This window comes from Hylobates moloch, unplaced genomic scaffold (genome assembly GCF_009828535.3).
Source record: "Hylobates moloch isolate HMO894 unplaced genomic scaffold, HMol_V3 SCAFFOLD_23, whole genome shotgun sequence".
NCBI lineage: Eukaryota > Metazoa > Chordata > Mammalia > Primates > Hylobatidae > Hylobates > Hylobates moloch.
In genome coordinates this window covers 24,361,433-24,427,944 of record NW_026652298.1, presented here as the reverse complement: position 1 = coordinate 24,427,944, position 66,512 = coordinate 24,361,433, and the positions used below count along the sequence as shown (strand labels likewise).

General features: G+C 44.9%; 1 protein-coding gene and 1 pseudogene across 1 annotated transcript; both read left to right on the top strand.

The window, feature by feature from the left end:
- The first annotated feature begins 13,132 nt into the window (after positions 1-13,132).
- Positions 13,133-39,207, top strand: CLEC19A (C-type lectin domain containing 19A). The gene is made up of 5 exons (XM_032144840.1): positions 13,133-13,341; positions 26,510-26,675; positions 31,793-31,886; positions 35,800-35,932; positions 37,258-39,207. Exons 1-5 carry the CDS (start codon positions 13,254-13,256, stop codon positions 37,335-37,337), a joined length of 561 nt encoding a protein of 186 aa, XP_032000731.1. The 5' UTR covers positions 13,133-13,253; the 3' UTR covers positions 37,338-39,207.
- Positions 39,208-58,650: 19,443 nt separating this feature from the next.
- Positions 58,651-58,751, top strand: LOC116462809 (U6 spliceosomal RNA; annotated as a pseudogene).
- The last annotated feature ends 7,761 nt before the right edge of the window (positions 58,752-66,512 follow it).

Sequence of the window (66,512 nt, the reverse complement as noted above, 5' to 3'; positions counted from 1 at the left end):
TGTGTTGAAAGGTGAAGGAAGGACTGAGTTTCTGTAGAAACCTGCGCTCAAGGTGCCCTGTTGTGGGCTGCCCACTCATTTAAATTGGCATCCTCGTCCTCTTCAGGCAGGAAGTGGGAAAAGAGATACACAGGCCACTTACACACCCTCTTTGGAATGGGGACTTGAGTTCAAAGGAAAAAAGCTGGGTTGGGGATTTTTAAACCCACTTCTATTTTCCCAGGACCATCTAAGAGTCCGCTCATCTTGGGTGAAGCAACATCCCCCTTTCCCTTCTTGGCAGTGACTCGGAGCTCATGGCTGCCTCCGGGGCACCCCAGGATTCCAGCCCACACCTTGGACTTGGCAGAAGCTAATGACCCCTGCCCAGCTCTGCTCACATAGGATGGGTCCCAGGGCGCTGGGAATAGCTATTTCCTGGGTACTGATATTTCACTCCCAGAAAGCTGGGAATCACTGCAAGAAAATTCCTTTCCTTTCCTTTCTGGGTGGACTGTCATCCACTGGCAGTGGGATATCTGCCCTTTTTATGATCAAAAATACCACTTAAAAATAACTCTGCAATGATTCGTAGGTAAAAACGGAAAACTTAGGCCTAGAAAAAAGACTGGATGGCAATGCCCTACAGGTTGGCAGCAGCGGTCCTCTGGCTTGTTATTTGACTACTTAACTGTATTAGTCAGGGCTCTCGGAGAGTCAGTACCGGTAGGAAATATGGAAGGGGATTTAATTAGGGGGGACTGGCTCACATGATCACAGAGGCAGAGAAATCTCAGGATAGGCCAACTGCAAGCTGGAGAACCGGAGAACTGGGAGCGTGGCTCAAAGCTGGGAGCGTGGCTCAGTGCAACTCCAAAGCCTCATAACCAGGGAAGCCAACAGTGCAGCCCCCAGTTAGACCCAAGAGGCCCCTGAAGGATGCTGGTGCAAATCCCGGAGTCCAAAAACCGAAGAACCTGGAGTCTGATGTCCCTTTAAAGGCAAAAAGAGGGAAAGTGTCCCACTCTGGAAAGGAGAGAGAAATCAGAAAGGGCCAATCCCCCTTCTGCCGTTTTGTTCCAGCCAGACCACCAACCAATTGGATGGCACCCACCACACTGAAGGTGTCTCCCTCTCAGCCCACTGACTCACACATCAATCTCCTCTGTAAACGACCCCTCCTCTGTGAAAGAATAAGGCAGAAGAGAAAACAAAGATATTTGCTTAATATATGTATATATATGCACAAGGGATTGAAAGATGCCCTGTATATATAATGGTTTCTTAACCAAGTAGGGAGGAAAGGCTCATATAATTATAATCCTCATTTCTGTAACTGGTGCAGGTCATAGCTGATGTTCATAACTACCTTCTACTGCCCGTTCTGTATTCCCTTTGCTTTCAGCAAACACCTCAGCTGGTCATGATTTTTTCGTTTTTGTTTTTTTTTTTGTTTTTATAGAGACAGGGTCTCCCTGTGTTGCCCAGGCTGGTTGAACTCCTGGACTCAAGCAATCCTTCCACCTCGGCCTCCCAAAGTGCTGGGTTATAGGTATGAGCCACTGCGCTCAGCCTGCTTATGGTTTTCAATGGAGCAGGGTGACCCAAACTTTCATTTCTGAAGGGTCTGGGCCATTCATAGTTCTGCCTAGATTGGGTTATTGTGGTTTTCCATCGTCCTTGATTCCAAGGCATTAACAAGACACTCTATGGGATCTCCTGTGTTCCAGACATATTTTCCCTTTTCTCCATTGTAGAGTAGTATCCAGTATCCCCTTGGTAGTCCAGATCAATCACCCTACCCAACACCATATCTCCCTTCTTAGCCTGTAGACTCAGAGGCATGAGCAGCCAAAGTGGCCAGGTGGCAGTCTTAACTTTCAGGTCAACAGAATCACTATCATGTTTCCTGGTAGAAGCATTCTTCCCTCTGTAACTAAGATCTCTAGGGCAGCAGAACATAATGTTGTGGAACAGGAAGCAAAACAAAAAAAAATTGCTAGTGGGTCACTAGGAGTAATAGTGAGTGGAGCTACTCCTATGCTCACTCCTTAATTCCTGGACCCGTGAATACTAGCTACCAGAGAAACAACACCATATCTGATTCAGAGTATATACAGCCTTCTGGAGAACATTGCCCCACTCCTATAAAGTATTGTTAACTAGCTGGCTGTGATTTCAAAAGACCATTCCACTGTTCCATCAAGCCAGCTGCTTCAGGATGGTAGAGAAGATGGTAAGATCAGTGAATTCTGTGAGCATGAGCCCACTGCCACACTTCTTTGGGTGTAAAGTGAGTTCCTTGGTCAGAAGCAATGTTGTGTGGAACACCATGATGGTGGACAAAGCATTCTGTAAGTCCGTGCATGGTAGTTTTGTTAGAAGCATTGCGTGGAGGGAAGGCAAATCATATTCAGAGTCAGTGTCTATTCCAATAAGGACAAAATGCTGCCTCTTCGATGATGGAAGTGGTCCAATATAATCAAACTGGCACCAGGTAGTTAGCTGATCACCCCAAGGAATGATGCCATATTGGGTGCTCAGTGCTGGGTTCTGCTGCTGGCTGATTGAGGACTCAGCTGTGGCCACTGTAGCCAGGTCAGCCTTGGTGAGTGGAAGTCCATGTTGCTGAGTCCATGCATAACCTCCATCCCTGCCACCATGGCCACTTTGTTCATGAGCCCATTGGGCAACGATGGGGTGGCTGGGGAAAGAGGCTGCCTGGTATTCACAGAACAGGTCATCCTATTGACGTGATTATTAAAATCCTCCTCTGCTGAGGCCACCCTTTGGTAAGTATTCACCTGGGACACAAATACTTTGACATTTTTCGCCCACTCAGAGAGGTCTATTCACATACCTCATCCCCAAATTTATTTGTTACCAATTTTCCAATCACATTCCTTCCAAGTTCCTGACTATTCAGCCAAACCATTAGCTATAGCCCATGAATAATATATAGTCCCATGTCTGGCCACTTCTCCTTCCAAGCAAAGTGCACAACCAGGTGCACTGCCGAAGGCTGTGCCAATTGAGATTTCCCTTCACCATTATCCATCAGAAATGTCCTAGAAACTGACTGTACTGCTGCAGCTGTCCACTTCTGGGTGATGCCTGCATATTATGCAGAAACATCTGTAAACCAGACCCCAATCTTCTCTTTTCTTATAATCTGATCATAGAGTACTCCCCATGAGCCCAAAGGTGCAGGCTGGGAGAGAGAAGATAGTGTAGCAGGAGTGGGGAGCATGGGTATCTGGTCCACTTCTTGTAATGTACTTGTGCCTTCAGGACCTGCTCAGGCCTGGTCACATACATACCACTTCCATTTGATGAGGGAGTGCTGCTGTGCATGTCCAACTTTATGGCTTGGTGGATCAGAAAACACCTAATTCATGATGGGCAGCTCTAGTGGCATGAGAGCTTGGTGACCCATAGTCAAGCGTTCAGTTTCTACCAAGGCCAAGTATCAGGCCAAGAGCTGTCTCTCAACAGGAGAGGAGTTATCTGTGGAGGATGCAGGGCCTTGCTCCAAACTCCAAACAGCATCCTCATCTGCCACTGACACCTTAGGCACCACTAGATCTGCTGGATCATAAGACCCAAGTGGCAGAGCAAATTTAACAGGAGTCTGGACATGTTACCAAGCCTTCTCCTGTTTTGAGCCCCACTTAGAACCAACAGCTTTTTGGGTCACCCAGTGAATGGGCAGAGTAACACAACCAAATGAGGAATGTGTTGCCTCCAGAATCCAAATAGGCCCACAAGGCATCATGCCTATTTCTTGGTTGTAGAAAAGGCCAAATGCAACAACTTATCCTTCACCTTACAAGTAGTATCTCAACAGGCCCCTCATCACACGATTCCTAGAAATTTCACTGTTGTAGAAGGTCCTTGAATTTCAGTTGAATTTATATTCCACCCACTGTCATACAAATATCTTACCAATAAGTTCAGAGTGGTAGCTACTTCTCACTATGTCCAATCATCATAATGTCATCAATGTAATGGACCAATGTGACACTTTGTAAAAGGGAAAGGCAGTCAAAATCCCTGCAAACAAAATTATGATATAGGGCTGGAGAACTGATGTATCCCTGAGGGAGGACAGTAAAAGTATATTGCTGGCCTTGTCAGCTGGAAGCAAACTACGGTGGCTCCTATGGACAGATATGGTAAAAAATGCATTTGCCAGGTCAATAGTTGCATTCTCGGTGCCAGGAGATGTGTTAATTTGCTCAAGCAATGAAGCCACATCTGGCACAGCAGCTGCAATTGGAGTCACCAGTTGGTTAAGCTTATGATAATCTACTGTCATTCTCCAAGATCCATCTGTCTTCTGCACCAGCCAAATAAGAGAGTTGAATGGAGATGTGTTCTCCATCCAAACTGAACACTGAATGGAGAATCACCACCCCTGTGTCTTTCAAGTCCTTGATGATGGCACTAATCTCTGCAATCTCTCCAGGGATGCAATATTGTTTTTGATTTACTATTTTTCTATATAGAGGCAGTTCAATGGCTTCCAGTTGGCCTTTCCATAATAGTCCTCTCTCCACAAAGGGGTCCATGTGGGGATTTTGCCAGCTGCTAAGTATGTCTATTTCAATTAAGTATTCTGGAACTGGGGAATGTTTAATAACCATGGGATGGGTTCCAGGACCCACTGGACCCACTGTAAGTTGGACCTGAGCTAAAGCTCCACTAATCACCTGGCTTCTGTAAACCAAAAATTGTGTGAGACAGACCTCAATCAATTCAGAGGTTTATTTTGCTGAGGTTGAGGATGTGCCTGGAAAAAAGAGACATAAGTTCGAGTAGAATCTACAGCCTGTGCTTTTCCCCAAGACAATTTTGAGGACTTCAATATTTAAAGGGAAAAGAGGGAGCAGGAGGGGAAGGAGGAAAGAAACAAGGAGGGGGAACATACACAGTGAAGGGAGGGGTCACATTCCTGTGAGGCTCTGACCAGTGCTCAGTGAGTCCACATTTTACATGTGAAAAGGAATGAGTGAGGGGAAAAGTCAATTATGTATTCATCTCACACTCAGTAGATCTACATTTTACATAAGACAAAATAAGCATGTGAAGTTATAGCTATCTGGTTAGGAAAAAAAGAAAGGCAGTTTTTGCATCACTCAATTCCCAAGCTTAACTTTTCTCTTTTGCATAGTGAGTTTGGGGTCCTTAGATTTTATTTTTCTTTCACACCTCCAAAAGCCCCTACTTTGACTGGAGGGCCACGGTGCCCTTTTTGGGTCTCCTGGAATCAATGTCAGTTAGAGCCAGTGTTAGTCGCCAAAGTTAGTCCCCAAAGGTCTGATTATTTCCCTTTCCCCAGTGCACAGTTACCTATGGTAAAAGGCCATAGGTCCCTTGGGGGAAGGATGGGGAAAAGATTAACAGCATAAATCTTCAGTAGTGTACCAGAGTCCTTCCTCAGGGAGACTCAGCCTCCCCTTCTTTCAAGGGGTTCTGGGTCTGTAGGCTGACTCAAGTCTGGAAATTGATAGAGGGACCATGATTTTCTGTTTTTATGATTTAAATTACTTTTGTTCACTTGACCTGAAAGTTTTCTGCTTACACAGATCAAGTAAGAATGTAGTAGACTTCCAGGGCCAGACAAGGTGACACACATCTGTAGTACTAGCTACTTGGGAGGCTGAGGAGAGAGGCTCACTTGAGCCCAGGAGAACAAGGCTGCAGTGAACTGTGATGGTACCACTGCACCCCAGCCTGGATGATAAAACAAGATCCTGTCTCTTAAAAAATTTTTTTTAATAGCTAAAAAAATTAAAATTTTAAAAATAAAAATAATTACACAAATAAAAGAATGTGGTAGGCTTCCCATCTATTTCACTTCTAGGATCTCCATGATTAATTAACCAATGCCAACAGGAACACCATGATTAATTAGCCAGTGCCATAGGTCAACAGGAGGCCAACAATTCTGGTTGTTGCTTTGCCTTTGTGATCCATTATGGTAACCATGCCCATCTTGCCTTTGATGGTTAGTGCTGCCACTTGGCTCCTGCCACCCCAGAATCAATTATTCCCATGGCATTTAAGTTTTCCAGCTGCGTGACTGCAGTTCCCACTGTAAGGTCTGGCCTACAGAGAAGAACAATCACAGAGCTCTTCAAGGATGCTAGTGTTCCCCTCACAAATCTATTTCTCAAGCATTAGTCAAAGGCATATTTTCTGGTCCCTCCCAGCATGAATGTGTGACAAATCTACTCCATCACCCTAATCTCCCTAAACCTTTAAATCTCTTCCTGCATTAAACTAGGGGAGATCAGGCATCTCCATCTCCATCATGGTGGGCCATCTTTTGATCCATGTTTCAGCCAACGAGTCAAGCAATCAAACTATTAACATCTTTTCTAACTCCCCAAGCTGCAACAATAATGCAGACTCTCTGCTTAGTGAGCCTATGTTAGTCAATTTGGCCTGATCTAACTTTTTGTTCCTTCCACCATTATCCCACACCCTGAATATCCTTTCCCACACATGTTCTCCAGATTTCTGTGTGTATAAATTAGAAAACTCATGTAGTTCTTTTGGTGTGTAGTGTAACTTCTTGTGGGTCACACTTTGTGCCTCACTTTTATGGGCCTGCTGGGATTAGAGACAGGTTATAGGTCTAGAAGTAAAAAGGGGTGGTGGAGCTAGGTCCACAGGATAATCAGCATTGTCTTGCCTAGCAACTGCCTCGGAGGAAGCCACTTCTGTTTCCTCAAGCAATGCAGAGTTTAAGCCCCCAGACAAGGGGGATTAACTTATAAGACCTATAAGTGGTATAAGATCTATACCACTGCAGACAGGGAGACCACTTCACTTGGGAAACAGGACTCACAGAATTTAAGAGCTCAGTGCAGTAAGCTATGATTGTGCCATGGCATTCCAGCCTGAGCAACAGAGCAAGACCCTGTCTGTCTTTTTGAGATGGAGTCTTGCTGGGTCGCCCAGGCTGGAGTGCAGTGGTGCCATCTCAGCTTTCTGCAACCTCCGCCTCCCAGGCTCAAGCAATTCTCCTGCCTCAGCCTCCTGAGTTGCTGAGATTACAGGTGCTGGCCACCATGCCTGGCTAATTTTGGTGTTTTTTTTTTTTTTGAGACGGAGTCTGGCTCTGTCACCCAGCCTGGAGTGCAGTGGCATGATCTTGGCTCACTGCAAGCTCCGCCTCTCAGGTTCATGCCATTCTCCTGACTCAGCCTCCCGAGTAGCTGGGATTACAGGCGCTAGCCACCACGCATGGCTAATTTTTTGTATTTTTAGTAGAGGTGGGGTTTCACTGTGTTAGCCAGGATGGTCTCGATCTCCTGACCTCGTGATCCACCCACCTTGGTCTCCCAAAGTGCTGGGATTACAGGTGTGAGCCACCCCGCCCGGCCAATTTTTGTATTTTTTAGTAGAGATGGGGTTTCACCATGTTGGCCAGGCTGGTCTCAAACTCCTGACCTTCAGTGATCTGCCCCGCTCAGCCTCCCAAACTGCTGGGATTACAGGCGTGAACCACCATGCGCGTCCAAGACCCTATCTCTTAAAAAAAAAAAAAATAGGAGTTCAGTGTCCCAGCCTCCTCAGAATCCTCCCACACATCCCTCCCAACTTACAGGGCCAATTGTTTCCCAATCAATACCCTCACCTTAACAGTAGACACCCTGAGGAGCTGAGTTTACTTCTCATTGTAAGTCAGCCAATTGCAGGATGAGGGCTTGTGTTTGATTTTCAGCTGACCATACAGGAGAGAAGATTCTGCTTCAGGGCACACTTAGAAGCTTCCAGGCTAATTGTGTGCATCTAGAGCTGAGAAATTGAGTCCCTGTCCTCATTATTTTCTTTCATCACTTTGTCTACCGATGTTAGGAGCAACTAACCCACATCATTCTATGCCTTGGCTTTCTACAGTTGCTCAAAAGTATCATGCGCAGGGTCACTAAGTTCCTTGCATCTTATTAGTAGTGAACTAGGAGTATCAAGTGCATTTATTTTGTGTATCTCTATGAACAGTTCACGCCATGGACTATCAATGCTCTCTGTACTATGAGAAGTAGAATCTTTAGCATTTTGGGGTTTAATCAGATTACAGAGCCAATTCCAGAAACCCCAAAACCAAGTAAGGAAATTTATTCTTAAAATTGTTTCTCTAAATGGTTGGGTGTGGTGGCATAGGCCTGTAATCCCAGCACTTTGGGAGGCCGAGATGGGCGGGTCAGGAGTTTGAGACCAGCTTGCCCAGCATGGTGAGACACCATCTCTACTAAAAATACAAAAAAAAATCAGCCGGGCATGGTGGCAGGCACCTGTAGTCCCAGCTACTCGGGAGGCTGTGGCAGGAGAATCGCTTGAACCTGGGAGGCAGAGGTTGCAGTGAGCCGAGATTGTGCCATTGCACTCCAGCCTGGGCAACGTAACAAGACTCCATCTAAAAAAAAAAAAAATTGTTTCTCTAGAACTACCTCCTGGTACCAAAATCTGTATTAGGGTTCTCCAGAGAGACAGCCAGTAGGATAGATGGAAGGGGATTTATTGAGGAGGAGTTGGCAAACACAGCCAAAGAGGTGAAGTCTCAGGATAGGCCAGCTACAAGCTGGAGAACCAGAGAAGCTGGAGTGTGGCTCAAAGCTGGGAGTGTGGTTCAGTCCAAGTCCAAAGCCTCATAAGCAGGGAAGCCAGCAGAGCAGCCTCCAGTCAGACTCAAGAGCCCCCAAAGGCCCCTGGTGCAATCCCTAGAATCCCAAAGCTGAACCTGGAATCCGATGTCCAAAGGCAAAAAGAGAAAAAGTGTCCCACTCTGGAAGGAAGAGGGAGAGCAGAGAGAGGACCAATCCCCCTCCTTCTGACCATTTTTTCCAGCTGGCTCCCTGCCAGTTGTATGGTGTCCTCCCACACTGAGAGCAAGTCTCCCTCTCTCAGTCCACCGACTCCCATGTCAATCTCCTCTGGCAATGCCCTCCCAGACACATTCAGAAACAATGCTGCCTCCGAGATTGAGGCATCCCTCAATCCAGTCAAGCTGACACCTAAAATTAACCATCACATCAACTTGATACTTTCCTATACAGTATTTTTGAAGGTTCTAAAGTGATCTAAAGGTAGCTAACATATATGGAATGCTTGTCATGTGACAAACATTTTTCTAAGCACTTGTATGAGGGAAGTATTGATTTCTTCCCATTTTGCAGTTGAGAAAACTGAGGATTATAGGGGTTAAATAATCAGCATATAATCACACAGCAACAGGTCTGGAGTCTGAACAACAATGTATCTGAATTGAAAGCCATGAAATGAACTGGCATCTATTGCTTCTTTTATAATTGTGGTGAAGGGGTAGGGGACTTTGTTTAATCGATAAACAACATTTTTTAAAAGCTAATAAATTAAGGGAGATAGATGATTGACAGATAAATAGATGATAGAGATTAGATAGATAGACAGACAGACAGAGGGAGAGAGATAAATGAGAGAGAGAGGGAGAATCTTCATGGAACTTCAAGATGCCATGAACACAGTGTATGTATTGGGGGAGAGGAGAGATAGGCCACCACTCAATAAATACAACTTTAAGAAGCTAGAAAATACATACAGTGTAACAAAGTGATGCCTACAACCTCCAAATGACAGCAAAGATCATATTTGTTAAGTGAAGAAATTGTCTACTTTCTGGACAGAAAGCTTGAGGTCTAGAACAGGGGTGACAGCCCGGGGGCCAAATCTGGCCCCTTGCCTATTTTTGTAAATAAAGTTTTATTGTCACACTGCCTGGTCCAGTCCTGTATTTCTGGCAGAGTTGAGTAGTTGTGACAGAGGCTGTGTAGCCCACAAGTCCTAAAATATTTACTGTCTACCTCTTTTTTTTTTGACAGAGTCTCACTCTGTCACCCAGACTAAAGTGCAGTCACGATTTTGGCTCACTGCAGCCTCAAATTCCTGGGCCCAAGCAAACCCCCTGCCTCAGCCTCCCAAGTAGCTGGGACTACAGCTGTGCACCACCACACATGGCTAAGATTTTATTTTTTAAGTAGAGATGGGGTCTCACCATGTTGCCCAGGATAGCCTCAAACCCCTGGCTTCAAGCGATCCTCCCACCTCAGCATCCCAAAATGCTAGAATATAAGCATAAGCCACTGTGCCTGGCCTGTCTGGTTCTTTATAGAAAAAGTTCCCTACCCTGTCTAGAGCAGTGTTTCATAAACTTTAATATACACGCAACCCACCTAGGGAGCAGAATTGATTCAGCAGGTCTTGGGTGACCTGAGATTCTGCATTTCTAATGTGCTCCCAGGAGATCCCCGTGCTGCTGGTCCATGGACCATACTTGTGTTTGAGCAAGTAACAAATATCTTGTGTGTCTCCATTCAGAGAGGGTACATGAACTGATTTATAAAAACTTTCAGGCATCAAAATACAACACAGATAATTTAGGAGGTTTATTTGCCAAATCAAAGGATTCTCCACTTTTTAGAAGGATTTCTAGTGGCCTGCTTTGGACCACTGTTCTCCTCCCCACTTAATGTGTCCACACACAGAGAAATACTGCTATGGCGTGAATGTCTATCCCCTCCAAAACTCAAGTTGAAATTTAATTGTCGTCTTGGTGATATTGGGAGGCAGGACTGGTACTGAGCAATCAATGGGCTTGCTACCCAATGTGCACAGAGGCCAATATCATGGCACTGGCTTTTAAGAAGAGAAAAGCTTTATTGCTAGTCAGCTGGCAAGGAGACAGGAGGAAAGGCTCAAATCTGTCTCCCCAAGCTAGGGTTTGGGTCAGGTTTTATAAGCATAGGGTAATGAGGCATGATCTGATTGGATCTTGCAATGAGATGATGTGGGGAGGCATGACCTGATTGGATCCTGCCATGGGGTAACGTCAGAGCCCAATCCAATTGGATTCTGGATCCTGCCATGTAGTGTCTGCTTCTGAATTCAGTCCCTGCTCCTCAGTCTGAGCACTTAGGTTCCCCCGTGGTTGCACACTTGGTTCATCTGGGCATGCTCAGATTACGTGACCTTCAATCTGAGGGTCCATGGTAAATGAAAAACAACTCACAACTTTGTTACATAAAAATTGAACTAGACTGGTCCGATGAGGTTACAGGACTTTTAAGAGGTGTCTGGGTTATGAGAGCTCTTCCCTCATACATGGATCAAAGATGTTATCACAAGAGTAGCTCAGGTATGGCAGGAGTGGGTTCATCCCCTCTTTAAAAATCTCTCTCTCTCTCTGTGTCTTGTCTCTCTTTTACCCTCTCACCTTCCACCATATGCTGACTCAGCAAGAAAGCCCTCACCAGACGCCAACACCTTGATCTTGGCCTTCCCAGTCTCTAGAACTGTGAACCAATAAATTCTGCTCATTATAAATTACCAGTCTCAGGTGTTCTAGTATAGCAGCACAAAACAGACTAAGATAGACACTTTTAAATTTCAAGCAGCACCCAGGAACATGACAGTAGGAGGCCCCAAATTTCAGCTTGCAAGATGATAGGGAGTAGGGAGAAAATATCCAAACTTTCTTCCTTACTTATGTCTTTTATCAACCTTTAATAATGTCCAATGTGGGTGTGTGAGTTTTATAACAGGAATATTATATTAGTACAGTGAGTCTTATCTGCACATCATTTATAAACATGTAATAAATATATCCCATTTATAAATAAGTAAGTGTGCATGCTCTGGGATATGCACCAGTACACTAGTTTTGAGGCAACAGATCTACCCGAGGAGGCATCCTGTAGGTTGAAGCTGAGCCTGAGCTGTGCTTATATTCTGAGTCAGACCTTGGCAGACTGTCAGCTGCAGTCCCAGCAGGCAAGGCAAGCTGTGTGGGTACAAGTTAAGTTATTCCTCACAAGCACAGCAGCAGGTGTTCCAGAAAGACTTGGAAGCCAAACGGACACATTCCAGTCCTCCCTGTGAGTGCCAGCCACATGAGGTGTCAGGGCACCTGGCAGAACATTTCTGGAGAGGAATGAGGGAGTGCAGGGGCAGAGGATGTGGGTGATGCCAAGGAAAGCCTTGCACTAGATCAATGACAACAATAGCAAATGTTGCTGTCATTTATTGAGCACCTACTACTTGCCAGCATCTATGCCAAGTTTTAGAAACAAATTACTTCATTTAATCCTTGGGAGGTAGGTACTCTACTTATCCCCCATTTTACAGAGGAGGAAACTGAGGTTCGGAGACGCAAAGTGACTTGCCTAAGGACACAGAAAGTGGGGGAGAAAGACACTGGTTTTTAGAAATATTGATTCTCCAAAAGTGCGGTGAGATCCCAATGAAAACACTAGGGGTTTTTAAACACTGAATTCTGAATAAGCCACACGATAGAGCTATGCACTAGTGATGACACTTTCACCTCTTTGTGGAGCACTTACTCTGTGCAACACTCTGTTGAACCTTCTACAGATGCCGCCTTTAACCCCCGGAGGAACCCTGAGACACCCTGAGAGGTGAAGGGACAGGAAGGGAGGCTGACTCACACAGGCTTCCTGGTGTTTCCTCAGAGGTGGATGCTGTCAGGATCAGACCCATGGGGTGGGGACCTTGGTGAATTGAAGCTCAAAGAGCCTGGCTGAAGGAGATGCTCTTTCTCAGCTCCATGCAATTGTTGCCCTGTAGAAATGAGGGCTATGTTTTGTTAGATCTTCCGATTTTCCAATAGAAGGCAGAAATCCAGACTTATACCTAACATCTCTTGGTTTTATACCTTAACAAATTTTTTAGAATTTAAAACACTGCAGACCAAACAAATGACATTCATGGCCCAGGAGACCTCTGCACTCAATGCTGACTTGCTTGCAGTATTTTTACCTTCTGGTACATATTTACTCTGAGGGAGGTGAGATGCTTTGTCTCCTGTGACAGGCTGGAATGTGAGTTTCGTTACTATCCCATTTTACAGAGGAGGAAACTGAGTCTCAGAGAAGTGCACACCCAAGGCCACAGCATGACTCAGAGACAAGACTGAGAGCAACTTTCTCTTGGTTCAGAGGCAAGACTGGGAGCTAAAATGTCTCTTGGTTCTTTGAGGGGGGCTGGCCTAGGGCTGCTTTGCTTTCAGCTGTCATTCTGAGCTGTCTCCAGCAGTGTGAAGAGGAGGGAGGAGAAAAGGAAGAAAAGAGGAGGGGACTGGAGTCCATCCAGTCTGTCCCAGCTCCTGCCCGGCTCCATCTGACCCTAGGAGAGCAATCCTGGACCCAAGCTCCAGCCAAAGAGCCTCTCTCCTCTACTCAGGCTGGGAGGTTGCTTTCTAGGAGCTCAGGATGCAAAGGTGGACACTGTGGGCTGCAGCCGTCCTGACCCTCCACTCTGTACATGCCTTTCCACAAACAGACATCAATATCAGCCCAGGTAAGTGCAGGGACCAGGGCTGGGAGCAGGTGGAGAGGAGTACACTCTCAGGAACTTATTCTATCGGTGAGGCCTGGCAGCTTCTGTTGGGGGGTTGGGGTATCCTGACCCGAGTCTCCTGACAGCTTTCCCCCTACCAGCTTTGTCTTGGGCACTCTTCTAGGCCCAGACACAAAAAGTCCTGGGTTTAAATCCCAGTTTTGCGGTTTACAAGCTGTGTGACATAAAGGAAGTTTCTTAATCTCTCTGAGCCTCAGCTTCTTCTAGAAAGTTGGGTCACAATGGCATTCTCTTTGGGCTACTGTGCAAGGCAGATAAGATAACATGGGGAAAGTGCTTTGCACAGTGTCTGGCACTACAGGAAGGTCTGAACATGGTAGTTTTGTGAGGGATTTGGCATCTGGGCCCCAACCCCACCTTGGCTGTGACAGCCTTCCCAGGGAGCTTTCAGAGCCGCTGCTGTGCCACCAGAGGTTAGGTGTGCAGGGAGGGACACTTGTCCCTCTAATGGCCTCCCTGGATGCCTGGCCCAGCAACCCCCAGCCTTGTGGGGCATCCCCAGGGATGAGAACTGGTCAGCCTTGGGCATGTGGCCTCCCAGTGTCCCATGTGGAGGATGAGGGTCTTCAAATGAGCTCAATTTCTTCCACTTTGCATTAGGAAGGCTGAGTTACTGATTCTGGGGGACCCTCATCTGGATGAGAAGAGTTCTGAATCCCATAATTTGGTGGCCAAGAGTCTTGACTGTCACCTCTACCAGGTTCTTTCCAGGCTTGTTTATGTTCTTATATGGATTTATTTATCATAGCAGTGGCAGAGATATCATTTTCAAATCCCCATTCAAGTAAAACTAATCATGAAATACCTAGATGGAGATTCTCATAAGGGCAAATTATTGGGTTGTGATAGTGTCAGGGTGAATTTAAACAGTGGGTTGATAGGGTTGTCAGATAAAATACCAGTAAATAAATATTAATAAATTATTTTTTAGTGTAAGCATGCCCCAAATATTACATGGGACATATTTATACTAAAAATTATCTGTTTATTTACCTGAAATCAAATTTAATCAGGTATCCTTCTTCTTCTTCTTCTTTTTTATTCTAGCATCGCTAGTGGTAACAATAATGGATAGTCTTAGTTCATTTGGGCGAGGGGTTTCAGTTCTGTCCTAAACTCTCTGAGTGTATTCATCAGCTCAGGTTGCCAGAACAAAATATCACAGACTGGGGAGCTTAAGCAACAAACATTTATTTCTCACAGTTCTGGAGGCTGGGAAGTTCAATATCAGGATGCCAGCAGATTTTATTCCTGGTGAGGACTCTCTTCCTGGCTTGCAGATGGCCGCCTTCTCACTATACCCTCACATGGCAGAGTAAGAGAAAGCTCTGGTCTCTTCCTCTTATAAGGGCACTAATCCCATCATGAGGATGGGATCCCATCTAAATCTAATCACTTCCCACCTCCCAATACCATCACATTGGGAGTTAGAGCTTTAACGTATGAATTGGGGGCAGGGACGAGGAGAGACACAAACATTCCATTCATTACAGTGACTTGCATCCTTACCCTCGGACCTCAGTTTCCTCACCAGTGCAATAAGCAAGTAGGAGAGAAGTTGAACAAAATATCCTTGCAGACTGCCTTGTATATCCCAAGATCTTGCCTTTCTGCCCAGCAAAAGTGGGAAGGGGCCAAGACTGAATTTGAAAGTGGGAGTAACTAGGGGTGTTTTCTGTCCTTCACTAGCTTGTGCCCATGGGACCTCTCTGAGACTCAAGATTCCTCCCCTCTTTGAGCCCCAAGTGGGGATAACAAGGGTCCCTATCAAGGGTTTTGGAGATCTTCAATGAGCCCATGCAGGTGAAGTGCCTAGCACACAGTAAGCATTTGAAAAATGAGTTATTACCATTACTATGTTTGTCACTGTGGTTGTTGATGTTATGCCAGAATCGGCCAGGAGACAGTTTTCTGTTCTGACAAAAGTCTTCAACGTTGAAAGGAACATCTGAACATCAGTCCCCAAGCCTCATCCCTACTCTATAGATAAGGGGACTGAGATTGTGTCAACCTGAGCTGATGAATACACTCAGAGAGTTTAGGACAGAACTGAAACCCCTTGCCCAAATGAACTAAGACTATCTGTTATTGTTACCACTAGGGATGCTAGAATAAAAAAAAAGAGAAGAAGAAGAAGGATACCTGGCTAAATTTGATTTCAGGTAAACAAACAGATGATTTTGTTTATCTGGGAGAGCTCAGAGTTTGTAATTGGCAGGATGGGTCTTAGAAATCCACTCAGCCCAACCTTTCCATATTACGGCTATGGAAACTGAGGCTACAGAGGCCAATTGAGCCAACCACGGTCATCACTGTCCAAGTGGCAGTTCTACTGCTTCCCAGGCTCCCAGCCCTACAGAAAGCCCAGTTTCAGCCTATGCAGATAGATTCTCTAGAGGAAAGTGATTTCAACACAGAGGGAATGTGTGTGCGTTTATGGGTGCATGTGGGCAGGAGCGTGTGTGTTGGTATGTCGTAGGGAGGATTTAGGGGTCTCTGTGGGCCCCGGCAGACCATGAGAATACATGCACCTCCAAGGCCCTCCTTATTGAGAATAGGCTTGGTTTTTCATCTTCTTCTGTGTACCCCCAGCCTTTAGGTACAATGCATAACAGGGCACAGGTCATGGGTCATTCATCCCACTACTCCAGACCTTTCATCACCCACCCCCTGCATATGCAAATATATGCAAATAGCACAACTCGGCCACCCCCTACGTTTTGGAGGAAAAAAAAAACTTTTTAGACATCTCTTAGAGACTTGGGAGGATTTAGACTGACTAAATCCTTTTCCCAAAACCTTTTCTCTGAACCTGCCTTTGATCTCATTGTTTAAGTGGATTAATGAACGTAAAGTCCTCAAAACAGTGTCTGGCACCCAGTAAGAGCTACGTAAACATTTATTATTCTTCTTCGACCATCAAAAAGTTTCCTTTCCCTGACTCCTGAGCCCAAGAACTCTCAGTAGCAAAGGAAATTTATAGCAAAGTGTTTTGAAGCTCAGGACCTGCTTCTGCAGGGCTTCAGAAGCATAGAAGCGGAATGAGTCAAGTTATGTAGCCTCTTCCTCACCCATCCAAGAGCCTGGCATTGCACTCTCACCTCTGGGAAGTTCTGTGACCCAGACTGTTTCTACTGTAATAATATCTAATACTTACTAGAATCTCTACCTCTGAGCTGGAACTGGCTTTTCTGTGAGGTAGGCACTATGATCATGCCCATCGTACAGATGAGAAAACGGAGGCACAAAGAGCTGAGTTTCCCACTAGGACCATCTGACTCCAGAGTCCAAGCTCTGAAGCTGGAGCATAGAGACCTAGGCAACAGTGTTCCTACCTCCTAGAGCAGCCTGGATCCTAAAATGTCCCTTGGATATTCTGTCCAGTTCCCACTCCTCCTCTATGGTCATAGAGCAAGCACTTCCTACATTCTTCTAGAATACTTAGTATGCGATGACTCTGCCATGTGCATGTTCCTCCTTCCAGACTGAGAGCAACCTTAGGACACAGACCTCAGGCCAAACAGGCACCCAGGAAACATCGACTTATTTGCTTAATTAATTGTTACATTTGGTGTTTAATAGATTTATTTCACAAATGAGAAAACTAAGACCAGAAAGAAGATATCTTTTAGAGGCGCTAGTCTATTCAGGAGTTTCTGAATCTGTCAGACTCAAGTCTCAATAGAGTCTCAATCATTGCTCTGCCACTTTTGAGCCAAGACAATCAGTGACTTACCCTCTCTGAGCCTTAGTCTCCTCATCTGTAAAATGGGGATGATACTGATACTCCCTCCTAGGCTGATCTCAATGAATCACATACTAAACACCCAACGGATGGCTGCTATTATTAGCAATATAAGAAATTGTCTAATGCTTTTTTTCTCTGTTTCATGTGGCCTCAAGAGTGGCTCACAGAAGGGGCAGCAAAGCTTAGACAGGAGAGACCTGGGGCCACCAGTTCCACTTCCCAGAGCCAGGGCTCACTGTGAAGGAGGCAGTGGAACCCATAGGACAGCAGGAGGGCAGTGAGGGTGACCGAGTCCTCAGAACGCAGCAGCCACCTTCCTGGAGTCTGTGAGACACTTTCTTCCAGCCCCCTGGGAGTGTCTGGGGCCTAGTATGGGGACCGGGTGGACAATTGTGGCCCCTGAGCCTCTCCACCTCCCATCCTGGCTGGGTCCCAAGACTGATCTGGGCAGGAGGCAGCAGGGTAGTGCATTCGTGGGCAGCTGGATTGGGGCCAGGGGAGCCAGCAGCCAGATTGAGTAGGAAGGTGACAATTTATTCCTTTAAAAAGAGTGGGGGTGGGGGGGAGCCCTGAGTTTCACTGATGTGTTTTCTTTTCCTAACAAGCTCAGAACTCCCAAAGGCTTTGACCTCCCACCCCAGCTGGGGGACCTTGGGGGCCTCTGGTGCTGCTAATTGAAGGAAAAGACCATGTGGTTTGGCCTTCTGGTTTCCAGAGCAACAGCCCCTTTGTGCATCCCCTCTCCTCTGCCTCTCTCCCTCCACTTCCCCTCCCCCACCACCAGTCTCATCTCTTCCCTCCTCTCCTTCTCAAGTTCCCAGCCATGCTAAACTATTTCTAATTCTCCAATGCTCCATTCTCTCTCACACCTCCAGACCTCTGCACACACTGTGCCCTCCCTCCAGAACACTCTTTCTCTAACTCTTGTTCATCCTCTGGGTCTCAGTTGAGCCAGCACCTCCCCTAGAAAGCCTCCCAGATCTCCAGTTCTAGGTTATGTTCCACTTTTAGGTGTTCCTGTGGCAACACCCTCTTTTCCCCCATCCAGGAAGGGAACTCATGATGCCTTGTCATAATCACCTGTGGGATCCTTGAAGATGGGGACAGGGCAGCCACCAATTCAACTAGGGAGAGAAAGGGGCAAACAGCCAGTTTCTAAAATAATCGAGGGGGCTGCTCCCTGAAGTTTTTGCTGGCATGATACACATCCACAAATTACATGTTAATGACATCTTTATTTTTGCACTTCTTTTTCTTTTACTTTCTTTCTTTTTTTTAGAGACAAGGTCTTGCTCTGTTGCCCAGGCTGGAGTACAGTGGTATGGTCATAGCTTGCTGCAGCCTGGAACTCCTGGGCTCGAGTGATGCTCCCTCTTCAGTCTCTTGAGTAGCTGGGACTACAGGCATGTGCCACCACATATGGCTAATTTTAAAAAAAGTGTTTTTGTAAAGGTGGAGTCTTGCTATACTGCCCAGGCTGGTCTCAAACTCCTGGCCTCAAACGATCCTCCTGCCTTTGCCTATCAAAGTGCTGGGATTACAGGCATCAGCCACTGCACCTGGCCTGTGCTTATTTTTCTTCGTTTGGTCTTCATAGACCGTAAGGCTCCTGAAGTCAGAAGGCACATCTGTGTAGTATACCACACAGTATCTTCAGCTTGTAACCTACTGCCTGAGACCAAGTAGGTGTTCAAATAGTACTTGTTGAATGGATAAAGGAATTAATGAAGGACCAGACCATCAAGACTGAAGCAAAAGGAAATGGGCTTAAGTGCAGTAGGACTCTCTAGGTTTGGGGCTAGACAGGCTGGCTTCAAATCCCAGCTGGGAGCTGTGAGATCTTGGGCAAGTTAGCCAACCTTTCTGTGCTTTGGTTTCTTCATCTGTGAAGTGGGGGTGATAGTGGCACCTACCCGGTAGGATGTGTGAAGACTGAGTGCATTTTTCTGTATCAAGCATTTAACACAATGCCTGGCACACAGTGAATGCTGAGTCAGAGTTGGCACTGGTTGTTGTGTTGCCATGGTTACCTGACTGTCAAGCTATAAAGCTAAAGAAATCCCTTCACAAGAGACAGATTAGCAGAGGCTGGCTTGGGGTCAGGCCGATGAAAGGCCTTCTATTCCTAATTCCTTAAACCCAAGAGGTAAAGGAGAAGGGGGAAATGCCGTGCAGGCTGGAGTTAATGATCATCTCGGCGCAAGCTCGTGCTCTTTTCCACCTCCCAGGTCCTCCCAATTAAAGGCCTTTGTCTGCCCTGTTGGAAAGGGGAGTAATTGAGCAGTGACCTGTCACAGCCCCATTTTCTGGTATGTTTCACCCCTGGCATCCATAACCACCATTTACTCCGTGGAGAAAACCTAAAAGACCAGAATGGGGAGGCGGGGTGTAAATGGCTCAAGGAACTTGTTTTCCACTCTGGGAGGAGCAGACAGGCAGGGTTGGAGGCAGGGGTTCTTTTTGAAATATCCACAGTCTTTAAGACCAAGGACACTTTTCCCCTTCTCACTCCACTCAGCCCCTTTCATTTAATTAATTATTAATTCCTCTTTGCCAGGCTCTGTTCAGTGAGAGACTGAATGAATGAATGAATGAGTAATTCTGCAGGCTCCATCTTTCAGTCTGGCACACTGTAGACCAGGGCTTCCCAGATTTTCACATGCACAAGAATCACCTGGGGCTCTTGTGAAAATACAGACTCTGATTTGGAAGGCCTGGGCTGGGGCCTGGGAGTCTGAAGTTCCCAGGGGGTGCTGAGGTTGGCCTTCGTAGCAATCGTTGTCCTAAACAATATGCAAAACCAGGATCTGGCAACCTCTGCTTTCAGGACTTGGTTAAAAAAACTCCAGGAATGCCATCGCAGTGGCAGGACTCCTGGTTTCAAAGGCATGAGTTTTGCACACAGCCTTCTCACCATTTTCCCAAGAGGCTGCCCTCAAGAAGTGGTGTTTGATTCCCTACATGTATTTATGCATTCAAGCCTAGTCATTGTGCACCTACTACGTGCCAAGGCACCAGAGGAAGAGGAATGATCACAACAGATGCTGATGCAATACAGGAGGAATGTGTGAATGTTGAGGTGCAAGGGGCTCTAAAAGCATTTATCAGAGGCTCCTAGCTCATCTTCCCTGAATAAGTCACTGTGCAGCAGAGACTCAAAGGAGAAACAGAATTGGCTGAAGTCAGGTCAAGGGAATCATCTGCAAAGGTCTGAACATGTCTTTGAGCAATGGCAACAGTGTAAAGAGGGGGTGAACGACAGAGAATAAGCTAGGGGCAAGCAGTTCCCAAAGGCAAAGGGAACACCTGTGGGGTTTCAGGGAAATGAGGTCAGGCTGTTCCAAGGAGGAAGGATGGCTCTGGACCTGGGAGGTGAGACAAAGTAGGAAGAACAGCTAAAAGGTGTTGAGAAGGTCTTCATGGGAAAAGGTCAAAAAGAATGCGGGGGGGGGGGGGGGGGGGGGGGGGGAAGAAAGAACGAACTGAATTAAAGGCGTGTTTAGGAGACGGAATAGACATGACTTGAAAATTGATTGGTTGTAAAGAGGGGAAAAAAGAGATTATTTTTGGCAAATTATCCAACAGTGCTAAGAAATTCGGAGCAATTCCAGCCAATTCTTGTCAATTTTGTCTGATCCCAGCCAATCCTAGATAGAGTAGTTTATGTCAAATAAAACATGCAGGTAGAGTCAATGTAACAGATATCCTAAGTTGGATCTGAGCACAAAAAAGGAAAACACTGAGTAACGTCTGGAGTTTAGCTAATCATGTTGTAGCCATGTAGCCATGTTCCTTTGTTTTTTTTTTTTTGTTTGTTTTTTTGTTTTTTGAGACGCGGAGTCTCGCTCTGTCACCCAGGCTGGAGTGCAGTGGCGCGATCTCGGCTCACTGCAACCTCCGCCTCCCGGGTTCACGCCATTCTCCTGCCTCAGCCTCTCCGAGTAGCTGGGACTACAGGCGCCCGCCACCACGCCCGGCTAATTTTTTGTATTTTTAGTAGAGACGGGGTTTCACCGTGGTCTCGATCTCCTGACCTCGTGATCCGCCCGCCTCGGCCTCCCAAAGTGCTGGGATTACAAGCGTGAGCCACCGCGCCTGGCCTCCTTTCTTAGCTTTTTAATATGTTATCAGGGGAAACTGGGTGAAAGATATACAGGAACTCTCTCCACACACTACCTTTGGTACTTTTTAATTTTTTTTTTTTTTTGAGACAGGGTCTTGCTGTGTCACCCAGGCTGGAGTGCAGTGGTGCAATCCCAGCTCACTGAAGTCTTGACCTCTTGGTTTCAAGCGATCCTCCCACCTCAGCCTCCCAAGTAGCTGGGACTACAAGCACATGCCACCACACCTGGCTAATTTTTGGTAAGAGACAGGTCTCATTATGTTGCCCAGGCTGGTCTCAAACTCCTGGGCTCAAGCGATCTTCCCATCTTGGCCTCCCAAAGTGTTGAGATTACAGGTGTGAGCCACTGCGACCAGCCTAATTTTTAATTTTTATGGGCTATAGTAGGTGTATATATTTATGGGGTACATGAGATATTTTGATACAGGCATATAGTGTGTAATAATCACATCAAGGTAAATGAGGTGTCCATCACCTCAGGCATTTATCATTTCTTTGCATTACAAACACTCCAATTATATTCTTTTAGTTTTTGTTAAATGTATAATAAAGTATTGTTGACTGTAGTCGCCCTGTTGTGGTAGCAAATACTAGATCTTATTCATTCTATCTAACCATATTTTTGTACTCCCACTTTTCCCCTGCCTTCCTCACTAACTACCCTTCCTGGCTTCTGGTAACCATCATTGTACTCTCTGACCACTTTTCTGTAAGTCTAAATTTATTCCAAAATTAAAAAAAGAGGTAGAAGACAAAGAGAGCGGAGAAGTCCAGATTACACAATATGGTGAATTTGAGACTACAAGCTCTTCCCACTACCGCCGTGCAGAAGGGTCACATGAACATCTGCAAACATCCTGCTAAAGTTAGACTGGACTTCTAAGGAAGTGAGGGGGGTGCCCAGGGGCCAGAAACCAAGATGGAGATAGAGAGCAAAGCAAGCATATTGCTTCAGAGCCCTAAGTAGGGCATCAGCCTCCATAATGCTTCGACTGGGGCTTTAACACCCACACGGGGTAGGAGGTGAAGTCAGAGCTATCTGAAGCAGGGAATTGAAACTCAAACCCTTTCTTAGTGCAGAAACTCATGAAGAGTTTCATCTTCAGTGGAAGGGAAATCAGGGGAAAAAAATCCTCCTACGGTCAGAGAGAGATGACAAAGAAGTTTACTTCATTCTAAACTCAGGGGAGAAAGTGCTAGACTTCCCTTCTGCAGACTTCTTTAGTGAGGTCCATGTCGTTAAATTTAAACACAATGTTAAAGCAATGTCTTCAGTGCTTTTAAGCCATGGGCTAGGATTAGTAATACATTTTAACTCTAAAATTAGAGAAATAACCCACACTATACTTCTCATTAGTTGCGGGGGCTGTGTCTTAATTTTTGTTAAAGAAAATAGGAACAGGCTAAGAAATGTGAATGTTTGCTGTGATGTTTTGTGTTGCTGTGCTGTGGGGTTATTTTACATTTTTGGAGTCCTGCCTTCCATATGGGGCAGGGTTTCTCAGTCCTGGCGCTACTGACATTTTGGGTCGGATCATTCTTTGTTGTGGGGAGTTGTTCAATGTTTAGCAGCATTCCTGGCCTCTACCCATTAGATGCCATTGGCACCACCACTTCCAGTGTTGATAACCAAAAATGTCTCCAGACATTGTCCAATGTTTCCAGGCAAGGGATGGGGATAAAATTCCCCCTCACTGCTTGAGAGTGACCAACCAATTTCAGCTTGCTGGGAACTGTAGGAGTGCCCAGGATGTGGGACTCTCAGGGTTTTGTTGTTGTTTCGAGTCAGGGTCTTGCTCTATCGTCCAGGCTGGATGGAGTGCAGTGGCGTGATCGTGGCTCATTGCAATTTTGACCTTCCATACTCAATCGATCCTCCCAACTCAGAGTAGCTAGGACTACAGGCACACTCCACCACTCTCGGCTAATTTTTGTATTTTTTATAGATACGGGGTTTTACCATGTTGCCCAGTCTAGTCTCAAACTCCCGGACTCAAGCAGTCCACCCACCTCGGCCTCCCAAGGTGTTGGTATTATAGGCGTGAGCCACCACACCCAGCCAGGACTCTTGATTTTAAAACTGGGATGGTCCTGGGCACACTGGGATGGCTTGGTCACCCTACTTTCATCTCTAATATGAGTATGTAGGGTGCCAAGTAATTTTAGGACAGGTGGGAGTGAGAAAAGTGGTTTATCACCAGCAAATACTGAGTCATCCCAGTCACTCCTGGACAAACTTAGCCAAGTTCTCACGGAAAAGTGTCCTTGGTTACTGAGTGGAAAGAAGGTAGAAATGATTTGCTGGTAGAAATGATGCTGCTTCTCATCCTTGCTAAGGGAGAAACTGCTGAAAAAGTGGCCCCAGGCAGTGATTCAGTGGAGCCTTTTTGGTTGTAGGCAGTGCTCAAAAGTCCCTACAAAGAGCTCAGCAACACCCAGCGTTACAAAGGGTCCATCAACTCTCTTGGCCATTGGCGCTTTAACGCATCAAGATGATGTCCTCCTAGACCATTGTTCTCCATCAAGAAAGGAGGGACCTGAGTCCCAGAAAAGGGGGGGGACAGGCCAAGGTGCTGTGCCCACTTACCTCGCCAAGCAGAGCTCCTTCCTTTTGCCATATAGAAGAGGATTAAGAAAGTGAATTCTGAACCAACAGGCTCCAGTTTGGATGCTGGCGTGCATTGAAAGAGAGTTGGCCAGGATTGACCAGGAGGGGTGGGGAGGTACCCCTGGTCAGCACAGTTGCTGGGGTCGGAGAGAGGCTGTTCTGGTCAAAGGGGAAAGCCCAGTGGTACTGGCTAGCCCTGAGAAGCATGGCCTGGAACCTGCCTGCCTAGCACAGCTATCTCGATAAAAGCAACTGTCCTTTTCTTTCCCCAGAGAAATGCACAGAGGAGCACACACACATTTGACTTTGCATTTGATTTTGGGAAATTCACTGAATCCCTGCAGCCCATCAGTCTTGGTTATAAAACCCTGAGCTAATCATTAATAATCGTACATTACACAATCCGTATATCCCAAGTACTTGGTGACTTTATTTGGCCCAATCCAGTTGACCCAGTAACTCCATGAAGTAGGTGCTATAATGACCATGAACTAGTCTTAGATCCTCTAATTTCCCATCATGAAGCATCATGCCAACTTTATGAGCAAAAACTTGGGAGTTGGGAAGCCTAGGTTCAAATCCTTACTATGCCACTTACCTACAGGATGATCTTGGGCGAGTTACTCAACCTGCCTTAGCCTCAGTTTCCCTATATTTGCTTGGCATACACGGAAACTATAACAAATGCTCAATGAATGCTGTTCACTACTTTGTTATTTCAGGAGCTCAGCCAACCACTATAGTGGCTTGAAAGCAAAGATTCCACTAAAGGGTAACTTTCACCCACCCTTGAGTGGATGGCTACAAAAGGGACCCCAGTGATCATCTAGTTTGAAGGTCAAGATGGGAAAGAATGAGCCAGCATCTCACAGCAGGTCAGATACAGAGCTGAGGGTAGGACCCAGGCTTCTCAACCCCAGTCTAACAGATTCCACCCCTGCCCACTGGCTGTCTTCATGGATAAGCCATCCAACCTAGTATGAGAAAGGTTCTCAGCCTGCCTGTCTCCTCTCGCCAGTCATCCTGAGTCGTGGTTTCCAAAAAAAGTATCTCTTAAGAAGCTTTCAGAGGGGCTGAGACTTGAGAGAACTTTACTGTCTCAAACATGGGGTTTTTAAAATTTGTTTCTTTTTAGAATTAAGAACAAATCCTGAACTCCAGGAGTTCGATGGGCAAAGATATAAATAGTCTTGGCTATAGCTTGGCAATAAACACGTGGGAAAATGTGCAGTCTTGCCAGATAGTCCAGCATTGCAAATTGAAACAAGATACCCTTTTTTTTGCTTATAAAATTTGCAGATTGCCATGAAAGTGATAACACTGAGCTCTGGCAAGGGCAAAGTGAGATGGGCACTCTCAGATATTACCGTGGGAGGATAAATTGCTTTCAGGAGACAATTTAGCAAATTGTATTAAAGCCTTAAAAATCTGTCCTCAGAAAATCAGTAGAAATGCCAAAAAAGCTTTATGCAGAAAGCTGTTCATTTCAGAATTATCTGTAATAGTTTAAAAAATAGAGAAGCTATCTAATTATCTAAAAATAAGAGAATGATTAAATAAACTCTAGGAGAGCCACTCAGTAGAGGATTCAAGAGCTATTTAAAACAATGTTTACAAAAATGTATAGTGACATGGGAGAAATGCTTATACTCTTTAATTTTTAGAAATCAGAATATCGACTGGTATGCACAGTACTATATAATCACATTACATTAAAACATCACTGCATACAAATGTGACATGAGAAAAAAATGTTTCAAAGCATTAACATTTTCCAGGTGTTCTATGATGTGCACATATTATTTTTATAATTTAGTAAAACGTAGGTATGTATATGTTTTTTGGACCTCAAGCATAGAATTGCATAGATCATAAAGGGACATATTTTACTTTCATTCTTAAAAGTATGTACAGGTGGCCGGGCGCGGTGGCTCACGCCTGTAATCCTAGCACTTTGGGAGGCCGAGGCGGGCGGATCACCTGAGGTCGAGAGTTCGAGATCAGCCTGACCAACATGGAGAAACCCCATCTCTACTAAAAATACAAAATTAACCGGGCACATGCCTGTAATCCCAGCTACTTGGCAGGCTGAGGCAGGAGAATCGCTTGAACCCAGGAGGTGGAGGTTGCGTTGAGCCAAGATCGCACCATTGCACTCCAGCCTGGGCAACATGAGCAAAAACTCCGTCTCAAAAAAAAAAAAAAAGTATGTACAGGTAGGGCTCGGTGGCTCACACCTGCAATCCCAGCACTTTGCGAGGCTGAAGCGGGAGGGTCACTTGAGCCCTGGGGTTCAAGACCAGGCTGGTCAACATAGTAAGACCTCGTCTCTACAAAAACAAAACAAAACAAAACAAAACAAAAATCAAACAATTAGGCAAGCATGGTGGTACACACCTGTGGTCCCAGCTACTCAGGAGGCTGAGGTAGGAGTATCACTTGAGCTGAGAGTTGGAGGCTGCAATAAGCTATGATCAAACCACTGCACTTGAGCCTGGGCAACAGAACAAGACCCTGTCTCTTAAAAAAAAATTAAAAGATTGTAAAGAAAAGAAAATAGGTACTAAGCTATGGAAACAATGTCAGCACTGCCAACCTTCCTCCCAGTCTGTTTCCTTTCTGCCCCCAGCCCTGCCAGAGCTGCCCCTGCCTTCCCTGTGCCCCCTGTTCTGGATGGAGTTCAAAGGCCACTGCTATCGATTCTTCCCTCTCAATAAGACCTGGGCCGAGGCTGACCTCTACTGTTCTGAGTTCTCTGTGGGCAGGAAGTCTGCCAAGCTGGCCTCCATCCACAGGTAAGTGGGATCCCCAGTCCCCCTTAGTTCAACTAAGCACCCCCTTGGGAAATGGGGTGGAGAATGGTATTTCCAACTGGCATTTCTCTTTGGTAATTGAAACTATTTGAAAAAAAATGGAGATGGAGTCTTGCTATCTTGCCCTGGCCACTCTTGAACTCCTGAGCTCAAGTGATTCTCCCCCTTAGACTCCCAAAGTACTAGGATTATAGGCATAAGCCGAGTGCCTGGCCAAGTGAAGCTACTTTTTATCCAACGCAATTTCTCATTGAAACTGTCCTTGGCTATAGAAGGCAGAGCATTCAGCATGGGTAGCAAATAGCATGCTGGAAGATCCACCTTTATAAGTGCCAATCTTGTGCTGTCCTCTGCTCTGTATCCTGTGATACAACTGATATACTACATATATAAAGAATATGATGTAAGGAATATGAGAAATTATAACTGATGCTTATTTGCCACATGTTTCATGTACATCATGACATTAAAACTCCCTCAAACCATATTACATAGGTATCTTCATTTTACAGATTAGGAAGGTGAGGCTCTGAAAAGGTAAGTCATTTGCTCAACATGACACTGCTCTTAAGTGGAAGAAACCAGTTTTGAACGTGTGGATTCAGATTCCATAGCCCACCCTCCAAGGCCTCCTTCCACATTCCTCTGTCTCCGAAGCCCCAGCCACAATGACCATCTCAGAGTTCTCCAATTTGGTCCAGCTCTTTTACTTCTCCATACTCTTGGGCATTATATTCCCCCTGCTGGGAATTCCATCCCTATCTTCTCCTCCAGGTAAATACCTCCTCAATCTTCAAGACAGCTCTGACAACATCTCTTCACTGAAGTCACTTCTGAGCCCCTAATTACACTCATTACCCAGCTCTCCTGGCACACTCCCTTTATCACAGCTTCGCTACCTTTTTTGCATCTGACTTCCCTGCTGATTTGTGAGTTTTCTCAGGCCAGGTGTGATGTGTTCCATTGGCACTCAAGCTACAAATCACAATCTTATCTCTGTTCTTCAAGAATCTCAGAAACTACTTTAGAAAGGGGGTTGGTTTTTTATGTGTAGAGCCGCTGACTTCTGTTAAGAATAAGGAAAGGGGGCCAGGTGTGTTGGCTCACGCCTGTAATCCCAACACTTTGGGAGGCCGAGGCGGGCAGATCACCTGAGGTCAGGGGTTCGAGACCAGCCTGGCTAACATGGCGAAACCCCGTCTCTACTAAAAATACAAAAATTAGCCAGGCACAGTGGAGGGCACCTGTAATCCCAGCTACTCAGGAGTCTGTGGTAGGAGAATCGCTTGAACCCAGGAGGCAGAGTTTGCAGTGAGCCGAGATCGCACCACTATACTCCAGGCCTGGGTGACAGAGTGAGACTCTGTCTCAAAAAAAAAAAAATAAATAAATAATAAAAAAAAGAAAGGGGTCAAGTGCAGTGTCTCATGCCTGTAATCCCAACCCTTTGGGAGGCTAAGATGGCAGGATTGCTTGAGTCCAGAAGTTCAAGACCTGCACAGGCAACACAGCAAGACCCCATTGCTACAAAAAACAAAAAATTAGCCTGACGTGGTGATGCACACCGGTAGTCCCAGCTACTCGGTAGGCTAAGGTGGGAGGATCACTTGAGCCCGAGAGGTTGAGGCTGCAGTGAGCCATGTTCAGGCCACTGCACTCCAGTCTAGGTGACAGAGCAAGATCCTATCTCAAAAAAAGAAAAAAAGTAGTGAAGGAGTACTTTATCTTAGTTTCCAAATGCATCTTGAATCCACTCATCTCTTCCTCCAACAGATATATTGAACAACCAGTGTATTTTCAGTGGGGCTGAGGGATATACTGAGACAGTCAGGGTCCAACCAGGAAAACAAGAACCACTACAGGTGTCTAAAACAGATAATATAGGCAAGTGATGGAAGCTCAGAACTGAAAAGGGAGTAGTGAGGCAAACTAGAGATACATAGGAGCAGGAAGCCAATTCCATGCCTGAGTTAGAGGTCAGGCCAGTCCTATGGGACCTGGAGCCACAGAGGAGAGGCAGCCCCTGCCAGAGACTCCCAAGCAGAGGGGGAAGGAAATACTCTGGTTTCTCCCCCCTACCCATCTGCCAAAGACTCATAAGTGCCTCCCATTAACTGAAAGCCAGCTAACATGGAGCTCTATGAAAGGCATTCTTCAGGGATCAAATCTGCTATGAGAGCACAGCACAGTACAGGATTGGCACTTGTAAAGACAGAAGACATCAATTCTGAAAGAATTCCTAGCCTGTAGAGGAAAATGAGATATATTCAATAAAAAGCAAATGCAAAAGTGATTCCAAATCAAGGCTTTTCTCTAGACAGCCCTCACTGTACTTGCAACCTCAATTGCATCAGAAGGACCTTGAACATGGAGAACCAAACTAACCAGCCAGTCCCTGGGGGAACAGGAACTTTGGGCTACAGGTGGCCAAGGATTGGATAGAAGATAGTCATGGAAGCTTTCCTGGAAATACTGATCCTGGATCAGGATCTTGAAGCATTGGGAAGCGTAGGGAATGAGGGCAGCAGATGTTCAAAATGAAGAAAACTGTGGGGGACAGTATGAGCATTGATTAAGGGCATTTGAGTCAGGCAGTTCTAGACTCTAGTCCCAGCTCCATCACTTCCTACCTGCACAATCTTGACCAAATCACTTAAACTCTAAGCCAAAGAATTCTCAACTTGGAAATAGCAATAATCACACTGATCTTTATTTATTTAGACAGAGTCTTGCCCTGTTGCCAGGCTGGAGTGCAGTGGCGCGATCTCAGCTCCCTGCAACCTCCACCTCCTGGGTTCAAGTGATTCCCCTGCCTCAGTTTCCCGAGTAGCTGGGACTACAGGCGCATGACACCATGCCCAGCTATTTTTTTTTTTTTTGTATTTGGGCTACAGGCCCAAATTTCACCATATTGGCCAGGATGGTCTCGATCTCTTGACCTTGTGATCTGCCTGCCTTGGCCTCCTAAATTGCTGGGATCACAGGCATGAGCCACTGTGCCCGGCCTCACACTGATCTTTTAAACTTGTGAGGCATTAAAGGTTATCATGCCTCTCAAGTTCTTATACAGCACTTGGATAACTCCATGCCCAGCAGTAGGAGTTATTATTATTATTAGTTATAATAAACTATAATTCTGCCTCGAGGAGGCCAGTTTTTTTTTAACATTCCATATCAGTTCATCTTTCTGAGAGTGAGCAAGGCTTGTCTCACTCTTCCACTTTCCTTCCTCTCTTTCCTCTTTCCTTTCCTCCAAGAGTGTATGTTAAGTAACTCTCTGCATGTGACTGGCTGGAGCACTGTGTTAAGACAAATTCTGAGTGCCAGAATTCTAAGTGCTTCTAATCTGGAATTGATTGGCAATCAATTCCACTTCACTAACACAAAACTAAGGGGAGTAAATATGAGTGCTTTGATTTACTACTAATGCCTCAAGAAAAAAGAAATCTTCTAATGCTGGGTATTTTAGATAAGGTGGCAGCCTTCAGAGAGCAGTCATTTGGAAGAAGCTGATGGGAGCAGATACACATTGTTGCAACACAAAAGGTACATCAGTATGGCCATGTTTTGAAGTGAAGTATTAGGTCTATGGCTGATTATTATCATTCTGTATTGACTTCTTTCGCATACTAAAGTTCACCTTTTAGAGTCATGTGGAAGCCAATAGTGGGAATCATGTTTTTCAGTGGGATCTGTCATCTGGGCCTGTGAATGATTTGAGTGAAGTGTGCCCACCATTTGTCCATTTGCTCTTACATCCCTTTCCCATTCTTCTAACCTCTACAAACAACCTGTTTCAGGCTCGTTGATATGGGCCCTGGATGAGAAGTTGTCTTGGCCTTCCTTCAGCATCTTCAATGCAGCAGCTCCAAGTTTTGTGTCCAGACATGGCTACAACCTAAGGAGAAAGGGCAGTGCTAGAAACTTGGGTCTTCTCCATATACCTCCCTGCTTTCATCATGGAGAAAAATATTTCCAAGATGTCCCCACAAACATTGCCTTAAATCTAACTGGCCATGCTTGGTCATATGGCCAATGTTAGCTGCAAAAGGAGCTGGGAAAATAAAATTTGGCTTTTCTGGGTCATAATGAAGGCAATGGGGTAAGGGATTAGGAATGGCAATGGGATAGACAACAAGTAGTATCTGCCCCAGTGCCTGTTTGTTGTGAGAATGAAATGAGTTCATGCACATAAGACACTCAGCACAGTACCTGGCATGAAGTCAATGCTCAAGAAACATTTTAATGATAGGATAAAAATAATTATGTGTTCATTTCTCTACCTCTCTGTTTATCAGTCTATCTATTCATCTATCCATCCATGTATTCATTCATCCACCCATCCATCCACCTATCCACCTACCTATTCGTCTATCTATCCACTCATCCATCCATTCATTCATCAATCTATCCATCCATCTCTACTTCTTTGTTGTTTTTGGCAGTGGACTGTCACCAGGGTCCTCCACTGATTCCTTTTGTTGGGTGAATTATTTGATAAGCTCTTTGAAATAGAGGATAAGAATCCCCCCAAAAGACACCCATAACTTCTAAGGATGGTGGGCTGTTAACTGAGGGACTTCGTTTTGCTAAGTGGGCAATGCAAGTTGAAGCCTAGAGCTGAGTTTCCCAGGAAAACAGAGATTTTGGAGACTGTATGTGAAAAAAGACTAGGAGAGAAGGGGAAATACTATAAATGGGCAGTGTAAGGAGGGCCTCTGAGAGAGAACAGAAATGACTGGTGGAAATTTTCATTTCTTTATGTGATGTGTGCAATGCAATGTAAACTCCTTTCATTGTCTCTTCATCATATCTTCAATATAATCCACCACATTTGCTAGTGTTTTTGAGATGGATTTAAATTTTTAGGGATGAGTAGCAGTACTGAGTCCTTTTTTGAACTGGCATAGGTCAAATCCAGAGATGCCCATGTAGGACCAGCCACATATGGGTAACTTAATGAAAAACGAAGGCCAAATTGGATCATATCCTCTATTTACTTTGGTCCAGGAAGGTAAATACGGATTGCTTTCAATTTTGACTCTATCCTATGAAAAGAGGCAATGAGGAATCAGCTACTATGTTTCTTAAATTCGCAGCTGGGAGGAGAATGTCTTTGTGTATGACCTCGTGAACAGCTGTGTTCCTGGCATCCCTGCTGACGTCTGGACAGGCCTTCATGATCACAGACAGGTGAGAAAGCAATGGCCATTGGGCTCCCTTGGAAGCTCCAACCAGGATTCTATTTTGATTTAATAAGCTTTTCACATCAGTGGCAGATCACGGCTATGCACCCAGCATATAGAGAGAAATCAGACACCAAGATGTCACAGTTAGAGCATGACCAATTTGTGAAAGACATTTAATGATGTCCTACTAAATGATGGGAACAGATAGCATGGTCAGAGAAAACCTGTTTGGCTTGGATTCTCTTAAAAAAAAAAAAAAGACACTAGGCTGGGTGCGGTGGCTCATGCCTGTGATCCCAGCACTTTGGGATGCCAAGGCTGGCAGATCATGAGGTCAGGAGTTCGAGACCAGCCTGGCCAACATGGTGAAACCCTGTCTCTACTAAAAATACAAAAATTAGCTGGGCGCTGTGGTGGGCTCCTGTAATCCTAGCTACTCAGGAGGCTGAGGCAGGAGAATTGCTTGAACCCGGGAGGCAGAGGTTGCAGTGAGCTGAGATCGTGCCACTGCACTCTAGCCTGGGTGACAGGGCAAGACTCCAACTCGAAAAAAAAAAAAAGACACTAAAACATGATTAGATGTGCAAGAGATGTTGGAGGGGAAATATTTGTGAACGAAAAAGAAGCAGGAGGCATAAGCAGGCAGGGAAGGACTCCAGACAACACTGTGGGTCTAAGACACGTGAAAGAAGATCAGAGAAGGACTGGGTAGGGAGAGCCTCAGATCACAGCACAGTGCGGAGAAAGTCTTGGCTAGGCCAATGGGGAGTCCCCAAGGAAAGATGCCCAAGACTGGAATCCTGCACTGGGCAGGAATGCGCCAGCACCATTACCCCCGACATTCTGACTCTCTGGCTGGGAACAGCCTGGAGGAAGCATTGTCTCACTGTGAATGCAATGGCAGCTCCAAAGAGGCAGAGGCATGTCCTTATCACAGACAAGGCAGTGAATCCAAGGTGGCAGGAGACCTGGAGCTGTCCATCAACTCTGCTTTCTGCTGGTCTTCCTGAAGGTGATCTGGGTAATGTACTTCTGTGGCTGCCACAGCCTTCCTTGGTAAGAGATATTTAAGTTAGTGTCTAATGGGTAAATAGGAGTTAGCCAGAAATAGTATATTCCAGGTAGAGGGAACAGCATGGGTCAACATCCTAAGGAAGAGGAGGTCCTGGCACATTCAAGGAAGTTAATTAAGGAAGACCATTGTGATTAGAGCGCAGAGTGGGGTAGGGGTGGGTGTGTAATAAGGCTGAAGAGGGTAGCTTGGACCAGATCTCTGCAATGTCACAGCAAACTCCACCTGGAAATTTTTGTCCTCAAATTTTTCCTGGGCAAACCACATACTGAGTCTCTATTTTACACGTATGCTTCTTGCCTTGCTCAGGGCACTATAGCGAATAAGGTTCCAGTGCCAGCTCCTTTTCTGCCACTTACTGGCTGGTAGGTGACTTTATGAAAATTTAAAAAACCTCTCTGAGCCTCAGTTTTTGTGTCTGTAAAATGGGGATGAAAATAACAGTGCCTTGTGAAAAGAAAAATAAGTGAGCTAATGTATGTAAAGAGCTTAGCGTGGTGCTTAGCATACTATAAGAACTCATTAAGAATGGGAATTGAACAATGAGAACACATGGACACAGGAAGGGGAACATCACACTCTCGGGACTGTTGTGGGGTGGGGGGAGGGGGGAGGGACAGCATTAGGAGATATACCTAATGCTAAATGACGAGTTAATGGGTGCAGCACACCAACATGGCACATGGATACATATGTAACAAACCTGCACATTGTGCACCTGTACCCTAAAACTTAAAGTATAATTAAAAAAACTGGAAAAACAAAACAAAACAAAAAGAATGATGAAAATTGCTCTTAAAGCAGCAGAAGTAACAGTGTAGTCAGACCTGAGATTTTTTTTTTTTTTTTTTGAGATGGGATCTCACTCTGTCACCCAGGCCGGAGTGCAGAGGTGCAATCTTGGCTCACTGCAACCTCTGCCTCCTGGGTTCACGCCATTCTCCCACCTCAGCCTCCTGAGTAGCTAGGATTACAGGAACCTGCCACCATGCCCGGCTAATTTTTTGTATTTTTAGTAGAGACTGGGTTTCACCGTGTTAGCCAGGATGGTCTTGATCTCCTCACCTCGTGATCCGCCCGCCTCAGCCTCCCAAAGCGTTGGGATTACAGGCGTGAGCCACCGCGCCCGGCCCATTTTTTTTTCCTTGAGACAGGGTCTTGCTCTGTTGCTCAGGCTGGAGAGCAGTGGTGCAATCACAGCTCACCGCAACCTTGAACTCCTGGGCTCAAGCAATCCTCCCAACCTAAGCTCCAGAGTAGCTAGTACTACAGGCAGGCACCACCACACCTGGTTGATTTTAGTTTTGGGTAGAGACAGGGTCCCACTATGTTGCTCAGGATTGCCTCCAACTTCTGGCTCCAAGTGATCCTCCCACCTCAGTGTCACAAAGTGCTGGGATTACAGGCATGAGCCACCATGCCTGGTGATTTTTTAAATCAATAGACTTCAACTGGCAAGAACACATAGAGAAGTTATAATTTTAAAAACACTAAAATGTCCATTTATAATAGCAACTCTAAAATTAGATTATAATTACATTAAATCAGAGTTAAAGAAACTTTTATTGAAAGACCTAATAATAATAATAATAAATACAAGAAAATGCCTTTTCTTCTTCTTTTCAGAGCTGGGCACCATGTGTCAGGCATTGTACTCAGTCCTTCACATGCTTTAATTTGTTCAACCCTCACAACAGCTCTCTAAAGGACATATTAACTCCACCATACAGATGTGGAAACTGGGGCTCAGAGAGGTTAAGTAACTTGCCCAGGTTGCAGAGCTAGGCAGTGGGTGGACATGGGACCTCAAGCTCTAGTCTCTTTCTCAGAAATAGCATGCTATTCCCATTATACGACATGGGCTCCATAATCATCAGTGCTTTGGGGATACTTTTCTTAAAACTTAAATAAATGGAGAAATGGGCCAGGTGTGGTGGCTCATGCCTATAATCCCAGCACTTTGGGAGGCTGAGATGGGCGCATCACAAGGTCAGGAGATCGAGACCATCTTGGCTAGCACGGTGAAACCCCATGTCTACTAAAAATACAAAAAATTAGCCGGGTGTGGTGGCGGGTGCCTATAGTCCCAGCTACTCGGGAGGCTGAGGCAGGAGAATGGTGTGAACCCAGGAGATGGAGCTTTCGGTGAGCCGAGATCATGCCACTGCACTCCAGCCTGGGTGACAGAGCAAGACTCTATCTCAAAAAATAAATAAATAAATAAATAAATGGAGAAATGGCTTCTGTTCCCGGACAAGTTGCAAAGATGTAGTTTTTTCCACAGTTAATTTGCACATTTATTGCAACACCAATCAAATTCCCAACAGGACTTTCCTTGCAGTTGGACAGAGTAATTCCACCCTAGGCAAGAAAAACACGGACTATTTAGACAAAAGGAAAACAGATGGAAAGTGACTCCCATCCACTGGCAAAGTGTAGTAGTTAGGGATCTTGGGTACTTGACTCAGATAGACCTGGGTTTGATTCCCAGCACTAATGCTTTATTTGCTGTATGAATTTGGGTAGACCAATCTGAGTCTCGATTTTCTTATCTATAAAATGGGGCTGATGATGCCCGCTTTTCAGAATGGTGAGGATAAAATGAGTAAAGTGCCTGGCATGGCACATAATAAGCCCTCAACAAATGGCAGCTAGTACTAGTAGTAATAATAGCAGTCAGATTGGTAGCAGTAGTATCAGATAGCAGTAGCCTCAATGAGGACATCTGTGCAGAGGTGTTAGAAATTAAGTTGCTAAGATGTCTGAGCTGGAGCTGCCTGGCTCAAATGCCTGATCTTCTTCTCCTTGGCTTGCTTCTTTGTCTTTCTTGGTGGAATCCTCCCAGGAAGGGCAGTTTGAATGGACTGACGGCTCATCCTATGACTATAGCTACTGGGATGGCAGCCAGCCAGATGATGGCGTCCATGCGGACCCAGAAGAAGAGGACTGTGTGCAGATATGGTACAGGCCTACCAGTGGTGGGTACCCCGATGACTAAGGCTCTTGCAGGGGCACCTGGGAGGTGTCACAGGTGGGGAGGGTGGAGAAGGGCCTTGGGGGAAGAGGAGCACCTGATGGCCTGAGACTGGCAAATAGCTCAGCACCTTGGAGAGCGGTTGAGGTCACTAGGGTGTTGGGGACATGGCCATTCTCCACAATGGATACGCTTTAAACAACACTAAATGGGGTTTGGTTGACACGTAAACTCCAACTTGGATGAAAAGACATTATAAATAGAAGCATGGGGGGAATAAAGACTTGTACAGAGAGTAGTCAAGGGGTGATGCTTCCATGTCAACTCACCGAACATCAACATACAAACCCCTTCCCCAGGCTCATGCTCTTGAAGCAAGACACATGTGAGGTGGCATGAGGGTGTGGGTAGTGACAAGAGTATAGACTTGGACTCAAATTCTGGCCCTGTTGCTTTCTAGTTCTGTGTCCTTGCGGAGAATTGCTTACCCTCTCTGAGATTCTGTTTCTTCTTCTATAAAATGGGCTTAATAATTTGTTCTACCTACAAGACTGCTGTGAGGATTAAAGGAGGCACAGCTGATATAGCACCGTGGCAAGAGCATGGACTTGGGAGTTGACTGCCCTTGTGTGAACCCCCGCTCCACCCTTAATGTGTAGCCCAAAGAGAATGCCTTAACCTCGTGGTACCTCAGATTCTTCGTCTTCAAAATGTGGCTAATGATACTTAACTCACAGGCTAATGTGAATAAAAAAAGAAGATAGCATTCATAGACTAGCTGCCATGCTCAGTATGCAGTATTAGCAATCACCAGCATCATCATGAATCATCACTTTCACACCAATCTTAAGAAATAGAAACAATATCCCCATTTTGCTGATGAGGAAAATGAGGCTCAGAGAAGTTCAGCAACTTGTTCAAGGTCACACAGCAAGCTAAGTAGTGGCGCTGGGTTTCAAACCTAGATCTACAGAACTCCAGACCCAGACACTTAATTGTTATTCCCTCTTTGCTCTTTTTTATTTTCCTAATCAGGGGAGGGAGGTAGAGAACAGCTTATTTTCCTGGGAGCCTTCCTGGAGCCTTGGGTAGCCAGAGTTGGGCCAAGCCTCTGGCTGAAGTTTGTCCTCCCATCCAAGGTGACAAGCCAGGATCAGCTTTATGCAAGAGTAAGGCTGGACAGCAGGCTTGTCAAGTATCAGCAAGAAAGGGCTGCCAGCATAGACAAAAGGCCTACTGGAGATGGCTTTTACTTCAGAGGAATGGTGGGGTTACTTTTGTCTTGGCGGATGGATTTTCACCCAGATTCTCTGCCTCTTTCCATCACAGCTCTGAGGTCATGGAATGATAACACCTGCAGCCGGAAGTTCCCTTTTGTCTGCAAAATCCCGTCTCTGACCATTCATTGATCCCGTCTTGTTCTACTGGTGTGAGCTCAACTCCAGTATCATCTTGTAGCTGTACCCAGTGTAGAATTGACATTAAATACATGTAAAATATACACAGGAGGTAAATCTCTTGGACTGAGATTTTAAACAAGCAGATCTTAATTATACAGGGTGGTCACTTGGCCAAGTGTCAGGAAAGCCAGCTCAAATTGGCTTAATTAATTTTTTTAAAGTGTTTATTTTTTTTTAATTGACCCAGGTAACAAAAGTTCAGGGGTTGTTCTGATTCAGAGTTGAATCTCACTGGCCTGGCTCAGGTCACATGCCCATCCCTGAAGCAATCACTTTGGCATATGCTAAGTGGCTAGCTCCTGCTTAGCTGCACATCTTTGGACAAAATGGGGTGGGAGTCACATCATCAGAGGGGCTGGGAATGGGGGAAAATGGGGGGTGTTGGTCAAAGGATACAAACTTTTGGAAATAAGATTAATAAGTTTGGGAGACTTAATGTACAGCGTGGTGACTATAGTTAATAATAATGTATTGTAATCCTGAAATTTGCTACGAGAGTGATTTTTTTTTCTTTTTGAGACAGGGTCTCACTCTGTTGCCTAGGCTGAAGTGCAGTGATGCAATCACAGCTCAGTGCAGTCTCAACCTCCCGGGCTCAGGTGATCCTCCACCTCCAGTCCGCAGAGTAGCTGGGACTACAGGACGCTACAGGCACGTGCCACCACATCTAGCTAACTTTTGTATCTTTTTTTTTTTTAAATAGAGATGAGGTTTCATCATGTCGTCCAAGCTGGTTTCGAACTCCTGGGCTCAAGGGATTCACCCACCTCAGCCTCCCAAAGTGCTGGGATTACAGGCGTGAGCCACTGCGCCCAGCCAAGAATACATCTTAAATATTCCCACCACCACATGGGCTCAAAGATGAGGCTGGTTCTTCAAAGGAAAACAAAAAGATTACCAAACTCATAAATTGCTGGTAGGAATGTAAAATAGTGAAGCCACTGTGGAAAAGTTTGGCAGTTCCTCAAAAAGTTAAACATAGAATTACATCTAACCCAGCAATTCCACTCCTAGATCTAGACCTAAGAGAATCGGAAACAGGTATTTAAATATAAGTGGTTGGCCAGGTGTAGTGGCTGGTGCCTGTAATCCCAGCACTTTGGGAGGCTGAGGAGAGAGGATCATTTGAGCCCAGGAGTTGAAGATCAGCCTGGGCAACATAGTAAGATCCCATCTCCATGAGAAATTTTTTTTTAATTAGCCAAGCATGGTGATGCACATCTGTAGTCCCAGCTGTTTGGGAGGCTGAGATGGGAGGATCACTTGAGTCCAGGATATCAAGGCTGCAATGGACCATAACTGTGCTTCTGCACTCCAGCCTGGGTGACAGAGCAAGACCCTGTCTCAAAAAACAAAAACAAAAAAATATGATCACAGCAGCATTATTGATAAAAACCACAAAAAAATGAAGACAACCCAAGTGTTCACCAACAGATTAATGACTAAACAAATGTGGTCTATTCATAGGGTGGAATATTATTCAAGCATAAAAAGGAGTGAAGTAACGATAGATACTACAACCTGAATGAACCTGAAAAACATTATGCCACCAGTCACAAAAGACCACATGTTGTATGATTCCATATAATGTGAAATATCCAGAATAGGCAAGTCTATAGAGACAGGAAGTGGATTAGTGGTTGCCAGGGGATGTGTGGAGGGGGAATAGAAAGTGAGTGCTAATAGGTGTGGGATTACTTTGTGGAGTGACAAAAATTCTCTGCAATTAGTGGTAATGGCTGCCCAACATTGTAAATGTACAAGAAGCCACTGAACTGTACATTTTTAAATAATAGTTAAAATGATAAATTTTACATTATATGAATTTTTTATTTTTATTTTTTGGAGACGGGGTCTCACTCTGTTGCCCAGTCTAGAGTGCAGTGATGCAATCACCTATCACTGCAGCCTTGATCTCTCAAGCTCAAGTGATCCTCCTGCCTCAGCCTCCCAAGTAACTGGGACTACAAGAGTGCACCACCTCTCCCAGCTAGGCTTTTGTATTTTTTTTTTTTTTTTTTTGGTAGATACAGGGTTTCCCCATGTTGCCCAAGCTGGTGTGAAACTCCTGAGCTCAAGTAATCTGCCTGCCTCAGCCTCCCCAAGTGCTAGGACTACAGGCATGAGCCACTATGCCTGGCCCATTACATGAATTTTACCTCAATTTTTTTTTTTTTTTTGAGACGGAGTCTTGCTCTGTCACCTAGGCTGGAGTGCAGTGGTACAATCTCGGCTCACTGCAAGCTCTGTCTCTCGGGTTCACGCCATTCTCCTGCCTCAGCCTCTCTGAGTAGCTGGGACTACAGGCGCCCACCACCACGCCCGGCTAATTTTTTGTATTTTTTTTAGTAGAGACAGGGTTTCACTGTGGTCTCGATCTCCTGACCTCGTGATCCGCCTGCCTCGGCCTCCCAAAGTGCTGGGATTACAAGCGTGAGCCACCGCGCCCGGCCACCTCAATTTTTAAAAACGTTACCAGGAGAAAGAATGCATGCCAGGCAGGAAAAACAATAGATATTTATTAGCAGAAAGAACATTGAACAGAGAGGCAGGAGGCCTCAGTTCCATTTCCAATTCTGTAAGCCTTGTTTCTGCTTTGGTATGGATTGGGGTTGGGGGGAACCTGAAAATCTGGGCCCTCCAGTGCCAACAAGGAAGCACAGAGAGATTAAAATACACACACAAAAAATCAATTGGCATTTGGTAAATTGTGCGGCTTCTCAGATTTTTGCAGGAATATTCTTCTGAAAGGATGTTAAAATGGGACTTTCCTATTGCTTCAGAATTGGTCCTGGGACCTACAACTGAAAGCAACAGGTACTAATGACCTCTCATTCTGAAGAGAGCAATGAACACATGGGACCATTTAACTACCCTTAGAGCTTATATAACGGTTTGCAGACCTGGCCTTACTACAATCGACCACATGAATAGAGAAAGACAAACACTGAGATCCTTGGCCTTGTGGGGAGCATAGCGCCCGCAGTGAAAAGGGTTTTTACCTTTTCTTCCTTTGAAAGTAGGAAGGGTTGCTTTCTCTCCATCTACCGTGTCAAGTCAGCTGAGCTTTAGGAAATTGCTTGTAGAGATTGGAGTGCCCATAAGAAAGATGCACTAGCTTCTCACTCCCCAGCAGAATGCTGGCTATGCTGTTAAAAATTCTGCCCTCCCCAGTACTACACTGGAGAGGAACGGGGTCAGAGACTTGTCAAGAATGCTTAATGCACCCAGACATGGTGGCTTATGCCTGTAATCCCAACACTTTGGGAGGCCAACATAGGAGGATCACTTGAACCCAGGAGTACGAGATCATTCTAAGCAACGTAGTAAGACCCCACCTCTAAAAAGAAAATAAAAATTAGTCAGGTGTGATGGCATGCACCTGTAGTCCCAGCTACTCTAGAGGCTGAGGTGGGAGGATTGCTTTACCCCAGGAGGTTGAGGCTACAGTGAGCTGTGATTATGCCACTGCATTCTAGCCCGGGTGACAGAGTGAGATCCTATCTCATTAAAAAATAATAAATAAATAAATAAATAAATAAATAAATAAATAAATAAAGCATGCTTTAAGCACTTATCCCTGCGAATTTAGGAGTGTAAGGAGGAAAACTTTTCCTCTATCCTCTTATGTTCCTTTCTGGATGAAAGAGTGACGCTCAGACTTAAGACCACGGCACACCGGCTCGGCCAAGAGATCTTTATTGGAGGCAGCAGGCTAGGCAGGGCAGGAGAGAGAGAGAGAGAGCGGTGGGGGGTTTGCTTCTTTTATGCCCAGGAGGGCCGCGTGGATGTTTGTGATTGGTTGGGGTGGGGCTTAGAGCGACGTGGGAAAAACACCTCTCTCTGGTTTTTCCTTTGGCGGGCTTGCATTGAGGAAGAAGAACCCGGAACCAGCGCCATTAGGGTGCTCTAGTTACCTAACATTCCTCCCTTTTTTGTTTTTTAAGAAGTGGGGAGGTGGGCATCGCTGTTCATCCGGCTACTTCCTGCTGAACGGGGGCGTCGTGGGAAGGGATATTGGAGGACTTTAGGGGCAGAGCAATAGCAGGAGGCCAAGGAAGACGGCGCTGAAGGTGAACACTTCCCGGGGTGTGAAGTCTAACGATGTCCCTTGTAAGTAGAGGTCATCTATGGACGCGAGCCAGCCGTATGGCAGGGAAGGATCTGCTATGAGCCACGTATCTTCTTGGAAGGCCTGGAGGAAATCTAAGAAATTAAAGGTCCTGGAGGTGGAGGCCATGGGTAGGTGAGTCCTGGTCATCTTCTTCGGTTGCTAGGAGTTGGTAGTGCCTGATGAGAAGCTGGTTAAAAGTCTGGTTAGATAAGGAGGAGATTCGTTGTTGCATGAACTTTATTAGGCAGGGGAGGAGGTACAAAAGGCCGCTATTCCTAGGAGGGGTCTGAGAAATGGTAAGACCCAAGCTAAAAGAGGCATTTTTAGAGTGTCCCAAAGTGAGAAGCCTGTATTCGTTTCGAGGAGTTTTTGTCTTATGTCATTAAGATTTTTTATGTTAGTCTCGACAACCTGGGACTCATTAATAAAGTAACAACAGCTTTCTTGGAGGAAAATGCATGTGCCTCCTTTTTCAGCTGTCAGGAGGTCTAGGGCTCTGTGGTTTTGGAGGACTACTCCGGCTAAAGAGGTGATTTGTCATTGTAGGGTAGCTAGTGACTGTGCAGTTTGTTCAATAGTGGATTCTAGGTGTACCTTTAATTCATTAACCTGCGGGACTCCGTATCCGAGGGAGGTGGCCCCTAGAGCGGAGCCTAGGAGGGAGGTTGCAAGGGAGAGGCCAAGGATGGCAGGTATAAAGACAGCCCGTCTTTTTCTTGGGGCCTGATTTATGGGAGGGTGGTTAAGGTTGAAGGCGGTGGTCCCTTCGGAAAGGGAGAGGAGGGTAAGTTGTGGCAGGAGTGTGATGGGGAAGCAGGTGGTATTGATGGAGGAGTTGATTGTTTTGTAAAGAGTGTGGTTACACCAGAAGGGGGCGGAAGAGTTAGGGTAGGAGGTGGAGGTATTGCAGAAGGAAAAGGATTCAGAGGAGTCTGTGTAGCAGGTAACAGCCTGGGACGTATTGAAGAGGGGAACACCGGATATTAAGGGGGTGTTGGGGGGTGGTGAATGATCAGAAGTGTTGGTAGTGTTTGGGAGGGCGACAGGAACAGCAATAAGTGGTGGTTTATTAAGGCTGGCACATAGGAAGCAGTTGGAGGGAGAGATATTAGAGGCGTTTAACAGTTGGATTCCTTCCTGTAGAAGTAAGAGCCAGGGTTGCTGTACTGAGACAGAAACAGAGGAGGAGTCTAGCTGCTGGAGGAGGTCTTCAGTGGCTTGAGAGATGTCACTGGAGATGCCGGGAAGTGTGAGGAAAGGAAGGGGGGCAATGGGGCATGATCAGGAACTTAAGAGAGCATGTTAGGGGCGGGGTGGTCTTTGGCTGCATGGGGTGGCCCCCTACTTTGACTATAGGAGGGCCAGAGGTGGAGACAGCGCCTTAATACTCCTGCAGAACCGAGGAAGTAGGAGGGAAATGACGAGACGCCTACTCACCGCAAGAGGCACCCTGGGCTCCTGCGTGGTGATGGTGTGTGTCAGGAAGAGGTCCTAGGGCCCCGTCAGTCGTAGGCTGCCAACTTAATGAGATCGGCTTTAGGACGGGGTCTGGCCCATCTCCCCCAAGGGAGCTGGGGCAGTCGGTCGCCCAGTGGCCGGATTGTTGGCACTTGGGGCACGGTCTTTTGGGTGGCCTGGGATTAGGACACTCACGAGCCCAATGACCTTTGTTCCCACACTTAAAGCAGGGTCCAGGGGGTTGGCAGTGAGTGGACATAGAGGCAGGGCATCTGACAGGTTGGGTTGGGGCCTTGAAGGCCTGAGCGAACATTTGGCACTTTTGCCTCCTTGCCTACTTGTCACAGTTTTGGTAGACCTTGAAGGCGGTAGCGAGGATCTTGGTCTGCGGAGTAAAGGGACCTCTGTGTAGCCTTTTTAGTTTGGCCCGAATGTCTGGGAAGCTTTGTGCAAAGAAATGGAACATGAGAAGTTGTCTGCTGTCGGGGGCTTTAGGGTCTATGTTGGTGTATTGTTGGAGTGCCTGTGTAAGGCGGGCGAGGAAGGCGGACGGGTTTTCATGTTTTTCTTGGATGATTTTGTGGAGTTTATCAAAATTGACTGCCTTTTGAGCTGCCTTCCGGAGACCAGTTATTAAACAGGTGGCAAAGTGGTCTCGGGCTGTGACACCATCTTGGGAGTTATAATTGCAGCCAGGATTGTGGTCAGGGACTGCCTGCACCCCGATGGGTAGGGCTGGGGTTGTTGGCGGCGGCGTGGTGGCGGAGGGGCGAGGTTGGGGATGGTGATATGGTGGCGGTTCGTCAGCAGGGTTAACATCGGAAGTAGGAAGGGGAGAGGGTTGGGAAAGGCTTTTGTGGTGGAGGACAGCCATGACACTTGTGGTTAGGGTTAACAGGGACAGAAAGAGGTGAGGCTTATTGTCTAATAGGAGAAGTTAGGAACATGGGGGATCTCTGCCCAATCTCCCGTGCGCACAATCATTGTAAGGGCCCTGGGGAATTTCAGGGTCTAGGGTCTCATAAGGGGCCATTCATTTTGGTTGTCTAGGGGGTAGGTCGGCCAATCTTGCGTGCAGAATTTGATTAGGCACTTGAGTTTAAGGTCAGCAGCAAGGCCTAGGGTAGCCAGATTGTCTAAAAGGCATTTTAGGGGAGAGTTGGCCGGCAGGGATGCAGAGCCTCCCATGGACGGAGAGGCAGTGAGGGCTAAGAGGGCGTCCCCTAGTTAGCCGAACACTATAATCAGGTTCAGGGCCTTCGGTTGGTCGTCACCAAGGTGAAGGGACTGAAGGGCCAACAGCATGGCCGAGGGACCGTGAGCCACTTGGTACCAAGATTTTTGTATGTAGCCAGCAGTATGGCACGGGGCGGAGGCTCGGGGCGGAGGCTCAGGCCAGAGGGGCGAGGAGGAGAGGGAGAAAACTCCGTTCCCTGTGGGTCGAGGAGGGGAAGCAGGAGTCTGTCGCCCCAGTATAGGACTAGGCGGCAGGCTATGGAAGGGGACTTACCAAACAGGAGCCGGTGGTGGATGTGCTGTTTGGCGGACAGGAAATTGGGCGAAGGCCGACCGGGGCCTGGTCTGAGTCTGAGGGTGACTGGGGTCCCACCGGAGGCAGGGAGTCCCAATCCAAGACACGGCACCAATGAAAGAGTGATGCTCAGACTTAAGACAACGGCACACTGGCTCAGCCAAGAGATCTTTATTGGAGGCAGCAGGCTAGGCAGGGCAGGAGAGAGAGAGAGAGAGAGAGCGGTGGGGGGTTTGCTTCTTTTATGCGCAGGAGGGCTGCGTGGATGTTTGTGATTGGTTGGGGTGGGGCTTAGAGCGAGGTGGGAAAAACACCTCTCTCTGATTGGTTTTTCCTTTGGCTGGCTTGCATTGAGGAAGAAGAACCCGGAACCAGCGCCATTAGGGTGCTCTAGTTACCTAACACTGGAGGCCTGTGAATCAAACTGTCAAAAGACAGATTAACAGAAGAGAAGGCATAAGAGTTGTATAGATGTTTTTACATGGAGACGGACTTCATAGAAAAGAAGTGAAAACCCAAAGAGGTGGTTAGATTTGGGGGCTTATCTACCATTTTAACAAAGGGGGATAAGTTACGGAGAAGTGACTAGACAAAGGAAAAGAGGGTTGGCTTTCTAGAGGCAGCAAATTGTGGGAAGGTGACTAGGCAATGGATAGTAGATAAAGATTGTTTAGTAAGGTTTGTTATGTAGACTCAAGTGATCTCCAGGGTCATTCACCTCTTCCTGGTACAGGAGAGGGGACCACCTTTACAAATGGAAATTTATGTTACATTTACAAAGGGAAATTTATGCTCTGCTTTTAGACAAATGTGGAGTCCTAATTAGGGAAAAGGAGTCAGGCTGGTGGGACCAAGGGAAAGCAAAAAGAGAAAGCTGATTAGCTGTAAGTCTGCCTTTCTTCATGGTCCAGGACACAGAGCCTTCCTGCACAAAAAGCTCACAATCTTCCTGCACCCAGCACTCACCAGATACCTGCAAGTTAGCTCACTGCAACCCTGGCATTATCAGTGCTGCACATAGCACTCTTCAGCATAAGCACCATTCTATAACATCCCCGACAAGCCTTTGTTTCCTTGCAGACAGCACCTTCTCTGCCTTGCTGCCCGTTGCAACCTTGCAACATTTTTTCATAGTTTTCTAATAAATCTGCCTTTACCTACAACTGTCTTGGTAAATTCTTCTTACCCCTGCACCACTGGCCCCAGATATTTGCCAATCGCCCATGACAACAATAGGGGGAGGACAGAGAGCTCTTCTTTTGTCTGCCATTTATTTTTATTTTTTGTAGAGATGAGGTCTCACTATGTTGCTCAGGCTGTTCTCAAACTTCCAGCCTCAAGCGATTCTCTCGCCTTGGCCTCACGATGTGTTGGGATTACAGGTGTAAGCCACTGCACCTGGCCTGACATTTCTTAATTGTCTTTAACTCAAAACAATCCTGATGCCAAAGTGGCGTATTTTGGGATATCATATTCTGATCCCTCTTAGGGGCATCCATGAACAGATTCTGATGCCTACTGGGACCCCAAGTTAGGAAGCTTCTTGTAATTTCCCAGAGCAGAGAGGGGAAAGAAGCAGTGGCAAGTGGGCCTGGAAAGAAAAGGATGGACACATGAGCCTGGATGGTTCAGAAAAGGATTTTAGTGGCTCCCCCTGGCTCCACGAGAAGAAGCACAGAGGTTAGAGTTGCTGCTTTGTGCCTGAGCTGCCCATTCTGTAAAATGAGGACGGTAAGTATGTACCTCACCAAGGTCAGAATTCAATGAAATAGTATATGCAGAGGCTTTGAACAACACCTGCACATCACACTGTGTAAGTTAGATATTATTCTTACTGTATTGGTTGGCAAGTGCTACAAAAGTGCCATGGAACAAGCCACCCCAAAACTCAGTGGCTTAAAACAACCATGGTTTATTATAACATACGCATGTCTGTGGGTCAGCTGGGATTTGGCTGACCTATGCTGGGCTTTGCTGGGCAGCTCTGTGACTCATTGCAAATCTCGAAGATAGCCAGGGTGCCTCTGCTTCACCATGTGTCGGGAGTGCCAACCTCAGTCTTGGGCTGGCATTACAAACTGCCTTAATTAGAAGGTTAACTGCCTTTGAAGTTCAGCACTCTGAGTTCTGAGCTTGTGTTGTGCCAGACCCCTCTTGACTCCAACAGGGATGGCACCATGTCCGAAAGGCTAAAGAAGAGACCCACAGCCAGTGAAGGAGGCATAGGATTTATTGGGATTTACATACAGGGCGGTCTAGAAGTGTCAAACTGAACAGGAAAAACACTATCACCATCCTTGAAGGGGGATCTGGGTGGCGCATCTCCATGTTACCACATCCGGAATCAAAAAGGCATGGATTCAAATCCCACCACTGACACTTATTGTGTGAGCTCATGGAAGTGGCTTAACCTCTCTGAGTTTTGGTTTCCTCTGTAAAATGGAGACACGGTCCCTTCCAGGGCTGACTGTGATTAATCCGGCAGCTTTGGGACCTGAGGAACTCTGCATAGGTGACTTTTTCAGAAAACTAAAATTTATTCCTTGAGCATCACAAGTATCTCAATTTTTCCATTTTGGATGGAAATCTTTCTTAACCATGTTATGCATCTCCCTGCTTCCTTAAACAGAAGATCCTCAAGGAGATTCACCTTTTCTTGATTCAGGGTAATATGCGCTGCATCTGCTTCAGGCATTTTTGTCTTCTGTCATACCTAAGTACCACTGTGCCAGTCTCTGACAGCCCGCAGGACTCACAGCCTTTCCTAGATTGTTGCTTCTGGGACGCTGGGGGCAGGGAAGCCAGGCAACCAAACCTGAGAACAACCCCAGGCAGAAAGAGAAAGAGAAGGAGGAGGAGAGGGGAAGGAGGAGGAGAGGGGAAGGAGGAGGAGAGGAGAAGGAGGAGGAGGAAGGAGGAGGAGAGGGGAAGGAGGAGGAGAGGAGAAGGAGGAGGAGAGGGGAAGGAGGAGGAGAGGGGAAGGAGGAGGAGAGGGGAAGGAGGAGGAGAGGGGAAGGAGGAGGAGGGGGAAGAAGGGAGAGGAAGGAGGAGGGGTGGGGGGGAGGGGAAGGAAGAGAGGGGAAGGAGGAGGAGGAGGAGGGGAGGAGGGGAAGGGGAGAGAGGAGGAGGGGAGGAGAGGAAGGGGAGAGAGGAGGAGGGGAGGAGGGAAAGGAGGGAAGGGAGGAGGGAGATGGGGGTGGAGAGAAAAAATAGATGATAGGTGAGAGATTAATAATAAATGACACACAAATGATGGATGGATAAATGAAGATGACAGATATTGTTAGAGATAGATGATAGGTAGATAATAGTCTATATGATATGTAGCCATGTATCTGTCTATATATCATATCTATATGATAGTCCTTGGATAGTCATATATGGATAGATAATAGATAGTCTCTCCCTTAGGGAAGTTAGAGAGACAGACAGATAGATGGATGGGCAGGTGCTCATGACTATAAATATATGTCACCTATACAATCATTGTTAACAAAACATAGGACCATATTGTGTGGATGCATCAAAGTATTTAACTATTCTTGTGTTGTTAGCTATTTAGATTGCATCTAATTTTTCACTGTTACAAATAACACAGTGATAGGCATCTCTGTATACACGTTCAATTATATTCTCGGGGATATGTTCCTAGAAGTGGCATTGGTAGTTCAAAATGTATGCACATTTTAAAGATAGAATTACTTTTTATTATACAAAATAATGCAGGTGGCTTTTGGAGGTGATGAATATGTTTATCACTGTGATTGTGGTAATGGCATCGCGGGTGTACATATGTGTCCAAACTCATCAAATTGTACGCCTTAGACACTTGCAGTTTTTAAAATATACAATTATACCTCAATAAAGCTGATTTTTAAAAAGTATGTGGACTACAAAAAAAGGGAAGGCTGTGTGTGTGTGTGTGTGTGTGTGTGTGTGTGTGTCTTCTACAATCCCACCAGCCAGAGATAACCACTACTGACCACAGTAGTGGACTGTTTTCCAGCCACGTATATTGTGATGGCCATGAGAATGCACCATGCAGACCTCCTACTACCAGGGGCATGATTGACTGAGGGCCCCAGGTTTTGTGTTTGAAACTCTTCACTTCATTTGCATTCACAGATAATCACTGAGCGACGTGGAGTACTAAAGCAGGCATATTCCTGGGAGACACGAGATTCCTTTGGTGGTGAACTTGGCTGAAGGAGGCCCCAGTGGGCCTGCGGAAGTTGCCTTAGAGTGCAGGATGATCTAGGATGCCTCCACCCTCTCCTTCACAGGGCATCACACTTGCATCATAGTCTGACTATAATAGGGAACATTATGTTATTTATGTTCATAAACTCCCACAGAACTACACTCTGTATTTCTATAAACGCATATATCTGTAAATAGAGATTAAAAGGCCTGGAAAGATACACATGAAACTGATAACAAAGAGGACTTCAGGAATTGGGGAAAATGGCTCCAAGGTAGAATTTTAGATTTGTCTGTAATGCTTGATTTTTTAAAAATGATGATCATATATTCATGTATTACTTGTGCAGCTAAAAATACAGAGCTATTTTTAAAATGAAACATATTTCAACCCAATTCTCTCTTATAACCTTTAGGGCTAGGTTTGACTTGGCCACAAACCAGGACCAGCTGCAGTGGATTGGGACAAAACACTGACATGTCTAGCATAATTATTGCCAAAACGCTTTCAAGAAGCGATGCCAATGTACACCCTAATCTAGGCAAAGATGACAAAAATAATAACGTTCATTGCTGGTTCTGGTTTTAATTGATGATTCTTTGATTGCTACTGAAGATGAGCATTTTTTTCCCATGGCGTTTTGGCCATCTTCTGGACGTGGTAGGGAGAGGATGCCAATTTTTCCACTTGCTCCTAGGCTGGGAAATGCCCACCTCCCACAGCCTAGGGACAGTTAATTAACGCCTGCCCCACCTCCTCTAGAACCAAACAACCAGACGTTCAGTGAACTCCGCCTCCGCAGAAACCTATACTTTACCCCACACCCACCGGAGTCATCACTATTTGCTTTACAATAGAAAGAATCCACCAGTCACATGGGCCTGTCAAAGCCAAGCCTTCTGGGGAGCATTGGTCTGCATTAATAATACCATAGATCCACAAGGGCGAGTCTCCAGCTGCGCTGTAAGCGTGGATGCCAGGAAGAGATGGGGAGAAGCCCTGCAGGAGCCCTCAGAGACTCCATATGCCCAGCTCTCTTCCACGTAGGCCTTGACAGCTTGATGTGAGATGGCACCTCCTTGACAAGTCTCGCTGTGCCTCATCCACCACCAGTGTTATTAACTCATTACCTTTCATCCATGCGGGCCAGCCCACTGCCAGCCCCAGCCATTGGCTTGCACCCTCACCCTCCGTGGGCTGTCTCATGGAGGAGGGTGTTGCAAAAAGTTGCGCTACAACCTGGTCCTGTTGGGAGAGTCCTTTCCTGCTCTGGGCTCCACACGAAGCTGATAACCCTTCATGCTTCCTGGAAGAGCACCCCTAGGTGTAGAATTTGCTGCCTCCAGCACCCAAAGAGCCCTGCCAGTCATTGCACTTCTTTGCCAAAACCCTGTCTCTAAAAAAAAAAAAAAAAAAAGCCAAGCATGGTGGCATGGCTCTGTAGTCCCAGCCAGTTGGAGGCTGAGGTGGGAAGATAGCTTGAGCCTTGGACAAGGAGGTGGAGGGTGCAGTGAGTTGTGATTGTGCCACTGCACTCCAGCCTGGGTGACAAAGTGAGACCTTGTTGTCTCAAAAAAAAAAAAAAAAAAAAAGGAAGCAAGAAAGAAAGAAAAAAGAAAAAAATATGAAATACCAGTTCCAATTTCCAATGTTTATAAATAAAGCCTTATTGGGTTACAACTGCACTTTAGCTGTATCCCAGTAAGGTTACAAGACGTGATAATTTGTCTTTTACTTTGGAGTAGATGTACCAGCATTCTCCTGATCCTTAGACTCCTAAAAAAGCTTTTGGGTTTTGTTAGTTTGTTTTTAGTTGAGAGAGGATCTCACTCTGACACCCAGGCTGTAGTGCAGTGGCGTGATCATAGCTCATTGCAGCCTTGACCTCCTGGGCTCAAGCAGTCCTCCAACCTCAGTCTCCCAAGTAGCTGGGACTATAGGCATGCACCACCACATCCAATTTTTTCCTTCTTTTCTTCTTTTCTTTTCTTTTTTCTCTTTTTTTCTCTTCTTTTCTTTTTCCTTCCTTCCTTCCTTCTTTCTTTTCTTTCTTTCTTTTTTTTTTTTGAGACAGGGTCTTTTATGTTGCCCAGTCTGGCCTCAAACTCTTGGTGTCGAGTGATTCTCCTGCCTTGGCCTCTCAAAATCCTGTATGCCAGGAATACAGGCATAAGCCACCATTCCCATCCCTAAAAAAGTGTTTTTTAGGAGTCTAAGAATCTTTTTGTTGTTGTTGTTTTGAGACAGTCTTCCCCTTTCACCCAGGCTGGAGTGCAGTGGCACGATCTCGGCTCACTGCAACCTCTGCCTCCCGGGTTCCAGTGATTCTCCTGCCTCAGCCTCCCAAGTAGCTGGGATTACAGGTGACCACCACCACGCCTGGCTAATTTTTGTATCTTTTTTTTTTTTTTTTAGTAGAGACGGGGTTTCACCATGTTGGCCAGGCTGGTCTCAAACTCCTGACCTCAAATGATTTGCTTGCCTCAGCCTCCCAAATTGCTGGGATTACAGGCGTGAGCCACCATGCCTGGTCTAGGAATCTATTAAATTTATTATAGTAATAATAGAATGATAGGAGAAAAATGGTAGGCACCACAATTTCTCTTGGGGACAGAACTGCCTTCATTCAGGAAAACGTCTTGATACTACACTTGATGCGAGCAGAAGAGCCAAGGGAACAAAAGAGGTGGCCAAGTCGCATATTCAAAATGAATTGGAATTTGGGAAAGAAGTGAAGGGAGAAGCTAGCTCACAAGGATTTCTGTGACCTGCACCCAAGTATAATTGTCAGAAGGTTAAAAAATAACTCATACAAATACATGGTGACACATACAAAGACTTATTTAACTCATTTATGAAGGAAACAGCAGGAGGGTAAACTGGTTCAGAGATAGGAAAACCAATGCACACACCCCATCAAATTTACACACACACCCATGCACATACATTTAATGGGACCAAGAAAGATGGGATGAATGTCTGAGTTTAATACAAAACTGGTTAGTCATCTACAGAACAATAAAACCTTTAGGCTAATCCACCATCTGTTCTTGTATGGCCCATGAACTAAGAATTTTTTTAAACAGTTGACAAAAGAACAGTATTTTGCAGCACATGAAAATGATACGGGGTCAGGTGTGGTGGCTACGCCTGTAATCCCAGCACTTTGGGAAGCAGAGGTGGGAGGATCACTTGAGCCCAGGAGTTCAAGACCAGCTTGGGCAACATAGCAAAAACATGTCTCTAGAAAAACAAACAAAAAAATTAGCCAAGCACGGTGGTGTGGACCTGGAGTTCCAGCTACTTGGAGGCTGAGGTGGGAGGATAGCTTGAGCCCTCGGCAAGGAGGTAGGGGCTGCAGTGAGTTGTGATTGTGTCACTGCACTCCAGCCTGGGTGACAAAGTGAGACTTTGTTGTCTTAAAAAAAAAAAAAAAGGGAAAGAAAATAATACGAAATACCAGTTCCAGTGTTCATAAATAAAGTCTTATTGGGATACGGCTACACTCATTCATTTATGTGTTTTCTGTGGCTGCTTTCACATTGTAATGGCAGAATTGACAGCAAGAGAGCCTATATGGCCCACAAAGCCTAAAATATATATTATCTGTCTCCTTACTCAAAAAGTTTGCTGGCCTCTGTTCTAGGATAATGACATGTCAATAATCTTTGAGGTTATTATCTTCTCTACTGGACAGAAATCAGTTGCACCCCTACAGGACAAAAATCACTTGCAACCTCAATTTTCTACAATTTAACAACTAATGTTATAGAATCTGGGCCCTAATCAATAATAAAATCAACATTACATCCTCTAGAGAATCAGATAACCCCTAGACAGACAGTTTTCTAATTTGATTTGGAAGTTACGCAGGTATCTTTTTACTTTATTCCAAACTTTCAGATAATTGGTCTTCACACTTGAAACCAAAAGATCGGTAATATAAACTCGATGGTCTACAATTTGTGATCTAGAAGGCCACTTCCTCCACAGGACTTCTCTGAATTGAAGATCTGAAAGCCCTTTTAGGAAATTAGAATGTTGAGGCTTCTCACTGAGCAGAGGACAATCAGGTCTGTTGAAAACAGGAGGGACTGCGGAAAGAAGGTGGCTTGAAGGTTGAAATTTGTGAGCCTTGATGCATGGTGCCACCTTCAACAGGTGGCTAGGGCCAATGGCTGACTGGTATGGAGGTACAAGAGTTCTGTTCTCTTGCCTCAAATCACAATAAACTCTGGGGTGCAATTTAGACTCTAGAGCTCACCATGGTATCAGGTTGAGGGTAGATTTTCCTTTCTTACTCACTTTATTCCAGGCTTTCTTACTTCTCTTCTTTCCATACAAATTTCTCCGGTGAGCACTCCCTCAATAAGTCACATACATCTTTGTCTTAGACTCTGCTTTTAGGAAATGTGAGCTCAGAGAGCAGGAATTCCTGAGTATCTGGAAATTGTACCTGTTAAGTGCTGGTCTGGGGGTTCTGAGTAGATGATAACGACTCTCCATCCCTCTATGAACATGTGAAATGTCAAATTCTAACATGTCTATCTCATAAATTCAAAATATCCCCATGCCCCTTAGACGTTTCTGTATTGATAAGATATAGGAAAGAAGGGAAGAAAAGGTGGGGTGTGCTATGGCACCATATGGTGACTTCACCCTCATGACCCCATCTCAGAAACATGTGGCTAAGAGGTGGGAGGCAGGGGCTAGAAACAGGAGAAATATGAACTGGCATAAATATTCCAATGGGATGAAATCCCATCATTAGCACTTGGACTTTGGGTCCAGCCTGCTGGGAACAAACTGTGAAACTCCCTGGGTAGGCAATGACTCTGTGATGTATTGATAAACCTAAGATCCAGAGTAACCCACAGTTAAATATAAAAACCCACCTACCCTAGGGCTGGTGAAGTGGGGGTTGGAGGTGATGGCTAAGGAGTACAGGGCTCTCTATGTGGGAGCATCTTCACAGGCTGCTTGGACGTCCTCACAGCATGGTTGCTAGATTTCAAGTGACAGGAAGTAAATGCTGGGAATTAGTTTTTCCTCTTTCTTTCTTTCTTTCTTTCTTTCTTTCTTTCTTTCTTTCTTTCTTTTCTTTCTTTCTTTCTTTCTCACTTGCTCGCTTGCTTGCTTGCTTTTCTTATTTCTTTCTTCCTTCTCTCTCTCTTTTCTTCTTTCTTTCTCTCTCTTTCCTTTTCTTACTTTTTCTTCTATCTCTTTTCTCTCTCTTCTTTCTCTTTCTCTCTTTTCTTTCCTTCTTTCTTCTTTCTCTCTGTTTCTCTTTTTCTTTCTTTCTCTCTTTCTCTTTCTTTCTTCTCTCTTTCTTTTTCTCTTCCTTTCTTTCTTTTGTTTTCTTTCTTCTTTCTCTCTTTCTTTCTTTCGTACAGGGTCTCGCTATGTTGCCCAGGCAGGCCTTGAACTCCTGGGCTCAAGCAATACTCCCACTTCTGCTTCTCTAAGTGCTGGGACTATAAGCATGAGCTGCTGCATTCTACAGCTCTGAGTTTCCTGAGGTCTGGCCCTGGAAACTGGCATGGAGTCACTTCTGCCATATTATTCTAGTCAGGTGGTCATAGAACCCAGATTCTAAAGAAGGGAACATAGACCCCTATCTCTCTCAACGGGAAGTGTGGCAAACAATTTGGGAGCCATGTTTGAAAACAGTCACATGGAATAAACATGGACAAGGAGAGATGAGTGGGTTCTAACAGAGGTCCTGGCTGGGTGCAGTGGCTCATGCCTGTAATCTCAGCACTTTGGGAGGTCAAGGTGGGCGGATCACTTGTGTCTAGGAGTTCGAGACCAGCCTGGGTAATATAGCAAGACCCCATCTCTACAAAAAATGAAAATAAAAAATTATCCCGGCATGGTGGCATGCATCTGTAGGCCTAGCTACTCAGTAGGTCAAGACAGAAGGATCACTTGAGCCCAGGAATTTGAGGCTGCACTGAGCTATGATTGCACCACTTGTACTTCAGCTTGGGTGACAGGGTGAGAGCCCCATCTCCAAATAAATAAATAAAGGGAGGTCCTGATTTCGTTTATCAATCCCACGTAAACTAGAGAGAAAATAGCAGAAAATGTATGGGTGAAACCTTTGGTGATGGTTAATTTTTTGTCAATTTGGCTAGGCCACAGTATTCGGATATTTGATCAAACACATCTGGATGTTGCTGTGTAGTTTTTACATGAGATTAACCTTTAAATCAGTAGACTTTGAGTAAAGCAGTTACCTTCCTTTGATGGTTAATTTTGTGTGTCAATTTGAATCGGTAGACTGAGTAAAGCAGATTGCCCTTTCTAATGTGGGTGGCCTCATCCAGTCAGCCAAATGCCTGACTAGAACAAAAAGGCTGACCCTCCCCTGAATAAGAGAGAATTAGTCTTGCTTGACAGCCTTCGAACTGGAACATCAGCTTTTTTCCTGCCTTTGGACTCAAACTGAAACATCAGTTCTTTCTGGGACTCAAGCCTGCCAGCCTTCAGACTGGAACTACACCAGCAGCTCTCCTGGGTCTCAGGCCTTCATATTCAGGCAGGAAATATACCATCAGCTCTCCTGGGTCTCCAGCTTGCCCATCCACCCTGCAGATCTTAGGATTTCCCAACCTCCATAATCATGTGAGCCAATTCCTTATAGTAAGTATATCTCTTCTCTGTGTGTGTGTGTGTGTGTGTGTGTGTGTGTGTGTGATGTGTGTATCCCACATCCTATTGGTTTTGTTTCTACAAAGAACCCTTACACATCTCCATAATGTGGGTGGGCCTTATCCAATCCATTGAAAACCTTAAGAAAAAGACTGATCTCCCCCAAGCAAAAGGGAACTCCACCAGCAGACTTTGAACTGCAGCATCAATTCTTCCCTGGGTCTCCTGCCTTCCTACCCTGCAGATTTTGGACTTGCCAACCTCCCTACTTGTGTGGGTGCCAATTCCTTAAAATCAAAATGTTTAGATATTTATTTATTCATTGATTTAATGCACATCCTGTTGGTTCTGTTGCTCTGGAGGACTCTGACTAACATGCCTTTCAATGAGGAGTAACTCTGCCCATTAGTCGTCATGGCCTCATCAGTGACTTGTTATCTGGCCACTCAAAGTAGAAGCTCATCTGTGAGAAGAAGAAATAGAAAGGGGTAAGCAAAGAGTCAGGCAGAGTGTCCACCCCACTTAAAGGAGAAGGCTTTAGAGGGTCCAGCGCAGGTGGTAAGACCCTTCAGACTGTCCTTCAGATTCTTCCACCCACCCAGCAACGTCAAGGGCATCATGGACCCAGAGGTCTTTCTCAATGTTGTCCTCCCAATGTGGCAGCCTGTACAGCCATTGCAAAGTAGGACGCAGAATTACAGGAGGAAGTGGATGTTCTGGGATTCTTTAGCCTTATCTTTGGGGCTGTTGACTGATCGAGGAAAGAGACAGCCTCAGAGCATAGCAAAAGGAGGGCAGGGCTAGGAATCAGAAAGCCCTAGTTCTTGCAGGAGTTCCAACACTTACTATTGCTGTTAGTTGAGCCCATTACTCAAGCCTCTGTCTATTCTTCAATAAAATGGGGATAACAGCATCTCCTCTGCCTATACATGGACTAGAGTGTACACATTAATTGAGCTAACAGGTCTGAGAATCTGCATATCAGTCAGGGCTGCATTTCAGTCAAGAGAGGCAGCATCACCAGGAGATGTATGTCCCTACACAATGGTGGGAGCTGGGGACACAGTCTATATGAGGCCGTTGTTTCTGTGTCTTGTGCTAGAACCTGACATCCATGGGACAGATAGGCAGGAAAGGATGATAGACATGAAGTGGAGGATCACGAGGACAAATGGGAACCTGAGAGACTGAGCTGGAACTAAGAGGACAGGCCAGAACTCACGTAGTTCTCTCACTGCCTCCAAGTCTCCAGCATCAATGATGGGAGAATCCTGAAGCAGTAGCTGGTGCTCTTCATTGTGCAGCTTAACGAGCATCTGAGCCAGGAGTGGAGAGAATGGAAAGAGGATCCAGGAACTGTGGGCCTGGCTGCTTCCCCAACCAATCAGGTGAACCAGCAGATAAGGGACAATGTGTGTGAGCTGCATCGCCCCCTGCAGGCTCCGGCCTCCCCAGCACAGAAAGCAACATGGCTGCTGCCCCACGTCCACTTTCTGAATCTTACTCAAAATGTCCCTGTGGCTCATGTCAACCTGGAACTCTGCATGGAAGTGAGTTCTGAGGAATGCAGTTCAATTTTCGCTAAGCTGGCACAATACACATCCATCACAATTTGTCACACCCAAATTACCAGGACAATAAAAGGGGAGAAAATCCAAAAAGCTTCTTTCCAGCAGAGCTCATTTAATTGGAAGCATATTGGGGCCATGAAATAGCTTGGTGTCAAGCCAGACCCCTATTGACTCTAATAGGTTTGGCACCACGTCCACCAGGCCAAAGGAGAGACCCAGAGCCAGTGAATAAGACAGAGGGTTCATTGAGGACTCGAATACTGAGCAGTCCAGGAGTCGCAGGCTGGACAGGAGGACCACTACCATTTGTAAAAAGCATGCAGTTTATATACCAGTTTTCACTTAACATCCTCCACCTAGCAACCTCCACCTAGCAATCTCCATTTAACCCAACACAAAGGGCCTTGATCCCCCAGACAGCCTGCATTTCAAGGGATAAGCCAGAAATTCAGATGCCCTTCATAGATAAGGAGTGAATCTTCAAATTGGCCACTCCCAGATTCCTTAGCTCAGAAATCCAAACACACATTCTTCTTAAACCATAGGATCATTTTCAGTGTATGCTTGAGTTTTCGCTGTCAGGTGCGTCTGCCATTCACTTGGTTATGGACAGCTCTCTGTAGAGTGGAGGTAGTAATATTACCATCATGAAATTACACACAAGTGACTTTTGTTTTTCCCCATGCAGTTGTTGAAGCACTTTGGAAAACCCAAGGCCTACAGTTTCTTCATTTCTTCTATTAAAAATAATTAAGAGACCGGGCCTGGTGGCTCACGCCTGTAATCCCAGCACTTTGGAAGGCCAAGGCAGGTGGATTGCTCGAGGTCAGGAGTTTGAGACCAGCTTGGCCAACATGGCAAAACCCTGTCTCTACCAAAAATACAAGAATTAGCTGGGTGTGGTGGTGTGCACCTGTAATCCCAGCTACTCAGGAGGCTGAGGCAGGAGAATCACTTGAACCCAGGTGGCAGAGGTTGCAGTGAGCTGAGACTGCACCACTGCACTCCAGCCTGGGCAACAGAGTGAGACCCTGTCTCAAATAATAATAATAATAATAAGAAGGAATATTATTCAACCACAAAAGGGAATGGAGTTCTGATGCATGCTACAACACAGATGAAGCTTGAAAACATTATGCTTAGTGAAGTAAGCTAAACACAAAAGGACAAACATAGCACGATTCTACTGAGAAGAGGTACCCAAAGTAGGCAAATTCACAGAGACCAAAAGCAGACTGGAAGGGCTATGGGGAGGCGGGAATTGGGAGCTATTGTTTAACCAGTGAAGAGTTTCTGTTAGGATGGATGAAAGAGTTCTGGAAATGGTCCGGGAGTGATGGCTCACGCCTGTAATCCCAGCACTTTGGGAGGCCAAGGCGGGAGGATCACCTGAGGTCAGGAGCTCAAGACCAGCCTGGCCAACATGGCGAAACCCTGTTTCTACTAAAAATACAAAAATTAGCCTGGCATGGTGGCATATGCCTGTGATCACAGCTACTTGGGAGGCTGAGGCAGGAGAATCACTTGAACCGGTAGATGGAGGTTGTAGTGAGCCAAGATTTAGCCACTGCACTCCAGCCTGGGTGACAAAGTGAGACTCCGTCTCAAAACAAAAACAAAAACACCAAGTAACAAAAAAAAAAGTAACACTTCTGAAATGGATAGTGGTGATGGTTGCACAACATTGTGAGTGTGCTTCATGCCCTGAATTGTACACTTAAAAAATGGCCAAGGTGCTCACTTCAGCAGCACATATACTAAAATTGGAATGATATAGAGAAGATTAGCATGACCTCTAAAAAATGTAATAATAAGAAAAAAATGGCTAAGCTTAGAGGAATGCTGAGAAGATTGTCAAAGGGTACAAAATCTCAGACAGGAGGAGTAGATGTTTTGAGTTCTATTGCACAGTGAAGCAAATATAATTAATAATAGAGTATTGTACATTTCAAAATTGCAAGAGAGTACATTTCAAATGCTCTCACCACAAAAACATTTTAAGTATTTGAAGTGATGGATATGTTAACTAGCTTGATTTAATTATTCCACATTGTATTCATAAATCATAACATCACTTTGCACCCCACACATTTATGCAATTATAAATTGTCAGTTTATAATAAATGACTTTTAAGTTTAATGGTAAATTTAAAGTTAATGGTAAAGCTAAAATGGTAAATTTTGTTGTGTATATTCGATCACAATTAAAAAGTAAATAAATGAGTGGGTACCTACTATGTGCCTGGGAAAGCTCCATTCTCTCCTGTGGTGTCTGATTTAAAAGAACTTCCAGGGCCCAAATCCAGAGGATTTGCCCAGAGGAAAAAGAACCAGTTGCTGGGAGCCTCTGCTATATTTCTCAACCCTGCCTCTTCCATGGAGGTGCCAATAATCCAACTGGACAGATGGAGGGCCATTTTTACCCCAGTCCCAACAGAACATTCTCACCAAATAAAAATAGCCTTGCCCAGAGGGTTTCCTCTCCACCAGGCAGGTTTCTTCCATCCAAATAGGGAGGGATCCCCACTGATTGTGATATTTACCATGAATTCCAGGAAGCCAGAAATAGGAATGAGCCTCTGAGCCTCTACACTGCCGTCCTTTGCTTGCAGCCCTGCTGGCTTCTAGAAAGGGCCTGTGCAATCCCATCCACCCACCTACATCTTACCTATCTTCAAACGATAGCCCAAGTTTTGCCTTCTCCAGGAAGTCTCTCTCATTGCCCAAGCCTGGAGTCTGCAAAGGGCTGGAGGAAATTTCTCCCATTTCCTGCAGTCAAAATCTACCTCCTATTCGGCCATATTGTTTCCTTGATTTCCCTATTAGACCGAAAATTCTAATTCTAATGGTGCCAATGCCATTCATGAAACTCTTACAGTGTACCAGGCAAGATGCCACCCAATTTACATTAACCCTCTCATTTATTCCTCACAACCATCCTATATAATGAGCCTTACACTTATCTCCATTTACAAATGAGGAAACTGAGGTTCAGAGAGGTTAAGTAACTTGCCCAAGGGCACATCGTCAATAAATAGAAGCACTGAAATTGGATCCATCTCTGACTCTGGAAACTATGCACAGAACCACTAAGCCTTGGCTTCCACACTTTTTAGACAATGACCCTCAGGAAGATATACATTTTACATGGTGACCCAGTACACACCCACATGTGCACCAATGCACACACACAACAAAAACAAAATTTCACAAAACAACACTTACCGTATCTATTCTAATTATTATTTTTTGAATAACACATTTTTATGTGTTATTGGTGAAATGCACATAACATAAAGTTTATCATCTTAACCATTTTTAAGTTTACAGTGGTATTAAGGACATTCATATTGTTTTGCAACTATTTTCATAATCCTTCTCCAGACCAGATCTCTATCTCTCTCCTCTTTCTCTGTTATAAAATAGTTATAAAATGTTACATCAAATATATATAAATATATATACATCGTATATATATAAATATATATACATCGTATATATATAAATATATATACATCATAAATATATATAAATATATATAAAAATATATATATATGTATAGAGAGAGAGAGAGAGAGATGAGGTCTTTCTGTGTTGTCCAGGCTGGTCTTGAACTCCTGGCCTCAAGCAATTCTCCCACCTCAAATTACAGGCATGAGCCACCACACTAAACCTCCAGATATTTTTTCATGTTGCAAAACTAAAGCTCTTTGTTTATTAAACAATAACTCTCTATTCCCTCCCAACTCAACCTTCTCCCCACCCAACCAGCATTCTACTTTCTCTATGAATTTGACTACTCTGGGTACCTCCTATAAGTAGAATCACACAATATTTGTCTTTTTGTGACTGGCTCGTTTATAGCCACCTTGCTCTCTTCTGGTTACTATTTGCATTGAATATCTTTTTCATCCTTTCACTTTCACCCTATTCGTATCCCTAGATCTAAAGTATCTTGTGGACAGCATATAGTTGGATGGTGTTTTTTTAAGCAATTCATTCTGCCAGTCTCTGTTTTTAGATTGGATAATTTAATCCATTTACATTTAAAGTAATTACTGAGGGACTCAGTTTTTGTCATTTTGCTATTTGCTTTCTATATGCCTTAAGCTTTTTTGTCCCTCATTTCCTGTGCTCCTGTCTTCTTTTGTGTTTGTTTGATATTTTTGTAGTGACATGTTTTCATTCCTTTCTCATTTCCTTTTATGTATAAATGTATATTCCACTATTTTCCTTGTGGTTACCATGGGGATTACATTTAACATCCTAATGGTATAACACCAGAGTGTTAATTTAAACCAGCATGACTTCAATAACATATAAAAATTCTGCTTCTAGCAGCTCTGTCCCCACCCCTGTTTAGTTATTCATATTGCAAAGTTGCATCTTTATACATTGTGTATCCAAAACCAAAAACTAATAATTTCTTATGCATTAATCTTTTAAATAGTGTAGAAAACAAAATGTACACTAATACGAACCAAAGTTACTATAATACAAGCTTTTATAATTACCCATGTGTTTATTTTTATTAAAATATTTATTTCCTCATACAGCTTTGAATTACTGTCTAGTGTTCTTCCATTTCAACCTGCAGGACTTCTTTTAGCATTTCTTGCAGGGTAGGTCTAGTGGTAATGAACTTCTTCAGTTCATTTTTGTTTATTTGGGGATGTCTTAATTTCTCTTTTACTTTGGGAGGACAGTTTTGCCAGATACAGAATTCTTGGTTCACAGTTGTTTCCTTTTTCAGCACTTTGACTATATCAGTCCACTGCCTTCTTGCCCTCTAAGTTTCTAATGAGAAATCTGCGATAATCTTATTGAGGATCCCTTATATGTGACAAGTTGCTTCTCTCTTGATATTTTCAAGATTTGTTTCTTGATCTTTGGCTTTCAACACTTTTATTATAATGTGTTTTGGTAGGAGTCTCTTTGAGTTCATCCTATTGCAGTTTATTGAACATCTTGGATGTTTATATTTATGTCTTTCATCATTTGGGGAAATTTTTAGCCATTATTTCTAAAACAAAAAACAAAAAACAAAATCTCCCTGCCCCTTTCTCTCTCTTTTCTTGTGGGACCCCCCAGGTTGAGGAAAGCAAAAGAAAAGAAAAAAAAAGGGCCCTTTAAATCCCCTGGAAGTTGCTTCAGCCAGAGGGGGAGGAGCTTGCAATAGCATAGGGAGGTGGGCAACAATGGCTACCCACCATGTGTCTGCACCTTCATAATCAGGAGCAGCAATCACAATCCGAACACAGATCCCCAATTTTTTAAAGACAAAGCTCTTTTGTTCACCCTGGCTCCCTTGCACCCTGCAAGCTGCTATAGGAACATGTGGACAGTCCCCTGCCACTATGCTGAGGATAGGTAACTGTTATCTTGCCACCAGCTGAAACTGACTGAAATTAACCACGATTTACCATCCAAGCCTTCTCTTGGAAGTTGCAATCTTTCAAATAGATGCCAATGTTATAAAATAGTTATATCAAATATATATTATATATCATATATAATATAGGCATATATATTATATATAGTATATATAATATATGATATATAATATATAATATATAGTATATATATTATATATATTATTTTATATATAACATATAAAATATATAAAAAATATATATATACACAGAGAGAGAGAGAGAGAGAGGAGAGAGAGAGAGGGAGAACGCGGGCCAGTCTCAAACTCCTGAGCTCAAGTGATTCACCCACCTCGGCCTCCAAAAGTGCTGGCATTGCAGGTGTGAGCCATTGTGCTCAGCCAAAAATAGTTACATCAAATAGATTCTGCCAGTGCAATTGTTATTTAGGTAGGGAGACGGATTCCTGGTGCTTTCTGCTCTGCCATCTTCCCAGAATCCTCCTCTAATTATTTTTAAATCAACTAAGTCCACTAAATTTATTTCCCAACCCACTAATGGTTTACAACCTGCAGCCTGAAAAATGACTGTACTAAACTATGCCAAATTGTCAGCACTTAAAAATTTTCTAAGCAGCTACTATGAGCCAGCTGTGAAATCTGACTGATGGTCTCAAGAGAAATGAGACAGGGCCCCTGGCTTCAGAGATTTTGCATTCTAAGACAGGAGTGTGGAAGGGACAGAGAAAGAGATGACTCATCATTTGAGCATCTATGATATACCAAACTCTTTGCCAGGCACTTACACATCTGATGTCATTGGTTTTCAGAACAATTCTATGAATTAGGTCAGTGTTCCTCAAACTCTTATGTGCATAAGAGTCACCTGGGGATCTTGTGAAAATGCAGATTCTTGTTCAGCAGGTCTGGAGCAGGGCCTGAGAGCCTGCATTTCTAAGAAGTTCCCAGGTGATACCTATGCTGCTGGTCTAGGGAACACATTTTGAGTGACTAGGAGTCATGTGTTTTTATTTTATTTTATTTTTTATCATACTTTAGGTTTTAGGGTACATGTGCACAATGTGCAGGTTTGTTACATATGTATCCATGTGCCATGTTGACTTCCTGCACTCATTAACTCGTCATTTAGCATTAAGTATATCTCCTAATGCTGTCCCTCCCCCCTCCCCCAACCCCACAACAGTCCCTGGAGTTTGATGTTCCCCTTCCTGTGTCCATGAGTTCTCATTGTTCGATTCCCACCTATGAGTGAGAACATGTGGTGTTTGGTTTTTTGTCCTTGCGATAGTTTACTGAGAATGATGTTTTCCAGTTTCATCCATGTCCCTACAAAGGACATGAACTCATCCTTTTTTATGGCTGCATAGTATTCCATGGTGTATATGTGCCACATTTTCTTAATCCAGTCTATTGTTGTTGGACATTTGGGTTGGTTCCAACTCTTTGCTATTGTGAATAGTGCCACAATAAACATACGTGTACATGTGTCTTTATAGCAGCATGATTTATACTTCTTTGGGTATATACCCAGTAATGGGATGGCTGGGTCAAATGGTATTTCTAGTTCTAGATCCCTGAGGAATCGCCACACTGACTTCCACAATGGTTGAACTAGTTTACAGTCCCACCAACAGTGTAAAAGTGTTCCTATTTCTCCACATCCTCTCCAGCACCTGTTGTTTCCTGCTTTTTTAATGATGGCCATTCTAACTGGTGTGAGATGGTATCTCATTGTGGTTTTGATTTGCATTTCTCTGATGGCCAGTGATGATGAGCATTTCTTCATGTGTTTTTTGGCTGCATAAATGTCTTCTTTTGAGAAGTGTCTGTTCATGTCCTTTGCCCATTTTTTGATGGGGTTGTTCATTTTTTTCTTGTAAATTTGTTTGAGTTCATTGTAGATTCTGGATATTAGCCCTTTGTCAGATGAGTAGGTTGCAAAAATTTTCTCCCATTCTGTAGGTTGCCTGTTCACTCTGATGGTAGTTTCTTTTGCTGTGCAGAAGCTCTTTAGTTTAATGAGATCCCATTTGTCAATTTTGGCTTTTGTTGCCATTGCTTTTGGTGTTTTAGACATGAAGTCCTTGCCCACGCCTATGTCCTGAATGGTATTGCCTAGGCTTTCTTGTAGGATTTTAATGGTTTTAGGTCTAACATTTAAGTCTTTAATCCATCTTGAATTAATTTTTGTATAAGGTGTAAGGAAGGGATCCAGTTTCAGCTTTCTACATATGGCTAGCCAGTTTTCCCAGCACCATTTATTAAATAGGGAATCCTTTCCCCATTTCTTGTTTTTGTCAGGTTTGTCAAAGATCAGATAGATGTAGCTATGCGGCATCATTTCTGAGGGCTCTGTTCTATTCCATTGATCTATGTCTCTGTTGTGGTACCAGTGCCGTGCTGTTTTGGTTACTGTAGCCTTGTAGTATAGTTTGAAGTCAGGTAGCGTGATGCCTCCAGCTTTGTTCTTTATGACTTGTTTTTGTAATCCAGGTGCAGTGACACTCACCTGTAGTCCCAGCTACTCAGGAGGCTGAAGCAGGAGCATCACTTGAGCCCCTAAGTTTGAGTTCAAGCCTTGGCAACACAGAGAGACCTCATCTCTTTAAAAAAATGTTTTTAATAAGAAAATAAAAATAAAACTATTTATTGACTCATTCTTATATACCAGGCACCATGTTTAGCATTCAGAATGTAATAATGAAGCCACGACTTGAACGCAGAACTCTCTGATTTCAAACTTCATGCTCATACCGAAAGAAGTGGGAACAATCATTCTCAATACACAGGAATGGAAACAATAGTAGATGGCGCTGGGAGGGAGGGTGGAGGCCAGGTCAGGACCGGTCTCCAGGGCCAGTCTGGGAGACTGGTGGGCACTTCAGCTCTCATGGAGGGCATGATTTGATGCAGTCTGACTGGTGGTCAGGGTAAGCTGATGCCACTCCTCTGAGTTCCTTGCAGCCAAAAAGCCTATGAGTCACACAGCAAGTCACTTCCAAGACATGCCCCATGAGGCAGCACTTTCCGCAGTAGCCTTGAACTATTCGCTCTGTAGCTTCCAAATGAGTCTTTAGGGGCAGTTTTGCCAAATAGCACAGTGGGTCCAACCCACCAAAGGCCTCCATATCCTGTGATCTGTCAGCCTCAGATTCTTGCCCCTCAGCAAGACACTTGGCTTAACAATCAAAGCCACCGTGGCCCTGAAATGCTCAAATATTTATTCCACTCACTGTTTGCAATTTGCTTTGTGTGATTTCTAAAGCTGGAGTGCTTTCAACCACAAGGAACAGCTTGGCAAGACCACTGCTGACTGCAAAGAGAATCAGTGCCCTTCAACAGATACAAATGAGCACCAACCTTGTTCCATTTCCTGCAATAGGCATTAGGAGCATGGGGAGATTTGAAAATGTGATACAGAGGCCCCAAAGTCATTATATGGGCTGTGTGTCCCTCTTTGCTCAGAAATGGCTCAGAGAAAATACAAATGGCCAGTAACCATGGCCAGCTCCATAATAAGATACAGGGAACAAAAATATCAGCAGGATGCCATGATCCTTCCCTCAGAAACATAAAAGATAGAAAACATTTCGTGTTGGAGGTGTTGTAGTGAAATAGACACCTTCACATACTGTTATTGGGAAGGCTGATTTGAGAAACTTTGGAAGCAATTTGGGAGTTTTTGTTGGGAGTCTGGACATGTTCAGTGGCTTTTGACTCAATAATTTTACTTCCAAGAACCTATCACTAAAGAGACAAACAGAGGACTTGATGTAAGAATTGAGAGCTCTGTGTTCTGGGCACACGTGCCTTGGAACTCTTACGGCAAGTTGTGAAGGAATCAGTTGCTTGTGCATAGTTCTCCATAGGGTATGGGACAGATCTAAAGAAATGTGCTTCAAGATACAGGTCATAAAGACCTTCCTGATAAAATAGTTTGCAGTAAAGAAGCCGGCCAAAACCAAAAGAGTGATGAGAATGACCTCTGGTCATCCTCACTGCTACACTCCCACCAGTGCCATGACAGTTTACAAATGTCATGGCAACATCAGGAAGTTACCCTACATGGTCTAAAAAGGGGAGAAACCCTCAGTTCCGGGAACTGCCCACCCCTTTCCCAGAAAACTCATTAATAATCTACCCCTTATTTAGCATATAATCAAGAAATAATCACAAACATGGGTAACCAGCCCTCGGGGCTGC

Excerpts from the sequence above, each read along its gene's own strand:
- CLEC19A (XM_032144840.1), top strand. The coding sequence starts at position 13,254 with ATGCAAAGGTGGACACTGTGGGCTGCAGCCGTCCTGACCCTCCACTCT. Across the intron at positions 13,342-26,509 it reads AGACATCAATATCAGCCCAG|CCCTGCCAGAGCTGCCCCTG; the intron begins GTAAGTGCAGGG and ends TTCTGCCCCCAG. Across the intron at positions 26,676-31,792 it reads AAGCTGGCCTCCATCCACAG|CTGGGAGGAGAATGTCTTTG; the intron begins GTAAGTGGGATC and ends TTAAATTCGCAG.